Source organism: Xenopus laevis, chromosome 8L (assembly GCF_017654675.1).
Source record: "Xenopus laevis strain J_2021 chromosome 8L, Xenopus_laevis_v10.1, whole genome shotgun sequence".
Taxonomy (NCBI): Eukaryota; Metazoa; Chordata; class Amphibia; order Anura; family Pipidae; genus Xenopus; species Xenopus laevis.
This window is the reverse complement of record NC_054385.1, coordinates 123,075,011-123,135,958: the sequence shown is the minus strand read 5'-3', so window position 1 is coordinate 123,135,958 and position 60,948 is coordinate 123,075,011. Positions and strand designations below refer to the sequence as shown.

The following is a 60,948-nucleotide window of genomic DNA, read 5'->3' as shown; positions in this document are numbered from 1 at the left end:
TAACATTTCAATATACAACAAAAAGGCCGAATCCCGAAGCGAATCCTGGATTCGGTGTATCCCTAGTACAGTTGCTTGACCTCCCTAAAAGATAAAGTGCTCTGCAGTAAAAGCTTCATGATACATACACTGATCCTGAGCATACAGATAAGCAGTTACTGCGTGTAGAATATTTGGGTAAATAAAATAAAAGATATTTCACTCAATGCTAGAAGACAATTGGGGCTCATTTATCAACACTGGGCAAATTTGCCCAAGGGCAGTTACCAATAGCAACCAATCAGTGATTAGCTTTTTGAATCCAGCTGCAAGTAGATCAATGAATGCAGCAATTTGATTGGTTGCCATGGGTTATTACTGTCCATGGGCAAATTTGCCCAGTGTTGATAAATTACCCCCAGTGAATGTCTAAAGGGAGATTAATTCAGCAGTACTATAACGACTAACACTGCAAGCAGCCAGATCTTCATTAGAAGTCCCATGTGTGTTTTAGGCCTAAGAAATGATCTTTCACCGGAGGGGCAGCTGTCCCACATCATTTCTCAGCCCAGAGGTAAATATTACAGGTACCACTCGGTTGCTCGAGTGTAGATTATTTCCAAAATTAAAATACAGCAAGCGTTATAGCAGCAGCAGCCATAAGAATTTAGTTGTGGGATAGTTTCTATAATGTTAAAGGTTAAAAGCCACTTTGAAGAAGGGACAACAATTCCAGTACAGGGAGGGACACCATATTACAGGTATGGGACCTGTTATCCAGAATGCTCGGGGTCCTGGGGTTTTCCAGATAACAGATCTTTCTGTAATTTGGATTGTCATACCTTTAAGGGATTCTGTCATGCTTTTAATGGTGTAGTTTTTATTTCTAAATTACACTGTTTACACTGCAAATAATTCACTCTACAATATAAAATGTCATTCCTAACTAGGGATGCACCGAATCCAGGATTTCGTTCCGTATTAGGCCAGGATTCTGCCTTTTTCAGCAGGATTCGGATTCGGCCGAATCCTTGTGCCTGGCCGAACGGAATCCGAAACCTTAAAATCATGTGACTTTTCGTCACAAAACAAGGAAGTAAAAAAAATGTTTGCAGCACACTCTCCTTTACCCTCCCTCACTGATTTGCATATGCAAATTAAGGTTCGAATTTCGGTTCAGTATTCGACTGAATCTTTCACAAAGGATTCAGGGGTTTGGCTGAATCCAAAATAGTGGCTTAGGTGCATCCCTTTTCCTAACCCAACAAGTATATATTTTTTTAGTTGTAATATTGGTGTGTAGGTGCATCTCAGGTTATTTTGCCTGGTCATGTGCTTTCAGAAGGAGCCATCACTTTAGGATGCAACTGCTTTCTGGCAGGCTGTTGTTTCTCCTACTCAATGTAACTGAATGTTTCTCAGTGGGACCTGGATTTTACTATTGAGTGCTGTTCTTAGATCTAACCGTTATCTGGTTACCTTCCCATCGTTCTGTTGATAGGCTGCTGGGGGCGGTAGCGAAGGGGGTGAGATCACTCCAACTTTCAGTACAGCAGTAAAGAGTGACTGAAGTTTATCAGAGCACAAGTCACATGACTGGGGGCAGCTGGGAAACTGACAAAATGTCTAGCCCCATGTCAGATTTCAAATTTACATATAAAAATATCTATTTGCTCTTTTGAGAAATGGATTTCAATGCAGAAATCTGCTGGAGCAACACTATTAACTGATGCGTTTTGGAAAAATAACAGTATCCCTTTAAGACTACTAGAAAACCATGTAAACATTAAATGAACCAATAGGCTGGTTTTGCTTCCAATAAGGATTAATTATATCTTAGTTGGGATTAAGTACAAGATACTGTTTATTATTACAGAGAAAAAGGAAATCGTTTTTTTTAAAAAATTGGGATTATTTGATTATAATGGAGTCTATAGCAGACCGCCTTTCTGAAATTCGGAGCTTTCTGGATAACGGGTTTCCGGATAACAGATCCCATACCTGTACTAGGGTAGGAAATAAATATGTAATTCAGCTAGCAATGAAAATCTATTTATGGAATGAGTCGCTTGGGCAATCATTTTTTTCCATGAAAGATCTAGCGTTTATATGGATAAAATACACAAGAATCATGAATATCCTGTAAATTATATCCTTATAAAGGGTGACTAGTGATGTCATCTGTTATAAACGGTGAGTAGTGATGTCATTTTTGTCACGACTCACTAAAACTTGTGTAGTATAATAAATAAAGTACCCTTTGTTGTAAAATATGAGGATATTAGAAGTAAACTCGGAGTTCCATGACCTGTATAAAAAACACTCAGTCTTCGGCCTCTTATCCTTATATTTTACAATAGCGGTACTTTATTCACAAAATAGTACACATGAATATCCTGTAAATGATATCCTTATAAATGTTGCTCAATGATGTCATTAGTTATAATAGGAGCTTAGTGATGTCATTGGTTATTATAGGAGCTTAGTGATGTCATTGGTTATAACTGGAGCTTAGTGATGTCATTTCTGTCACATGACACACTAAAACGTGTGTATTATAATAAATAAAGTACCCCCTGTTGAAAAATATGAAGATATTAGAAGTCAACTCGGAGTTCCATGACCTGTATAAAATCACTCAGCCTTTGGCCTCGTGTTTTTTATGATCATGAAACTCCTCAGTAACTTATAATATCCTTATATTTTACAAGAGGGGGTACTTTATTCACTATATACACAAGAGCTATGAACATCCTGTAAATGTTATCCTTATAAATGGTGCTTTATGATGTCATCGATTATAATCGGAGCTTAGTGATGCCATCTATGTCACATACTCTCTATATTATAATAAATAAAGTACCCCCTGTTTCAAAATATGAGGATATTAGAAGTCATGTCATAGTTCCGTGACCTGTATAAAAACAATCAGCCTTCGGCATCGTCTTTTTATGATCATGGAACTCCTCAGTAACTTCCTATCCTTATATCCAAATATCCTTATATTTTACAAGAGGGGGTACATTATTCACTATATCAGTGATCCTCAACCAGTAGCTCATGAGCAACATGTTGCTCTCCAACCCCTTGGATGTTGCTCTCAGGGTCCTCAAAGCAGGTGTTTATTTTTGAATTCCAAGCTTGAAGGTAAGTTTTAATTGCATAAAAACGAAGTATATTGCCAAGTAGAGCCTCTTGTAGGTTGCCAGTCCACAAAGGGGCTACCAAATAGCCAATCATAGACCTAATTTGGCACCCCAAGGGACTTTTTCATGCTTGTGTTGCTCCCCAATACTTTTTACATTTGAATGTGGCTCATGGGTAAAAAAGGTTGGGGACCCCTGCACTATATCCTTAACACCCCGTGTTTAATTATACCCTAAGTGCTTGGGTTTAAGCTATAAACAAAGATCTCCGACGATGCTCAAATATTCAGGGTGCAGTCTTAATTTAAAAAAAGGAAAGGGGTTTATTATCAATAACACAACAAAAACATGGGGAGAAAAAGAAAGAAAAAAAAAACTGATACGCAGACCGTATCTTGGTAATATGAACTAAATACACTCAAGTATGAGCTACAATTTGCATCAGTGGGAACCAATTTCACACAAGGAAATGAAAGGGATGTTTGCACAAGCAAAGGGACAGGTCTGACTGCATTCCTGGATGGGAGCACAGGAAGCTTCGGGCAGTTTGGGGAAGGATGGGAACAACCTGTTAGAGCAGCACACCCAGGGCAGAGCTAGATAAAATAGCAGCAGGAAAAAACCACGAGACAGCCGTCTCTCTATCACTATGAAAACGAGTGTCATTAGAATAAATCATCGCTATGCACGTAATCCAAAGATGAGCTGTGCTCTTGCTTTAATAAAATACTTGTAGCTTTACTTAGAAAAATACAAATTCACTAATAAAAATAGATATTTACAGATTTGTTTTAAAAAAAAAAAACAGGTATCAATATTTTTTTTTTTTTTGGAGGGGGATACTTTGATTTATATTCCAACTATAAAAGAGGTATTATAATCAAGGCAACAAAATCTATCGATTCGCAAGTATAGTCCTATCAGTGCATAGAGGCACCGGCGAGGACATGACATGTGCAAAGGAGCACGCATATGATTTTTCCATCGACTCTGGTATGTGCTACGCACCTTCCTATGTAGGGCTTAAATGACAAGGGATCAGACTCACCTGCCACAGATCATGAAGATTAATTAGTCCCTGAGGCCCAGGCAACTTAATACCTCTACAAAGAGTAAAATTTATGTCCAAACCAAACAGGATTTGACAGGTCTTTAAAAGGAAAAAATAAACCTCCTTTTTGACATTCCGTTAAACATGTCACAGGTAAGGGAAAAGGCAGATGTAGATATCAGGGCATTGTGGAATCTCTTGTGTTAGAAACAATTTGGGCAATACAAAGGGAAAGCAGGAGTTAAAAAAAAGCAAATCTGTATATAATAGAATCAGATCCTATGATTAACATACCAGAGTTAGATGTATACGTGTTTAAGGGTATAAACTGACGGTGGTGTGGGAAAAAAAATCGCAGACTGAAAGGCTTTGTGTTCCAATTCTTCCCACCATCCACGATTTCTCTAAACTCTACTTCCCGTAGGTCATAAAGACTGCAAGCTGCGCTTCCTCGACTTCCCCACAGGAATTATTCATCGCCTATACAAACACTGAGTCAATGCAACTGCAGGGTTCCAATAAAAAGTGACGGAATTGCAGCAATAAATCACTTTCTTACAGGCCAAAGAAGTGGCTTGAGCACAGGAGGTATATTTGTAAATAGTACTGCTGTATTAAATTAAAAACTAAATCTCCTGATCCAGAGACCATTGGCCTGGAACTATCTTCTACCTGCTCATTTGATCTGCCCACTTGTTGTTGATCCCTCTTAAGTGGATCACCATAATATGAGGTATTCTCTTCTGTACCCAGTGAATAATTTTGGCATAAAATCTGGCCTCTTGTCTTCATCTTCTTCCCCTAGTCAATTAATATGAGACAACGGAGATGTTGCCCAACTGTATTAACTTTTCTGAGCTCTTCCTTAAACACAACTAAGCAGTCAATATATTCCAGAAGAATGGGGGGGGGGGGGACATCATGAATAACATATAAATAAACCCAAAGACCAGAATTGAAAATCCAAGTGCAAGATTCATCCATTCCAAGAGCTTTCCTGAGCCATTTTAAGCAGAGAGATTCAAAACCACCAATCAAAATGCTCTTTACTACTGAATGTTTTACGTCACCACCAGAAAAGGCAAAAATAAAAGCAAAAAAACACTCAGGTCTTCAGTTTGTACAGTTAAGTCATCCCCTGTGTATTCGAGGTATTGTCCACCCTGAAAATAAGAAAAAAAAATACTAAATAAGGATCCGCTATTAGGAAAGTTTGGAAATCAATAAAACTCAACCATTCTGTAGCAGTTCTACATAAACAGGAATAGACCAATATATCATTCGCCATTACTAAGAATCAGTCACTGCCTTGGTTTCTGCAGGGATGACTGGAGACCTGAGAGCATTAACAATGCAGCTGACTTTCCTGCACTCTCCTCTGTCCTCTGCAACTTCTGCCTGACGATCGCCGTTCCACAGGCGTTTCAGACGTAGCTTTGGGGGAAGAGAGTCTTTCTTTTCCACTGTAACTGCATCGATAGAAAAGTCCTTTGTTATTCGATTTGATTCTGAGGGATCTACTGTACCCACATTCGGATAAGAAGGTCTGGAAGATGCAGATGAAACCGGGGTCCAAGATGGAGTAGCCGGCTTGATAAAGGCATGCCCTTGCTTACTAGGGTCTTCTCTTGGAGAGAACGAGTCATCTTCCTCATCACTCTGGAAATCTTTCTCCGCTGAAGAGTCTAGATCATCGTCTGAGGTTCGTTCATCATCAGAAATTGGCTCCACCTTCATGGCAGTTGCAAGAGGTGTTTGCTGTAGAGTAATCTGAATCTCTTCCTGGCTCTGATGATGTTCTCTGTTTTTGCGTCCCATTGGTGGGGGCTGCAACTTGATGGGGAACGATGACTGCTCCTCTGGAGGAAAATGAGGCTGACGTGGAGCCATCATAAAACCAGGGAATCTTGGGAAAGTCCGTGGACTGAGGTGGTAGTTTAAAACAGAGCAAGCCTGGGCCTGCAGGTAGTGTTTCATCTCTTCAGTGGTGAAGTTAAAGCAGCTGCCACTTAAAGCAGGGCTCAGACCTGGTGATGGACTATAGGAAAAAACAGTCGGAGTGAGAGATAAGGCAGGTGAGATGGGTAAATTCAGGAGGCTACCCCGGCCAGGCAGAGGAGACATTGCAAAAGGGCTGTGGGGGTCTGCATACATTCCTGGCATGGAAAAAACAGGCAGCATGAGATCAGATTTGTGCTTCTGAAGAGCAGGATGGCCTAAACCCACATGATTACGAGGAGCCATGAGGTCTGCGTTACGTCGCCAATCGGAGGAAGCGTCATCTTGTTCTGAAGAATTTGTCTTGCGATCTGTGACCTCATTCAACGACTCACGGCTGGACTGTGCAGTGGAGTTGCCAGAGAAACGGCTTCCTTTGGCGTCTTCACTGGGGGAGTCTAGTGGAGAAAAGTGAAAATGCGAGGATGCGCTTGGAACCGGCGGAGCACTCTGTGGGACAGCACCTAAAAGGCAACAAAGAGATAGAGACAGCTATAATGCAAATATATGTTAGACAATGGGAAAAGAAATACAGATATCACTTTAAAGATGCATTTGTGATGTAGTAGATAAGAGCCATATAGAACGGTGGGCTTCTTTCAACTCCATATGTGTGTGTGGTATTGCAAGAGAAAGGCAGGAAGATGGTTAAGGAATCCTGCGAGATTTTAACAATTTTGTATTATTCTACTGAGTGATCGATCCCTGTTAAGGGAGTATCTGCCTCCGGCCATTCATTTCCCTGGGAGTACATGGAGCCCAGTGAATGTTCAACAATCATTTAAGTCAACAACCAATGAATGCTGCAGAGTTAGATTCTTATGTGAATATGCTGTGTTTAAAGCCCTAAACTCCACCAAGGAGGTATAGTTGGGCAGCATTACGGCAGGCAGGTGAGGGGTGAAAAAGTGGAGGTAAACATTCCGCTTCGCTCTACACTACATACTAACCGTAGTGGGGTCCCATGTAAGGGGTCGTAAAATAACCCATGATTTACCTTGGGAGGTCACTGCTTGTAAGTCCGTATGGCAGTTTTTAACACGGGGCTTAAAGGAACAGTGACACCAAAAATTTTAAGTGTTTTAAAGTAATGAAAATATAATGTAGTGTTGCCCTGCTCTGGTAAAACTGCTGTGTTTGCTTCAGAAACACTTTTCTAGTTCATATAAACAAGCTGCTGTGTATCAATGGTGGAAATTGAAAAAAGACTATATGGCACAGGTTAAATAGTGGATAACAGATAACACCACTGTGTTATCCAGAGCTGCTGTGTAACCTGAGTCTTTTCTCCTTTGAATACCCCCCCCATTGCTACACAGCAACTTATTTATATAAACAATAATAGTGTTTCTGAAGCAAACACAACAATTTTACCAGTGCAGGGCAACACTGCATTATATTTTTATTACTTTAAAACACCTTTTGATGTAACTGTTCCTTTAGAAGCAGAGGGACCAAACTGGTTAGGGCGAGATGGGCTAAAAAGAGCCAAAAAAGCCCTTCAGGAAGCTGAGGAACCAACTTGTTCTCCAAGTCTTAAGGCGGCCATACACTATAAGATCCGCTTGTTTAGCGAGGTCGAGATCTTTCCCTGATATTTCCACCAACGGCAGAGCGATATCCGGTTAATCCGATCGTTCAGCCCTAGGGCTAAATGATTGGATTATAACAATGGCAATGGGCCGCATCAACTAGCCGGTGCAGTCCTCAATAGCAGGAATATTTGCCCGATCTATATCTGCCAGATTTTTGGCCAGATATTGATTGGGGAGTCTCTTCAGAAGCCCCCATGCAAGCGGATAAGCTGCCAAATTGGTCTAAAGGATTGATATCGACAGCTTTAATCTGCCCGTGTATGGCCACCTTTACCCACTCAAAAGCCATGTTCCAATATGTTGCACTGATGAGATTGAACAAGTTTGAAACAGGCTGTCTGCAAGTTTGGATATATGGCTCTGAACTATAAGGGTACAACCTGTCAGGGAGCCGGGAGCTCCCTCCAGGGAGGTAGTCAGGATCGAGGAGGAAGCCCTCTTGAGGGAGCAAGGTCGTGGTGTCCAAAGGGTTAATCAAAGGAGTAGTCAGAATCCAGGCAAGAGTTCACGGGCAGGCACATAACAGCGAAGTCCAAAGTCCAGGCAAGGGTCAGGATAATAATCAGGAACAGGATTATAGCAAAAGTAGCACACAGGGAACCCAGGATAACCTCAGGGAAAGTTTCCTATACTTGGGCGCCATTCTGGCGTCTTGGTAGCGTTTTTATTTTGAATTTGGCGCCATTGTGACGTCACTGGCGTCCTTGCGCCGACGTCATTGCGCCGCTACCCATGTGGCGGCCATGGGCGCCACCATTTTGGGAGCGACGCCGGCAGGGGAGGACACGCCGCCCGGAGCTCCTGGAACTGCTCTGGGCGGCGATTGTGACACAACCACACGGGTGATTTTCGGTGCGCGTACATCCATTCCGACGCAACGAAGTGCAGGCGTCCCGTCGGATACACCTACTCTAATGTAAGTAATACAAATGTCGCTCGCTGATTGCATCTGACATGATATGACTGTCGGATGTGTACGCTGCATGTTGCATCTTCATCTGACGTCGTTTCGGATGGGATCAGCTTGTACGTGCGACATTTGTATTATTTACATTAGATTCGGCGCATCCGACGCAACGCCCACGCATCGCGTCAGAAAGGAAGGACATGCACCGAAAATCGCCCATGTAGTTCTACCCTTAGGCTGTATCTGTGCTTTAAAACCAGCGGTTCTGTTATGCAGAGTTAGTAGATGGCAAGAGACATAAAGGAGTGATTTGCATGTCTCCACCCATAATGCCTTATGAGAGAGTTGAAAATCGAATTTTTAGTATGAAGGCAGTGCTATGTGTATAGCATGAGGCATGTAAATACTTTCTGTTTTCAGAATGCTTTACATAGAATGATTTTTCATTAAATGCAGCAAAGTCTTATAGCTATATGAGTGGGTAAGCAGCCGAACAGCAGCATTCTGATCCTACATCATGTTTATCCAAGTCTCCAAAACGGAATCTGGCTTTCCTGCTTTCCTGTGCTGAGCTTAAAGCAAGTTTACAGGATTACAATACTGACCATCTTTAAACATATTTTAACACAGATACACACTGAAAGGGGAAACCAAAACTGCAGCTTGGTCATTTGCCCTGGGCCTGTCCTGATCTGGTTCAACAGATGCTGCAAAGCAGAAATGAAACCGGATTTTAGCTTCTCATAACAGGTTGTGTTTCCTGTGTGTTCTGCTCATAGCAGGAAAGGGGGAAGAAAAAAAAAATCTAAAATTCAGATGTGTTGATCTTCTGCACATTTTAGTCCTCTGCGTGCCTAGGGGGAAGGTGTAGGCTGTAGCTAAAATATGGGTGGCAGCGCCTTTAAAAAATGAATGCTGATCGGACTTGCACCTACACGCTTCCTTGTTAAACAGTTTCGGTCACAAGGTAGTCTATGAATATCACACATACTATCACTAGAAGTTGCCCATGCAGTACCACCATGGGTCACCTGACCCCACAGATAAATGGCTCCAACGCAAGGGGAGAGCAAAACTGAACAGATACAAGTGCTCCATGTTGTTTTGGCCCTAAACATTTAAAGGGATTTTGTCATGATTTTTTTTTTAAGTTACACTGTTTACACTGCAAATAATTCACTCTACCATATAAAATGTCATTCCTGAACCAGCAAGTGTATTTTTATTTAATTTATAATATTTGTGTAGGTGCATCTCAGGTCATTTTGCTTGGTCATGTGCTTTCAGAAAGAGCCAGCACTTTAGGATGGAACTGCTTTCTGGCAGGCTGTTGTTTCTCCTACTCAATGTAACTGAATGTGTCTCAGTGGAACCTGGATTTTACTATTGAGTGCTGTTCTTAGATCTACCAGGCAGCTGTTATCTGTTACCTTCCCATTGTTCTGTTGTTAGGCTGCTGGGGGGGGGGGGAAAGGAGTGGGTGATATCACTCCAACTTGCAGTACACAGTCACAAATGTGGAGCGCTCACCTCCCAAAATAAAACACTTTTGTTGTGTCAGGTGCTGTACCGGAAGTCCCAATACTGTCATAGGGTCACATCAATGCATTTTATCAATGCTTGATAAAGGTCCTGGTAGGCCCCGAAACATTGCCTTTTTGTATGCAATGGTCTGAATAAATTCTTCACTGAGCACTATTGCAAATTTAACAGTGTGCTGCTGGTAATTTCTTCAATCCAACTTGCAGTACAGCAGTAAAGAGTAACTGAAGTTTATCAGAGCACTAGTCACATCACTGGGGGCAGCTGGGAAACTGACAATATGTCTAGCCGAGGTCAAAATTAAATATAAAAAAATAATCTGTTTGCTCTTTTTAAAAATGGATTTCAGTACAGAATTCTGCTGGAGCAGCACTATTAACTGATGAATTTTGAAAAAAAAAACATGTGACAGAATCCCTTTAACCAATGAGTGCACAATATCAAACCCAACTGACCAACATGTATCAGTCGCCTTGATGTTTTATGAAAAGCACAGAAATGAGGCAACAGTAAGGGTAGGATTACACGGACGTTTTCGGTGCGACAAAACGCCTGCGTCAAGTCGCACGCGACGGAAATAAGGTAAGATAGAAATGTCGGATGAAGTCGCAGTGTCGATCCGACGAGACAGATGCAGATGCTGCACGCTGTGTCTGCATCCGACAGTCGTGTTGCATCGGCTCAACCTGCTCCTATACCTGTGTATATATATATATATATATAATATATATATATATAAATATATATATATATAAATATATATATATATATATAAATATATATATATATATATATATATATATAAATATATATATATATAAATATATATATATATATATAAATATATATATATATATATATAAATATATATATATATATATATATATATATATATATATATATATATATATATATATATATATATATATATATATATATATATATATATATATATATATATAAATGTATGTGTAACAGGAAAGAACCAGTGGGTGGTACAAGAGTTTCTCTAGTGAATTTGCAGAACATATAAAAGGAAGCTCATTCTTTACAACAGAACTCGGGTGCAAGAACTATTGGTGGATATGTAAGGGGAATACAAGAAAGGGAGAAACCATGAGCTTTTGGTCATCGTTTCAAAGCTTACCATTAGGTCGGATGTTGATGAAAGGATAATTGGGCATAACCAGCTTGTTGAAGTTGAATTTGTAGGTAAAGCGCTTTCCTTTTGTTTTATGCAGGATCCGCTTGTTATAATAGTATCTGAAATTTAAAAAAAAAACAACAAAAAAAAAAAGTTTAAAAAACGGTGATGGAGAATTTGAAGAGCTTTGGTAGACTTCTAGTGACAATAAAGAATGCAAGTAATTAACATTTTCAGACTACATTAAAAATGGGAGGACTATACTGTATGCCAGTGATCCCCAACCAGTAGCTCGTGAGCAACATGTTCTCCAACCCCTTGGATGTTGCTCCCAGTGGCCTCAAAGCAGGTGCTTATTTTTGAATTCCAGGTTAAGAGGCAAGTTTTGGTTGTATAAAAAACAGTTGTACTGCCAAACAGACCCTCTATGTAGGTTGTCAGTCCACATAGGGGCTACTAAATGGCCAATCACAGCCCTTTTGGCTCCCCAAGAACATTTTTCATGCTAGTGTTGCTCCCCAACTCCTTTTACTTCTGAATGTTGCTCACGGGTTCAAAAGGTTAGGGATCCCTGCTGTATGCCATAAGCCTTATAGTACAAAGGAATTTTAAAATACAACTAAAGCTTAGCTAAAGAAGTAGCTAGAAATGTTGTATATTATGTTTTGTGCTTCTGTACCAGCCCAAGGCAACCACCGCCCTTTAGCAGTAAAGATCTGTGTCTGCAAAGATGCCCCAGTAGCTCCCCATCTTCTTTTCTGCTGATTCACTGCACATGCTCTGTGTTACTGTCACTTACTGAGCTTAGGGACCCACTCACAATATACAGTACACATAGAATAGAAATGTCACAATATAAGGCTGATTAGTAATTAATACAGATAATTACTACATGGCAGCACAGAAACCAGTGCATCAGAATTTAATAATCAGTCTTGTAGCATCAGCTTATATTACAGGGGAAGCTCATTTTCTGAGCAGGCATAACGTCGGATGCGCCAGAAATAAGGTAAGTAATAGCATTGTCGGATGGTGTTGCAGCGCTGATCCGATGTGACACGACTGTCGGATGCAAACCCTGCACGCTGCGTCTGCATCTTATGTTTGCCGCATCCTACATGATACTTGCGTTTTTGCGCAGTGCATCGGATCTCGTGGAAATCGCCTGTGGAATCCTACCCTTAAAATCAGGGGATGTAAAATTGAGGTTTCTCTGTATTTGTGGCTTTTGAGTTATTTACCCCTTTATTCAGCAGCTCTGCAGTTTGCAGTTTAAGCAATCTGGTTGCTAGGGTCCAAATTACCCTAGCAACCATGCATTGATTTTAATAAGAGACTGGAATATGAATAGGAGAGGGACTGAATAGAAAGATGAGCAATAAAATGTACTGATAACGCTATATTTGTAGTCTTACAGAGCATTTGTTTTTTTAGATGGGGTCAGTGACCCCTGAAAGCTGGAATAAGTCAAGGCAAATAATGCAAAAAACTATTAAAAAAAAAACAATAATGAAGACCGATTGAAATGTTGCTAAGAATTAGCCGTTCTATAACATACTTAAAGTTAACTTAAAGGTAAACCACTCTTTTAAAAGCAAACTACCTTGGCCTGCATAGTGAATGCCACAGCATGGCTTTTAAACACAGGCAACCAATCAGATTTCACTAGTCTTGTAGTTGGAAAATGTAAAGCATACATATCTGATTGGTCGCTGAGGTTTATTAGGGCAACACCAAACAAGCCATTTACAGTGTATTACCTTTTCATTCAGTGTATTCTACCTTTTCCAGTGTATTCGACCTTTTCCATATGAAATAACAAGGCAGTTAGTATCTAGCTGTCAGCTGCACAAGGAATAACTGTAAAAGAGCCAACATCTTTACCCAGATCCATGAGAAGACTACCGACAAGTTCTTCCTACTTCCGATCATGTTTAAAATGTGCTTCTTAGGTGACAACCAAACAGTGGTACAAGTATGGGATCCATTATCCAGAATGCTCAGGACCTGAGACTTAACGGATAACAGATCTTTCTGTAATTTGGATTGTTAATGGGAGACGTCCAGGCATCAATTATTAGGAGTTGTTTGCAGCCTTCCTGACAATCGAGTTTTTAAAACTCAAATTGAATTCGATTTGAGTTTTCGGGTTGCTCTTATTCACCCGAGTTTGGTCGAATTTCGAGTTCATGGGAGTTTTAAAAAACTTTTGAAACTTTTTTAAAAAGTTTGAAATTCCACCATTGATAAATGTGCCTCTAAGTGTACTAGAAAATCATGTAAACATTAAATAAAACCCAATAGGCTGGTTTAGCTTCCAATAAGGATTAATTATATCTTAGTTGGGATCAAGTACAAGCTACTGTTTACAGAGAAAAAGGAAATTTTTTTTAATCATTGGAATTATTTGGATAAAATGGAGTCGATGGGAGACGGTCTTTCTGTAATTCAGAGCTTTCTGGATAAAGTGTTTCCAAATAACTGATCCCATAGCTGTATTTGATCAGACCAAATGCAAATTGTCTCAGCGTGTCATGGTCTCCCTTATCATACATTAATTTTAAAGTAAAATCCCACTTTTACTTAGCATGGCCCACCCTGTAGACTTTTAGTGATTTAACTGCAGCTCCCAGTATAGGAGTCCTGCTTCTAACCTGTATGTGTGCCTTTTATTGGCCGTACAGATTTCTGGAACAACTCACTTGCAAAACGAGTTAAATGTCTGCGGAATGAGTGTAAACTGGGAGTTCCGACTGCAAGCAGCATACCTTCCACTCACAATTACCAAAAGTAGCAACACCCAGGATTATGTAAGTGGCATTATGGGTAATTGCAGGCCAAGTCACTACATTCCTAATCATAGCTCTTCACACCAAACTACTCTACACCTGTTGGATTTGCTCCAAGCACACTCATTTAAGCTTACATTCCTTTATATGTCAGAGATTGTTACTGCCATGGGCAAATCACCTCCATTTAAAGGAGAACTAAAGCTTAACAAAAGGAAATGTTGTACACTATGTTTTTTGCTTCTGTACCAGCCCAAGGCAACCACAGCCCTTTAGCAGTAAAGATCTGTGTCTCCAAAGATGCCCCAGTAGCTCCCCATCTTCTTTTCTGCTGATTCACTGCACATGCTCTGTGCTGCTATCACTTACTGAGCTTAGGGACCCACTCACAATATACAGTACACATAGAATAGAAATGTCACAATATAAGGCTGATTAGTAATTAATACAGATAATTACTACATGGCAGCACAGAAACCAGTGCAATTAGCATCAGAATTTAATAATCAGCAAACCTGTAGCATCATCTTATATTACAGAGAGGGAAGCTCATTTTCTGCTGGATAATTAGTGACGAGCCCTAAGCTTAGCTTCTCAACAGCCAATCAGAGCCCACTGAGCATGTGAGTGTCACAGACACTTTCCAAGATGGTGACCCCCTGTGACAAGTTTGAAGTCCTGGATCATTGCTGCTATTGACAAGCTCAAACTTTAGCCTCGTGCAATAAGTTCAGTATTTAAAATATGGCATTTTAGCCACATTAATTTTTAGGGTTTAGTTCTCCTTTCTTTCTTTCTTTTAAAATTATTTTTATTGAATTTTCATGAAAATACAATGAATTAATAGGCACAAGATTTGTCCATTAAATGTAAAATGATATGGCCAATAGGTCACATGATCACGGGTTGGACTATTTAGCATTCCATGTATTTAACCAGTGATAACTGTCACATAAGCAATAAGTCAAGTGGGAAATAAATTCTAAGGACTATCCCTGCTGATGCCATTGTGAGCCAACAGTGTAGAGTAACGGTGGCCATATATGTAGAGAGGTCGCCAATGACCGGATCTCTGCCCGATATGCTCTAGGGTCCAACAATTGGTTCACAACGTTGAGCATACGGGTGATCTGATTGAGGACTGCATCAACAAACCTATGCGATTCCATGGGATTTATTTAACCCTGCCAGATCAACATCTGGAAGACTTTTGGCCAGATATCAATCGGGGGAAACTGTTGGAGAGCCCCATACAATGCCCAATAAGATCCAGACAATCTGTCGGCAGCTTATATCTGCTCCTGTATGGGGACCTTAAAGAGGTGGTTCACCTTTAAGTTAACGTATATAAAGTATATTATTGAATGGACAATTCTAAGCAACTTTTCCCTTGGTCTTCATTATTTATTTTCTATAGTTTTTGAAAAATTTGCCTTCTTCTTCCACTTCTTTCCTGCTTTCAGATTGGGGTCACTGACCCCCACCTCATAACAAATACTCTGTAAGGCTACAAATGTATTGTTTTTGCTACTTTATATTACTCACCTTTCTATTCAGGTCTCTCCTATTCATATTCCAGTGGCTTATATAAATAATATGTAATTTAGACCCTATATAAGCAACTTTTCCAGTGGTCTTCATTATTGATTTTCTATAGTTTTTGAAATGTTTGCCTACTTTTTCTGATTCTTTCCTGCTTTCAGATGGGGGTCACTGACCCCTACCACAAAACAAATGCTCTGCAAGGCCACAAATGTATTGTTACTTTTTATTACTTATCTTTCTATTCTGACCTCTCCTTTTCATATTCCAGCCTCTTATTCAAATGAATGCATAGTTGCTAGGGTAATTTGGACCCTAGCAACCACATTGCTGAAATTGCAAACTAAAGAGATGCTGAATAAAAAGCGAAATAGGTCAAAAGCCACAAACCAATTGCAAATTATCTCAGAATATCTCTCTCTACGTGAGACTAAAAGTTAATTCAAATTAAAACACCCCCTGGAAACAAATGCTCTGTAAGGCTATAAATCTATTGTTATTGCTACTTTTTATTACTTATATTTCTATTCTGGCCTCTCCTATTCATATTCCAGCCTCTTATTCAAATTAAACCATGGTTGCTCAGGTAATTTGGACCCTAGCAACCCTGAAATTACTGAAATTGCAAACTGGAGAGCTGCTGAATAAAAAGCAAAATAACTCAAAAGCCACAAATAATAAAAATTGAAAACCAATTGCAAATTGTCTCAGAATATCCCTATAACACAGGACTTAAAACACTGCTAGCTGGAAGGTTATTGTAATACAGGAGATGAAAGTTATTTAAACAAGGGGAAGCAAATGCAAATTGACAGCCCACCTTTAAAATGCACCAACATTGATGTATATTTGAGCATTTCTTAGGTGTTACTGCCCATTTCCATGCAATCAACGTATAATTTATAAAAGCAAAAGAATCCTACAGGGAGTAAAAAACATTATCTCCTCACCTTAGCGCTCGGCTCAGTTTGTCGTAGTTCATCTGAGGTTTGCATTTGCGCCGGCCCCACAGCCTGGCCACTTCATCCGGGTCCTTGATCACAAACTCTCCATATTCCCCTTGCTGCCAGGCAATAACATGCCGAAACTCCTCCTTCTGCAGCAGCTCCAAGATAAAATGCCATAGTTGTATCTGTCGGGAGCCGGGACTTGACTCCGCCCTGTACGCCCAGTCTGGGAAGTGGTAACCTGCAGATTGTTAAAGAAATAAAATAAATGTACAAAAGAAAAAAAAAAAAGGGACGGGTGACGGCAAAAGAAATGTAAGACAAAAATATGGCAAACTAAAAAAAAAAAAACAATCAAGCAGGAACATGTACACAAAAAAAGAAGAGCAGAGATAGATTAGAAATGGCAGCATCAGACAAACATCCAGCATAGAGAACGGTGGGCGTATTTGAAAAGAGCTGACACTCTGACCATATGTTACATTTATCTACTAATATCGCTCCGTGGTAATAATAGAAAGGGGTTTCATCAGCAAACTATATAATGACAGACATAAGCAAAGCAAAGGAGTAGCAAACATTGAGATAAAAATAAAACTATAGAAAAAGGTAGACATTTCCCTCATCAGGCTTCCCCCATACAAAACAGAGATATCCCACTAGGAGTTGTGGACAGACTACTTGCGTGCACAAGTCAAATATAAACAATAAAAAATAATATAATATTTTTTATAAAAAAAACAGATAAACAACAAGATCAAATAAAGGGTTTACATTCTTAAAAATAATATAATATTTTTTATAAAAAAACAAGATTAACAACTAGATCAAATAAAGGGTTTACATTCTTAAAAATAATATAATATTTTTTATAAAAAAAACAAGATTAACAACAAGATCAAATAAAGGGTTTACATTCTTAAAAATAATATAATATTTTTTATAAAAAAACAAGATAAACAACTAGATCAAATAAAGGGTTTACATTCTTCTCAATAAAAGGACAGCAGAAACAATGTAAAGCAAAGCCATGTCTGCGCTGCTGTCAGTACCGATATCCAATGATTTCAGGGTTTTTGGGCCAAAAAGTCTGAAAAATGTGTGTTTTTTGCGGAAAAGTCCAAAAACTTCGGACTTTTCGGGCAAAGCTCCGAAGTTTGCCCGAACTTTTTTTTTGAATGGTAAATAAGGTCCATTTGGGAATCCGGAGGTGCTTGGATTTTTATCCTAGAAATAATGAGATAGGTTTGGCTCTTGATAAATAAACCCCCAAATGTGTAGCCTTACAGAACATTTTATTTTAAGATGGGGTCAGTGACCCCCATTTGAAAGCTGGAAAGAGTCAGAAGACGAAGGCAAATTATTTAAAAAACTATTGAAACAATAAATAATGAAGAATAATTGATAAGTTGCTTAGAATAAGGCATTCTATAACATACTAAAAGTTAACTTGAAGGTGAACCACCCCTTTACGCTGTCCATACATAGGGAGATCTGCCTTGAGATGGACAATATCGGGCTAAACTGATTGTGATCAGATCCCAAGAACAATACGGGCGGTCAGATCGAGGATCAGGATTTTTTAAACCCACCCAATCGACATCTGGTCTAATTTCGGCAGGTAACCGGTTGGGAAGTCCATCAGAGGGCTCCATACACTGCCTAATTAACTGTCAACTTAATTGATCGGCAGTTTACATCTGTCAGTGCATAGGGGGATTTATTAGGAACTGTGTTGATAAGGGGGGAGCCTTGACAAAGGTTGAGCCTCCAAGAGGGACAACACTGAAAAGGTCGGACAACCACTGAAATAGAGGAAACCAGTCTGCTATTCAACCATATAACCTGCAAATTCTTAAAGGAACAACAGTTAAAGGAACAAGTCAGTGTAAAAATAAAAACTGGTAAAAATAGATAGGCTGTGCAAAATAAAAAATGTTTCTAATATAGTTACTTAGGCAAAAATGTAATGTATAAAGGCTGGAGTGACTGGATGTCTAACATAATAGCCAGAACACTACTTCTTGCTTTTCAGCTCTCTTGCTTTCCACTGATTGGTTACCGGGCAGTAACCAATCAGTGACTTGAGGGGGGGCACATGATCATAACTGTTGCTTTTGAATCTGAGCTGCATGTTGAGGATCAAAAAAACTCACTGAAGAGTTATTTTTACACTGAACTGTTCTTTTAAATAAAAAAGTATCTAGGAGTGTTATGCTCCTGTAATGGGAAGTAATCCGCACCAATTAGCTGGGTATGGTTACCACTCTTTAAACCCCTTGTGCACTCTTACGTTAAAAATGTCCACCTGTTCGCAAAGCGAAGCACTTGAAAGTACGCCCTCTTCCTTTGCCGACTGTCCATGGATGGAAAAGGGGTCGCTGACCCCCTCTTCCACTACCCAGATGCAAAGACCAGAAGCACGTTATCCATGGCTACTGCATATACGCTGATTGTCCTTATTTATTTGCATAGCAAATGGTCTTGGCATCCAATAGGATGAATGTAATGCAAATGAATGTGTACTGACTGGGTTTGCCCTAAAACCCTGGGGTCTTTTGCAGGGTAAGTGCAAGCAGTTTTAAAGGGGTTGTTCACCTTCCAAACACTTAGGGGGTTACTGATCAAGCTCCGGATTTATCTCAGTATTTCTAAAATAAAAATCAGAGCAACTATGAATTCCCGAATGGACCTTATTTATCATTCAAAAAAATAGGTTGGGCAAACTTCGGACCTTTGCCAGAAAAGTCCGAAGTTCTTCTTTTTTTTTTTTCTTTTCTTTTTAAGGTCCGAAAAATCTGAATCTTTCGGAGCTTAATAAATAACTCCAAAAATAAAGATTTTTTTTCAATTACTTTCCATTGTTTTACCCTTTTCCCAAAATTCGAAGTTTTAAGTTGAATGGTATTTGCGTCTGGCAGTTCGGTGATTCAGGTGCCGATTCCGAACTGTTACAATTTTGCAACATTTTTAGTTAATACATTTCTCAGCAGCATCTCCGAGCATTTATTGTATCAATTCTAACAGCTGCCTTTAATAAAACTCAAGGATTCTGCTCAGCAGGGACATAGACAAGAAATGGATCACCTAAATGTATCAATTTACAGGGTCGGCGACCCCCCCCCCTCCCAGAGCTACTTTAGAAAAGTGAAAAATTAGATTTACACTTCAATGTTAGAAGAATGTTAGCACATATAAAATAAGAAGTAATTCGAAAATGTATTTCTGCTGATCTAAAACCAACTGAAACAAAGGATTGGAAGGTGGACAAGCCCTTTAAGCAAGGGAAATAAAGTTTGTTTTGCAAATGCTTAGCCCTCTGTAGAGAGGTAGACATTACCTTTAATGTAAAAAAGACGATCCTGAGGATCTGAACATGCTTACAAAGAATAAACGTTAGCAAAATACTGTACAAGCATAGCACACTTACCTCCCCCTCCTTTAGGCTTTTCCCCAATGCTACAGCCAGTTTTCATATTTCCTTCTCTTCTTGCTGTTTAAGGAAAAAGACCAAATATTTCTCAAAGGTGAAGAAGTAGTCCAGTGCTGCAGTGCAATCAGTTCAGGAAACAGATAGTAAAAATGCATAGCAATGTTAAGAAATGATACACCTTCCTGAACACCCATTACAGTAAAACATAACAGTCATCCCTCGAGGGGAGAAGCAGGGGGGGGGTGGAAAAGGTTAAAGAGATTCACTTTACATTATGCTCATACTGCAGCTGCCAAAACTCCTGTCTGTGCAAACAAGAAGATGTAGTTTAAAGAAGGAAAGCTACCAAAGCAGTTTATTGCCAATAGATCAGCCACAAGCTATAAACAGCTCTTGAAGCTATATCTGGTTGTTTAGGATAGCAGCTGCCATGTTAGCTTGGTGTGACATCACTTCCTGCCTGAGTCTCTCCCTGCTCACTCATATCCCTGGGCTCAGATTACAGCAGAGAAGAGAGGGGAGAAGAGGAGCAAACTGAGCATGCTCAAGCCCTAGCCCTGGAGGTTTAAGCTGAAAACAGGAAGTCTGATACAGAAGCCCATGTGTACACTATAAAAGCTGTGTTTCTTTTGACAGAGGACTCAGAGCAGCATTACTTTGATGCTTTACTAGTGTATTTATATAGACTTTTCTGATAAAGCTTACTTACTTTTAGCCTTTCCTTCTCCTTTAAGTCTGGTTCAGTCACTATCTATCTTGGAAGGGGTACAGTCAACTGCTCTGGGGTACAGTCAACCGCTAGGAGTACATTCAACTGCTCTGGGGTACAGTCAGCAGCTAGGGGAACAGTCAGCTGCTAGGGGTACAGTCAACTGCTAGGGGTACAGTCAACCGCTAGGGGTACAGTCAACCGCTAGGGGTACAGTCAACCGCTAGGGGTACAGTCAACTGCTAGGGGTACAGTCAACCGCTAGGGGTACAGTCAACCGCTAGGGGTACATTCAACTGTTCTGGGGTACAGTCAGCTGCTTGGGGTACAATCAACTGCTAGGGGTACAGTCAACCGCTAGGGGTACATTCAACTGTTCTGGGGTACAGTCAGCTGCTTGGGGTACAATCAACTGCTAGGGGTACAGTCAACTGCTAGGGGTGCAGTCAACTGCTAGGGGTACAGTCAGCTGCTAGGGGTACAGTCAGCTGCTAGGGGTACAGTCAACTACTAGGGGTACAGTCAACTGTTGGGGGTACAGTCACCTGCTTGGGGTATAGTCAGCTGTTAGGGGTGCAATCAACTGCAAGTCAACACACTAATGCTATTCTGTAAGCCCTTTGGACTTGTCCAAACATTTACTTTCACCGCAGCAGCTTCATTTTAACCTTTTCACAGTAAGAAATTCTTAATAGCTGAGGTTTTCTGTATAAAAGGATAAACAATGTGGTCACCGAGTAACTACAGGTGAGTGTGGTCTTTCTAAGAGATCTGTATGTGACCTCTTTTGTTTTATCAGCAAGAGGAAACACACAGTATACACGCTTCCTTCCTTGCAGTCACACAACTATTCAGTCTGCTAAAGGACTAACACTGCCCGACTGCTAAGCAAGCAGCAACAAACCTTTAACTAGCAGCAGGTCACATTAACTAACTAGACATACACACATTAGCTTATGTTAAAGTCAATGAGGCAGCAGCAGGTGCAACTGGAAATTATTAGTTAGTACGGTATATTCAATTAACATTTTTTTGCTAGAGAGGGTGGGTGGTTCCCCTTCAAGATAAGTTTTAGTATCTTATAAATGTCCAATTCTAAGCAACTTTTCAATTGGTCTTCATTATTTATTGCTTATAGTTTTTTTTTTATTATTATTTGCCTTCTTCTTCAGATTCTTTCCAGCTTTCAAATGGTGGTCACTCCATCTAAAAAAATTGTTCTGTAAGGCTACAAATCTATTGTTATTGCTAAATTTTATCACTTATCTTTCTATTCAGGCCTCTTCTATGCATATCCCAGTCTCTTACTCAAATCAATGCATGGTTGCTAGGGTAATTTGCACCCTAGCAACCAGATTGTTGAAATTGCAAACTGGAGAGCAGCTGAAAAATAAGCTAAATAACTCAAAAAAACACAAATAATACAAAATGAAAACCATTTGCAATTTGTCCCAGAATATCACTCTATACATCACACTAAGGGGCACATTTACATAGGGTCGAATATCGAGGGTTAATTAACCCTCGATATTTGACTGTCGACGTAAAATCCTTCGACTTTGAATATCGAAGTCGAAGGATTTACCACAAATACTTCGATCGAACGATCGAATGATAAAACCCTTCGAATCGAACGATTCAAAGTATTTTAATCCATCGATCGAACGATTTTCCTTCGACCAGAAAATTGTTAGAAAGCCTAAGGGGACCTTCCCCATAGGCTAACATTGATCTTCGGTAGGTTTTACTTGGCGAAGTAGGGGGTCGAAGTTTTTTTTAAAGAGTCAGTACTTTGATTATCGAATGGTCGAATAGTCAAATGATTTTTAGTTCGAATCAAAGTCATAGTCAAAGGTCAAAGTAGCCAAAAAAACACTTCAAAATTTGAAGTTGTTTTCATTCTATTCCTTCACTCGAGCTAAGTAAATGTGCCCCTAAAAGTTATATTAAAGGTGAACAACCACTTTAATAGTAGTATCAGTTCATATTAGGGAATCACCGAATCCACTATTTGGGATACGGCTAGGGTTGCCACCTGGCCGGTATTTTACTGGCCTGGCCGGTAAAAATGATGGTTGATCCCAATGTTATTAATAGGGAAAAATGATAAATATATAGGAAGGCCGGTATTTTTTTCCAGAAAAGGTGGCAACCCTAGATATGGCTGAATCCTTGGTGAAAGTTTTGGCCAAATACTGAACCGAATCCTAATTTGTATTTGCAAATTAGGGGCATGGAAGGAAAAAGTAGAAAAAATTATTCTTTTGTGACAAAAAGGCACACGATTTCCCTACCCTCCCCTACGTTACATATGCAAATTAGGATTTGTATTCGGTTCAGCCAGGCTCAAGGATTCAGCCGAATCCTGCTGAAAAAGGCAGAATCCTAGCCGAATCCTGAATTCGGTGCATCCCTAGTTCATCTGAAGCAGAGATTTGCAACTTCTATGTCGGCTATTGTTGGCAAGTGCTCCCAGCATGCAACGTGTAATAAAGCACTGAAGCGTGCCGGCTGTTTTATTGAATTAACAGCGCAGACATAGGCACTGGAATCATTATTTTGCCAAGCTCTTTATTGAAAGAAGAGCGACAGTGCCTCTAATTTCAATGAGTGTTTGTGAAACAGATCTGCTGCTATAAAAAAAAAACCCTGACACCCTATTATAAAGCCGAACAATTCCAGACTATCAATGGCATGTGTTTAAACAAAACAAGGAAGCTGTAGGGAAATACACAGGAAAGCTGGATATTGTGTCGCAGAACAAACAAGACTACAAGCATGAAGGGATCACATACAATATCCCATGTAAAGAAAAAAAGACAGCCAGTGTCCTCTTTTTTTTGTCTCTGTCTATGTCTCGCAGAAAAGCCACAGGGCTACAACCTTTGACATTCCGGCTCCTGCAAAAAAGTCAACGAAGCCTCTAGCACCTTGGAGAGATATGTAGCACTGCAACTCAAAGTCAACGGATCAAGAGGCTGGGATCATTTATCAAACTTAGTTCACCTTTAAATTAAAGGCATGTTTATCAAGGGTCGAATTTCGAATTCATGTGAGTTGTTTTTTTTTTTGTTTTTTTTAAACTCCCATCGAAATTCGACCAATTGAAATTTATTATAAAAATCGACTTTTTTAAACTCGGGTGAACAGGATCGACCCGAAAACTCAAAACGAATTTTAAAAACTCTCCGAAATAGACCTGAATGTCAGGAAGGCTGCAAACAACTACAAATTGATGCCCGAGCGCCTCCCATTGACTTAAACAGCAATTCGGCAGGTTTTTAGTGGCGAATAGTCGATTCGAGTGTATGATAAATATTGAAAAAAAAATTTTTTGAAAGACTGAAATCGAATTTGAATAACTCACTAGTCGAATTTGACCATAAAAAAACTTGACGATTCGAATTTCGAATTCTCAATTCGACCCTTGAAAATCCGCCCCTAAGTAGGATGTTAACAGCGATATTGTGCGACCGTTTGCAATTAGTCTTTCTATAATGTTATTTCAGTTATTTAGCTGTCTGTTCAGCAGATCTCCATTTAGGGTCTTATTTTCCCTAGCAACCAAGCAGTGGTTTAAATAATAGACTGGAAGAAGTATAGTAGTAGGACTGAATAGGTAGAAAAGGAATAACAATTAAAGGAGAACTAAATCCTAAAAAATGAATATGGCTAATATATAGTGAACTTATTGCACCAGCCTAAAGTTTCAGCTTGTCAATAGCAGCAATGATCCAGGACTTCAAACTTGTCACAGGGGGTCACCATCTTGGAAAGTGTCTGTGACACTCACATGCTCAGTGGGCTCTGATTGGCTGTTGAGAAGCTAAGCTTAGGGCTCGTCACTAATTATCCAGCAGAAAATGAGCTTCCCGTGTAATATAAGCTGATGCTACAGGTTTGCTGATTATTAAATTCTGATGCTAATTGCACTGGTTTCTGTGCTGTTAAAGGGCTGTGGTTGCCTTGGGATGGTAAAGAAGCACAAAACATCATGTACAACATTTCTAGCTGCTTCTTTAGTTAGGCTTTAGTTCTCCTTTAACAAGAGCCATAAAATTGTAGCCTCACAAAGCAATGTTTTTTTTGCTAGCTGGGGCGAGTCCCTCCCTTTGAAAGCTGGAAAGCGGTAGAAGAGGAAGGCAAAAAATATAAATATAAATAATGAAGGCCAACTGCAAAACTGCTAGGAATATGTCTTTCTATAACATACTAAAAATACGTTAAAGGCAAACCACCCCTTTAAGAGGAATATAGTGTTTGGACAACCATTGGCTGCGATGGGATTTAACAATTGCCGTTACACAGACACAAAGCTCCATGTTGCACCAGAAATGTGAAGTACATGAGACAAGCTAGCTACTGGATTCACACACGGACGCCCAGATGGATCAATCGGTGTCAGAGACACGAGTTGGAATTTCACACCAGTTTACTAAAAGCTCCACTTCTCCTTTGTGGATGTCCTGACGGAGCACAGGGTTCCAAGAAAGGGTCTGACAGCAGTTTTATAAAGAGAAACAACAGCATAGGATCAGAGCTTGGCCAGATCCTACAGTATATACTAATCCCCTTATTGGAAATATCCAGCCTCATTTCATGACTTTGCCTAAACTGTGCACATCTCGCTCCTTAATTCATCCTGGCTGGCTCACTCCGTGACAGCACAGTGATTTGCCATTTTCAGACGCATCCAGGGGTTAATGGTAGAGAGTGACCTTTGCTCCGTAGGAAAGTCTTCCGTAAAGATTTACTCCAATTACCATTAAAAGGAAACTTCTCATAACAGGAAACACATGGGGTGGAAGCTCCGGAATTACCCGTCCAGAAATGTTGCTGGTCAACCTTTCATTCTTGTTTGCCACTTTAAAGGAGAACTAAAGCCTAACTAAAGAAGTAGGTAGAAATGTTGTACATTATGTTTTGTGCTTCTGTACCAGCCCAAGGCAACCACAGCCCTTTAGCAGTAAAGATCTGTGTCTCCAAAGATGCCCCAGTAGCTCCCCATCTTCTTTTCTGCTGATTCACTGCACATGCTCTGTGCTGCTGTCACTTACTGAGTTTAGGGACCCACTCACAATATACAGTACACATAGAATAGAAATGTCACAATATAAGGCTGATTAGTAATTAATACAGATAATTACTACATGGCAGCACAGAAACCAGTGCAATTAGCATCAGAATTTAATAATCAGCAAACCTGTAGCATCAGCTTATATTACAGGGGAATCTCATTTTCTGCTGGACAAGCTGACACTTTAGCCTCGTGCAATAAGTTCACTATATAAAATATGGCATTTTTAGCCATATTCTTTTTTAGGGTTTAGTTCTCCTTTAATCAAGGCCCTCCATCTGTGTTGTAGCTTGTAAGCACCGTAGAAGGCTGAAGGTAACCTATGTCCCTCCCTGCAACCCTCGTAGTTACAGTTCAACATCATCCAGGAGACCCTTAGTTTTTTTCTGGTACACTACAGGACAATTCTTTCAGTTTCATCAAAATATATAACCATAAGATTCTTTAAAAATGCCTTTTTTTAACACCTCTCCTTTTAAAAGTCCCAATACGGGTATGGGATTGGTTATCGAGAAACCCATTATCCAGAAAGCTCCTAATTATGGAAAGGTTGTCTCCCATAGACTCCATTTTATCCAAATTTTTAAAAATGATTTCCTTTATCTCTGTAATAATCCAACAGGACCATTTTAGCTAAATAATACAATTTTTTTTAAAAAGATTTCCTTTTTCTGTGTAATAATAAAACAGTCGCTTGTACTTGATCCCAACTAAGATATAATTAATCCTTATTGGAAGCAAAACAAGCCTATTGGGTTTATTTCATGTTTACATGATTTTCTAGTAGACTTAAGGTAATGAAGACCCAAATTACAGAAAGATCTGTTATCCAGAAAACCCCAGGTCCCGACCATAACAGGATAATAGGTCCCATACCTGTACTATACTCAACGGCATTCAGAGAGGAAGGGAAAAAAACATACATACCCTACTCAACTCGTCTCCACAATGTTAGTAACCAGCGAAGGGAATTACTACGCAGAGCGGAAAGAAATAAGAGGCAAAACCTCACCCAGTTTTCTATCCAAGGGTAAGGGAAGAGCGAGCGAGTACCGGATTGTTCCTGCCACTTGTGTTGATAGTAAAAGGAAGTAATACTGTATTACATCTCGCACAGCTTTCAGGGCTTTCTAGGGAGGCACATGCCTTATGTAAATAGCAACAAGATGTTCAGCAATGCAGTCAACCAGGAACACATAATCTGGTTAAATATTCACAAGTCGGAACAGCCTGCATTCTTGAGGGATATAAATAAGGCACATTAGCCGTTTCAGGGACACAAGACAACAACAGAAATGATACATTCAGACTTGTTGCTTGTATTTTAGAGTCCCAGGATTAGATTGGAAGGAGGGCACTTACTACAACTTGAGTTTTTGTATGGAACTAACAGTGCGAAGTTAAAATGATATCCCCAAAGCAACATACTGCTCAAAACATGCTGGTCTATGGCCGTTGCTCCTTGCAAAACAACTGTAGTACAACCAGTTATCCAGAAAGCTCCTAATTATGGAAAGGCTGTCTCCCTATTTTATCCAAATAATCCAAATTTTTTAAAATGATTTCCTTTATCTCTGTAATAATCAAACAGGACCTATTATGCAGAATGCTCGGGACCTGGGGCGTTCCGAAAAACATCTTTCTTTAAAATGGCTCTTCATACCTACTAGAAAATCATGAAAATATTAAATAAACCCAATAGGCTGGTTTTGCTTCCAATAAGGATTAATTGTCTCTTAGTTGGGATCAAGTACATGATACTGTTTTATTATTAAAGAGAAAAAATAAATCATTTTAAAAAATGTGCATTATTTGGATAAAACGGAGTCTGAGAGACAACCTTTCTGGATAATGGGTTTCCGGATAATGGGTTTCCGGATAATGGATCCCATACCTGTACTTGATCCCAACTAAGATATAATTAATCCTTACTGGAAGCAAAAGCGGCCTATTGGGTTTATTTACATGATTTTCTAGTATGAGATATGAAGATCCAAATTATGGAAAGATCCATTATCCACAAAACCCCATGTCCCGAGCATTCTGGATAACAGGTCCCATACCTGTTTGAGCTAAGCTGAAGCTGTTCTACATAAGGCCCATGAGCCAGACTCAGCTCTGCTTGGCTTTTTACAGCCCTTACCCTGCTCAGGGGCTCCATAGGATTTCTGTAGATTTGCAAAATACATATTTTAAAACAGAGAAAGCCCACTACTGCTATAGCACTGATCTATATGCTTAAAGGACCAGTACCACCATTTAAAGAACCCAGCCCCAATCAATGAACTTACCTTAGTAACATCCAATACACGACTGCATCCTGCCTTCTAGTAAGGAAACCGAAAAAAACGTAAACTCCAGCTTTCTCCTGTAGTCCAAGGGGCAGCCGCCATCTTGCGGCAGAGAAAATCTTCTTCTCCCCTGCGAGCGTGCCTCCACTTGCTGTTCTTCAGGTTCAAACTTCCTGTTTCGTGACGTCACGTACGTTAGTGATGTCACTTAGCAACCGGTTGTTACCTATAAGCGTCCTCTACGCTGTCAGTATGGTTTTTGCACACGTAGGAATTGGTCGCTCTGTTCTCATCTCCTGGATCAGTTCTTCAAGCAACAAGTGCCTTCTTCCCAGATAGAAGAAATCATTGACTGCAGAGCTGAAGATTCCTGTGCTTCTCTTCTACTCCTCAATGATCCTCTGACTCAGCCATTCCATCAGCTGCACCCTTCCCCCCAGCCCTCCCCCATACAAAAGTATGCAGCAAGAGAACACGCTACCTTTGAATCCTCCGGCTGCTCTGCAAACTAAGCTACTTCCTGGTTCAGTCCTGTTCCCGGAAGTCACATGATGAGGAGAACTGTCCGGGGCACGCACGTAGGGACAGAGCTGCAGCTGCTGGTCGTCCTATTGCCTTTTTACAAAATGTATTGTACAGCATGGAGGAGATTTATAGGGTGACTTTTAAACTAAACTCATGGTAAAGGTCCAGAAATCTTTGGACAGAGACAACTTTTTTTCTAATTTTGGTTCTGTACATGACCACAATGAATTTTAAATGAAACAACTCGGATGCAGTTGAACTGCAGACTTTCAGCTTTAATTCAGTGGGTTGAACAAAAAGATTGCATAAAAATGTGAGGAACTAAAGCCTTTTTTTAACACAATCTCTTCATTTCAGGGGCTCAAAAGTAATTGGACAATTGACTCAAAGGCTATTTCATGGGCAGGTGGGGCAATTCCTTTGTTATGTCATTATCAATGAAGCAGATAAAAGCCCTGCAGTTGATTTGAGGGGGGGGTGCTTGTATGTGGAAGATGTTGCTGTGAACAGACAACATGCGGTCAAAGGAGCTTTCCATGCAGGTGAAACAAGCAGTGTCGGACTGGGATACCAGGGGGCAGGGGCCCACTCTCAGTACTATTATTCTTCCTCTCCTAGCTCAACCTCTATTTACATACTAGAATCTATTATTCCATCTATTTAGCCTCTTTGTTCTCATAGAAATGGGGAATGCCCATGAAATAGGCCAAATCTTTAGCAGTACAAGGGCCCACTGACACCTGGGCCCACCGGGAGTTTTACTTGTATCCTGGTGGGCTAGTCCGACACTGGAAACAAGCCATCCTTAAAGGAGAAGGAAAGCTATGGAGGCATTTTATTGCCAATAGATTAGCTGCAACAGTGCAAGCTAGAATGCTATATTTATTCTGTAGAATGTTTTACCATACCTGAGTAAAAAGCTCTAGAAACTCTCTGTTTGTTTAGGATAGGAGCTGCCATATTAGCTTGGTGTGACATCACTTCCTGCCTGAGTCTCTCCCTGCTCTGGGCTCAGATTACAGTAGAGAAGGGAGGGGGGTGGGGAAGAGGAGCAAACTGAGCATGCTCTTGCCCAGGGCAATGAGGTTTAAGCTGATAGCAGGAAGTCTGATACAGAAGCCCATGAGTACACAATAGAAGGAAAGAAATGCAGTGTTTCTTTTGACAGGGGACTCAGAGCAGCATTACTTTGGGGGGTTACTGGTATATTTAGATGGACCTTTTTGATAAGACTAACTAAGTTTTAACCTTTCCTTCTCCTTTAAGCTGCAAAAACAGAAAAAACCCAAACCCAAAAATCAGTGAGATTGCTACAATATTAGGAGTGGTAAAATCTGCAGTTTGGTACATCCTGAGAAAGAAATAAAGCACTGGTGAACTCAGCAACCCAAAAAGACCTGGATGTCCACGGAAGACAACAGTGGTGGATGATCTCAGAATCATTTCCATGGTGAAGAGAAACCCCTTCACAACAGCCAAACAAGTGAACAACACTCTCCAGGAGGTAGAGTATCCATATCCAAGTCTCCCATAAAGAGAAGACTGCATGAATGTAAATACAGAGGGTGCACTGCAAGGTGCAAGCCACTCATAAGCATCAAGAATAGGAAGGCTACATTGGACTTTGCTACAAAAAAAAAAATAAATTACTTTTGAGCCCCTGAAATGAAGAGATTGTGTTAAAAAAAGGCTTTAGTTCCTCACATTTTTATGCAATCTTTTTGTTCAACCCACAGAATTAAAGCTGAACGTCTGCAGTTCAACTGCATCTGAGTTGTTTCATTTCAAATCCATTGTGGTCATGTACAGAACCAAAATTAGAAAAAAAAGTTGTCTCTGTCCAAAGATTTATGGAGTTAACTGTATAAAAGATGCAGTAGGCCATGGGTATTGTTTGCAGGGTGTACTTTTGATGTTTTTTTTTTGGTGTTACTGTTCCTTTAAAGTCACCAACAAAAGCCCTGTAAAGACATTTAAGCTGCTTTCTAGCATTAAATCCCACAAAAACAAACTGTGTCTGTATAGCAAGTGTTGCTGACAGAGCCGGGCCAACCCGGCCAGGTGCCCTAGGCAACCTGGCCGGCCACAGTGCCGGCTTAGTGTGTGCTCAATCGCGCATGCGCGAAATTATGTGCCAGCGCGCAAAACTATGCGCATGCGCAAAATTATGCGCAATCGTATTTAAGCGCAAATTACCAGCGGTAGCCAGGGAGACATAGGACCGGACATGGGGTAGGCGAAAGAGCAGGTACGTGCCTACTCTGCCTACCCCTAGTTCCGGTCCTTGTTGCTGACACCTGCCCAGAACCTGGGGTTTTCCGGATAATGGATCTTTCCATAATTTGGATCTTCATATCTTAAGTCTACTAGAAAATCATGTAAACATTAAATAAACCCAATAGGCTGGTTTTGCATTCAATATGTGTTAATAATATCTTAGCTGGGGTCAAGTACAGGTATGGAACCTGTTATCCAGCCTGCTCAGGACCTCGGGTTTTCCGGATAACGGATCTTTCCATAATCTGGATCTTTATATTTTAAGTCTACTAGAAAATCGTTTAAATATTAAATAAACCCAATAGGCTGGCTTTGTATTCAATAAGGATTAATTATATATAAAGGCCCCATACAAGGGCTGATAAAATATCCAGACAGATCGAGTCAGCAGCTTATCGGCCCGTGTGGGGGGCCCTCTGACGTGCTTCCCTGATCAATATATGGCCAAAAGATGTCGATCGAGTAAAAAACCCATTGGATCGTGGCCGCATCTGTTCGTTGATGCAGTCCCGTGATCCGACCACCCCTATTGCCTTCATTCTGATCCGATTGTTGGGCTCTAGGGCCCATGATCGGATCAGCCCAATATGGCCCACCTCAATGTGGGTATATCAGGGAGATATGTCAAACGAGCAGATCTCGCTGTGTATGGCGCCTTTAGTTGGGATCGAGTACAAGCTATGGTTTTATTATTACAGAGAATAAGGAAATCATCTTGAAAATTTTGGATTATTTGGATAAAATGGAGTCTATGGGAGACGGAGCATTCTGGTTAACGGGTTTCCGGATAATGGACCCCATAGCCGTACTTGTATAAATGATTCTAAAGTATTGCCAAGCAGGCATATAAAGCATTGTTTGAGCAGGGGCAAAAAACAAAAAAACAATCACAATGCCACCAGGATGTAGTAACAAGCAAAGTATTGAAGCCACGGCGTGTTCCCTGGGGTCACATAAGCAAATCGACTTCGGGACGCTGTTTATAACTAATATTTAACGTATTCCAAAAACCAATTTGTTTATCAAAACACAAAACATATTTTTAACGATATTGTGGGGTTACGACTTTTCTTTCAATTAATTAAGTGATCAATAGTAATTGTACCTCTACATATCTGGATTTAATAAATGTGATAAATAAAACTATCTATAAGAATAAATTTTGGTTTTAATATGGTATCAAAACACACAATAAAAGCATATTTTGGTACTACGCTCGTCACTAATAAGAGGCAAATAAAACAGGAGCTCATTTGTGGCAGCATTAAGCCATGAAGGAAATATACTCACACTATTAATAGAACATCTCTTCAAATCCCCATTCAAGCTGCTTTACCTCCCCTTTGTGCCTATAAACGGCATAAAACTGCGTAAGTAAATAGGTTACATAATGCAAAGCGCTGTGCTCTATCTGTATCCAAGGAATGTCGCCTGTATAAGGCATTATCGGGGGAATGTAATAAAAATCGCTAACGGAAAAACTATTCGCAATGCGAAAAGTTATGCCTTTGCGCAAACAAATTTTGCTTTGTGCGAATTTAATATAGCTTTTGCAAGCCCGGAAACTGTTTAGCGACCACTTCCGACAGTGAAAGACCGTTTGCGAATTTTATAGTTTGCGCCAATGCGCAGTCAATGTAATAAAACTTCTTACTGAAAAAGTCGTTATGTTTGCTCCAAAAGATTACGACACCTTCAAGCACTTCTTATGAGTGCGCAATTAAAATTCGCAATGCGCAATTAAAATTCTCAATGCAATAACAGTTTAAGGAACAATATTACATTGTGAGATGTGGATTTTTAGTCTTATTGGTGCGAATTGTTTTGCTCTTTGCGACTTTTATTACATTCCCCTGTAAGTTTATGCCATAGCAACAAGTTGCTGATCTGTTGCTCAGCTAGATGGGCAGGAACATGTCTGTAAAACACAGTCCCAATGTGCCGGCACAGGAATGATGTTTTGCTTTGTTCAGACATAAATAATTGGGAAATCCCTCTATTATCCTTATAGAGAACAGAGCATTGGCCCAGCCCTACATTTGGCTCCGTATCAGCATCGTGTTGCCTTGGGGAAGTCACTTTATCTCACAAGGATCGTAAACGCTAAAGGGTAAATAACAGTTTGAAGGAAAACAACCTGCCCGACCTGAGGCAAAAGGAACAGCACTAAACAAGCCCAAAATATGTTAGCAGAGAAGCAAAACAGTTTTTTTTATTAAAGGGATACTGTTTTTTCAAAACACATCAGTTACTAGTGCTGCTCCAGCAAAATTCTGCGTTGAAATTCGAAAGATTTTTTTATATTTCATTTTGAAATCTGACATGGGGCTAGACTTAGGGGAATATTTATCAAAGGTCAAAGTAAAAAAGAAACTTCGAACTTCGAATTCAAAAAGACCAATCGAATGGAGGTCGAAGGTTTTCTGGGGTCGAAGTTTTTTTAAACTTCGATCTTCGATCTCCCAAACTCCCCCAATGGCCTCCATACAGGTTGTAGGAGGTTCCCCCATAGGCTAAAACAGCACTTCGGTAGCTTTTAGGTGGCGAATGGTGGAAGTCGAAGTTTTAAAGAGACAGTACTTCAATAAAATTCGACCTTCAAATTTTGAAGTTCAAATCGAAGTATGACTATTCTCTAGTCTAAGTACACAAAAAATAGCACGAAATTCTAAGTTTTTCACTTCGAAACTTCACCTCGACCTTTGATAAATCTGCCCCTTATTGTCAATTTCCCAGCTGCCCTTAGTCATGTGACTTGTGCTCTGATAATCGTCAGTCACTCTTTACTGCTGTACTGCAAGTTGGAGTGATATCACCCCTCCCTTTCCCCCCAGCAGCCTAACAACAGAACAATGGGAAGGTAACCAGATAACAGCTCCCTAACACAAGATAACAGCTGCCTGGTAGATCTAAGAACAACACTCAATAGTAAAATCCAGGTCCCACTGTGACACATTAGGTTACATTGAGAAGGAAAAACAGCAGCCTGCCAGAAAGCAGTTCCATCCTAAAGTGCTGGCTCTTTCTGAAAGCACATGACCAGGCAAAATGACCTGAGATGCACCTACACACCAATATTACAACTAAACAAATACACTTGTTGGTAGAGTGAATTATTTACAGTGTAATTTAGAAATAAAAACATCATAAAGATCATGACAGAATCCCTTTAACACTTTGAGTTAACTTTTAGTATAATGTAGAGAGTGATATTCTGAGACAATTTGCAATTGGTTTTCATTATTTATTACTTGTGTTTTTTGAGTTATTTAGCTTTTTATTCAGCAGCTCTCCAGTTTGCATTTCAGCAATCTGGTTGCTAGGGTTCAACGTACCCTAGCAACCATGCATTGATTTGAAAAAGAGACTAGAATATGAATAGGAGAGGCCTGAATAGAAAGATGAGTAATAAAAAGCAGCAATAACAACAAATTTGTTGTCTTACAGAGCATTTGTTTTTTTAGATGGGGTCAGTGACCCCCATTTGAAAAATCGAAAAAATCCAAAGAAGGAAAATAATAATAAAAAAAACTATAAGCAATAAATAATAAAAACCCAATTGAAAAGTTGCTTAGAATTGGCCATTTAATAACATACTAAAAATGTACATAAAGGTGAACCAACTCTTTTAAAGAAGGAAGCAAATCTATTGTTTCTATCTGTATATCTGACAATTCAGCTCTACACTTTATTATTAGTACTGAATGAACGATCTTTCCTGGAAATATCGTAATTATAACATCTATGACCACCTTTAGAAGCCAACAGACTGATTTGTACAATCGTTCTATGAACCGCAATCCAAAGACGGTCATTAAAACAGTTATCTCTTCCAGGAAACAATATCCAGTGCTGGCTTATAATAAACAATTAGGGGCAGATTTATCAAGGGTCAAAGTGAAAATTTTAATTAAAAAAAAATCGAATTTTGAGCTATTTTTTGTGTACTTTGACTAGGGCATAGTCCAAGTTCGATTCGAATTAGAAAAAAAATTGAAAATTAGAATACCAAAATTTATCATGTAGTGTTTCTTTAAGAATTCGACTTTAACCATTCGCCATCTAAAACCTGCTGAATTATTGTTTTAGCCTATGGGGGACCTCCTAGAACCTGTCTGGAGTCAATTGGTGGACTTTGAAAAATAGACTTTTTTTTAGGGAAAACTTTGAATCGAATTCGATCGAATGCGTGGAATGTATCCGAAAATTGACATATTTTTTTTTTTTGGATAAATTTGGATTGGTCTTTTTAATTCGAATTTCAAAGTTATGGGAGTTAAAAAAAACTCAGATTAGTTTGAAATTCGAGCCCTGATGAATCTGCCCCTAAAATTTAATTTAAAGGTAAACAAACCCTTTAAGAAAGGCCAATAAGTGTCACTAATAGTGGATCCACTTCCCCTTTAATGCTCAGCTGCCTATTTACTTCTTTATTAGAATTTAGCCAAGTTATACAGTGAGCTTTTATCAGCAGGATTTATGCAGTGATATCTAATTAAACTTTAGCTTACAGGGTTAGTTCACCTTTAAGTTAATTTTTTGTATGCCAATCCTTGGCAACATTTCAACCGATCCTCATTTATGCTTTTTTTTGGATTATCTTCCTTCAAATGACAATTACTGACACTGGAAGTGGAAAAATGATCACAACTACAAGGCTACAGTTTTCTTCTAATGGTTACTTTTTATTTATTTTTTTTCCTGTTCATCTTTCGGTCTCTCAATCGCACCGCTGCCTGGTTGCTAGGGTTCATTTGGATCCTAGCAACCAGATAGCTGCTGAAAGTATAAATAACTTCCCCACATACATTAAGGAAAATATTCCAGTGGTTATGGGTAAATGTGTTTGGAATTGAAAGGAGTGTGTTTAAATTCCCTGCACTGATGGTTCTGACTCCTGGAACATTGTAGGGATGGAGAACCCTCACTGCTTTAACAATCACAAGTATAAATAACTTCCCAACATACAATACAGAAAATATTCCAGTGGTTATGGGTAAATGTGTTTTCAACTGAAAGGAGTGTGTTTATATTCCCTGCACTGATGGTTCTGACTCCTGGAACATTGTAGGTACGGGGACACATCACTGCTTTAACAATCACAAGTATAAATAACTTCCCAACATACATTAAGGAAAATATTCCAGTGGTTATGGGTAAATGTGTTTGGAATTGAAAAGAGAGTGTTTAAATTCCCTGCACTACTGGTTCTGACTCCTGCAACATTGTAGGGATGGAGAACCCTCACTGCTTTAACAATCACAAGTATAAATAACTTCCCAACATACATTAAAGAAAATATTCCAGTGGTTATGGGTAAATGTGTTTGGAATTGAAAGGAGTGTGTTTAAATTCCCTGCACTGATGGTTCTGACTCCTGCAACATTGTAGGGATGGGGATACCTCACTGGCTTTCAATAAAAATCACAAGTATAAATAACTTCCAACATACATTAAGGAAAATATTCGAGTGGTTATGGGTAAATGTGTTTGGAATTGAAAGGAGTGAGTTTATATTCCCTGCACTGATGGTTCTGACTCCTGGAATATTGTAGGGATGGAGAACCCTCACTGCTTTAACAATCACAAGTATAAATAACTTCCCAACATACATTAAGGAAAATATTCCAGTGGTTATGGGTAAATGTGTTTGGAATTGAAAGGAGTGTGTTTCAATTTCCTGCACTGATGGTTCTGACTCCTGGAACATTGTAGGGATGGGGACACCTCACTGGCTTTCAATAACAATCACAAGTATAAATAACTTCCAACATACATTAATGGAAAATATTCCAGTGGTTATGGGTAAATGTGTTTGGAATTGAAAAGAGTGTGTTTATATTCCCTGCACTAATGGTTCTGACTCCTGCAACATTGTAGGGATGGGGACACCTCACTGCTTTAACAATCAGAAGTATAAATAACATCCCAACATACATTAAGGAAAATATTCCAGTGGTTATGGGTAAATGTGTTTGGAATTGAAAGGAGTGTGTTTAAATTCCCTGCACTGATGGTTCTGACTCCTGCAACATTGTAGGGATGGGGATACCTCACTGGCTTTCAATAACAATCACAAGTATAAATAACTTCCAACATACATTAAGGAAAATATTCGAGTGGGTATGGGTAAATGTGTTTGGAATTGAAAGGAGTGAGTTTATATTCCCTGCACTGATGGTTCTGACTCCTGGAATATTGTAGGGATGGAGAACCCTCACTGCTTTAACAATCACAAGTATAAATAACTTCCCAACATACATTAAGGAAAATATTCCAGTGGTTATGGGTAAATGTGTTTGGAATTGAAAGGAGTGTGTTTCAATTTCCTGCACTGATGGTTCTGACTCCTGGAACATTGTAGGGATGGGGACACCTCACTGGCTTTCAATAACAATCACAAGTATAAATAACTTCCAACATACATTAATGGAAAATATTCCAGTGGTTATGGGTAAATGTGTTTGGAATTGAAAAGAGTGTGTTTATATTCCCTGCACTAATGGTTCTGACTCCTGCAACATTGTAGGGATGGGGACACCTCACTGCTTTAACAATCAGAAGTATAAATAACTTCCCAACATACATTAAGGAAAATATTCCAGTGGTTATGGGTAAATGTGTTTGGAATTGAAAAGAGTGTGTTTAAATTCCCTGCACTGATGGCTCTGACTCCTGCAAGATTGTAGGGATGGAGAACCCTCACTGCTTTAACAATCACAAGTATAAATAACTTCCCAACATACATTAAGGAAAATATTCCAGTGGTTATGGGTAAATGTGTTTGGAATTGAAAGGAGTGTGTTTAAATTCCCTGCACTGATGGTTCTGACTCCTGGAACATTGTAGGGATGGATACACCTCACTGCTTTAACAATCACAAGTATAAATAATTTCCCAACATACAATACAGAAAATATTCCAGTGGTTATGGGTAAATGTGTTTGGAATTGAAAAGAGTGTGTTTAAATTCCCTGCACTGATGGTTCTGACTCCTGCAAGATTGTAGGGATGGAGAACCCTCACTGCTTTAACAATCACAAGTATAAATAACTTCCCAACATACATTAAGGAAAATATTCCAGTGGTTATGGGTAAATGTGTTTTCAACTAAAAGGAGTGTGTTTATATTCCCTGCACTGATGGTTCTGACTCCTGGAACATTGTAGGGATGGATACACCTCACTGCTTTAACAATCACAGTATAAATAACTTCCCAACATACAATACAGAAAATATTCCAGTGGTTATGGGTAAATGTGTTTTCAACTAAAAGGAGTGTGTTTATATTCCCTGCACTGATGGTTCTGACTCCTGGAACATTGTAGGGATGGGGACACCTCACTGGCTTTCAATAATAATCACAAGTATAAATAACTTCCAACATACATTAATGGAAAATATTCCAGTGGTTATGGGTAAATGTGTTTGGAATTAAAAAGAGTGTGTTTATATTCCCTGCACTGATGGTTCTGACTCCTGGAACATTGTAGGGATGAGGACACCTCACTGGCTTTCAATAACAATCACAAGTATAAATAACTTTACAACATACATTAAGGAAAATATTCCAGTGTTTATGGGTAAATGTGTTTGGAATTGAAAGGAGTGTGTTTAAATTTCCTGCACTGATGGTTCTGACTCCTGGAACATTGTAGGGACGGGGACACATCACTGCTTTAACAATCACAAGTATAAATAACTTCCCAACATACATTAAGGAAAATATTCCAGTGGTTATGGTACATGTGTTTGGAATTGAAAGGAGTGTGTTTATATTCCCTGCACTAATGGTTCTGACTCCTGCAACATTGTAGGGATGGGGACACCTCACTGCTTTAACAATCAGAAGTATAAATAACATCCCAACATATATTAAGGAAAATATTCCAGTGGTTATGGGTAAATGTGTTTGGAATTGAAAGGAGTGTGTTTAAATTCCCTGCACTGATGGTTCTGACTCCTGCAACATTGTAGGGATGGGGATACCTCACTGGCTTTCAATAACAATCACAAGTATAAATAACTTCCAATATACATTAAGGAAAATATTCGAGTGGTTATGGGTAAATGTGTTTGGAATTGAAAGGAGTGAGTTTATATTCCCTGCACTGATGGTTCTGACTCCTGGAATATTGTAGGGATGGAGAACCCTCACTGCTTTAACAATCACAAGTATAAATAACTTCCCAACATACATTAAGGAAAATATTCCAGTGGTTATGGGTAAATGTGTTTGGAATTGAAAGGAGTGTGTTTAAATTTCCTGCACTGATGGTTCTGACTCCTGGAACATTGTAGGGATGGGGACACCTCACTGGCTTTCAATAACAATCACAAGTATAAATAACTTCCAACATACATTAATGGAAAATATTCCAGTGGTTATGGGTAAATGTGTTTGGAATTGAAAAGAGTGTGTTTATATTCCCTGCACTAATGGTTCTGACTCCTGCAACATTGTAGGGATGGGGACACCTCACTGCTTTAACAATCAGAAGTATAAATAACTTCCCAACATACATTAAGGAAAATATTCCAGTGGTTATGGGTAAATGTGTTTGGAATTGAAAAGAGTGTGTTTAAATTCCCTGCACTGATGGCTCTGACTCCTGCAAGATTGTAGGGATGGAGAACCCTCACTGCTTTAACAATCACAAGTATAAATAACTTCCCAACATACATTAAGGAAAATATTCCAGTGGTTATGGGTAAATGTGTTTGGAATTGAAAGGAGTGTGTTTAAATTCCCTGCACTGATGGTTCTGACTCCTGGAACATTGTAGGGATGGATACACCTCACTGCTTTAACAATCACAAGTATAAATAATTTCCCAACATACAATACAGAAAATATTCCAGTGGTTATGGGTAAATGTGTTTGGAATTGAAAAGAGTGTGTTTAAATTCCCTGCACTGATGGTTCTGACTCCTGCAAGATTGTAGGGATGGAGAACCCTCACTGCTTTAACAATCACAAGTATAAATAACTTCCCAACATACATTAAGGAAAATATTCCAGTGGTTATGGGTAAATGTGTTTGGAATTGAAAGGAGTGTGTTTATATTCCCTGCACTGATGGTTCTGACTCCTGGAACATTGTAGGGATGGATACACCTCACTGCTTTAACAATCACAGTATAAATAACTTCCCAACATACAATACAGAAAATATTCGAGTGGTTATGGGTAAATGTGTTTTCAACTAAAAGGAGTGTGTTTATATTCCCTGCACTGATGGTTCTGACTCCTGGAACATTGTAGGGATGGGGACACCTCACTGGCTTTCAATAATAATCACAAGTATAAATAACTTCCAACATACATTAATGGAAAATATTCCAGTGGTTATGGGTAAATGTGTTTGGAATTAAAAAGAGTGTGTTTATATTCCCTGCACTGATGGTTCTGACTCCTGGAACATTGTAGGGATGAGGACACCTCACTGGATTTCAATAACAATCACAAGTATAAATAACTTTACAACATACATTAAGGAAAATATTCCAGTGTTTATGGGTAAATGTGTTTGGAATTGAAAGGAGTGTGTTTATATTCCCTGCACTGATGGTTCTGACTCCTGGAACATTGTAGGGACGGGGACACATCACTGCTTTAACAATCACAAGTATAAATAACTTCCCAACATACATTAAGGAAAATATTCCAGTGGTTATGGTACATGTGTTTGGAATTGAAAGGAGTGTGTTTATATTCCCTGCACTGATGGTTCTGACTCCTGGAACATTGTAGGGATGGGGACACCTCACTGGCTTTCAATAACAATCACAAGTAAACATAACTTCCAACATACATTAAGGAAAATATTCCAGTGGTTATGGGTAAATTTGTTTGGAATTGAAAAGAGTGTGTTTAAATTCCCTGCACTACTGGTTCTGACTCCTGCAACATTGTAGGGATGGAGAACCCTCACTGCTTTAACAATCACAAGTAAAAATAACTTCCCAACATACATTAAGTAAAATATTCCAGTGGTTATTGGTAAATGTGTTTGGAATTGAAAGGAGTGTGTTTATATTCCCTGCACTGATGGTTCTGACTCCTGCAACATTGTAGTAATGGGGACACCTCGCTGCTTTAACAATCACAAGTAGAAATAACTGTACAATATTCATTAATGGAAAATACTCCAGTGGTTATGGGTAAAGGTGTTTGGAATTGAAAGGAGTGTGTTTATTTTTGCTGCACTGATGGTTCTGACTCCTGGAACATTGTAGGGATGGGGACTACTCACTGCTTTAACAATCACAAGTATAAATAACTCTAAAAGACAAGTATTTATGGTACATTGGAACACTGTTTGGAATGATATATTCTTACATGAGCCAAAACACAGATTTAGTTGGAGTTCCCCTTGAACTACTGTTTATATTTGTCCCCCAATCTGACAATGTCACTCAGGCAGGCGGAAGGATATGAGAAGTGAAGTTCTATGCGGTGGCACAAGCCTCCCGTACACAGTAAAAGCAATGTAAGTCTTTTAGACTAAAGTCCCTTGTGCTGGAGGGGCCCTCTCGGTCCTGCCCAACTGAGAAGTACAGGGAGGAAACCTTGGGGTCCAACAAGGAAAGGGGTGAGCCTTACGCTCACAGAGAGGGAGAAGCCGGACTCACGGGAAGAGAGTGACTCGGTCAGTACAAAGTATATATATATGTGTCAGAATAGTAACTTGTCACAAGAGGTGGAAGGAAAGAGTGGGAAGGAAACCCCCACAAATCCCGCCTACCATGTGACCTTCCCAGAGACAGCCAGTTCCTCAGTAGCCTAGGAAACGGGGAAGTGATGCTGAAATGGAGGCACAATTATGTGGGTGGGAGTTAGCTTTGGTTGTGGTGGAAGCCTTTATAGGGAAAACATAAATGTGAGGCGTTATGAATAGGTGAGAGGCTTTACTGTGGTAAAAGCACTTGGGAATAAATAAAGTGAGATTATACAAGGCTGAAGTAATATTTCTCTTTATGTTTGTACTCTTTACGCAGGCACGCTATTCATTTCATAGTTATTTACTAATAGCCTCATGTTTTTACCCATTATAATGAAATAATAACCCTCAAAATGCCCATATCCACCCACAACAAAGCCTTTTTTTCTGAATTCCTGACTGAATAGGAGATGAAAACATGGCGTAGTTGCTTACAATATGTAATAATCCCCCAGACTGCACATTTCCCACAGCAAAGCATTTTATCTGAATTCCTGACTGAATAGCAGATAAAAACATATCACAGTGGCTTACACATGCAAGAGAGAAAGTTTTCCAGCAGATAATTAAAACCTTTTTACCACAGTGTGTGCCCCCCACCCAGGTCTAGACGGGGTATGCTGCCATTTGAAGTACCCAGAGGCCCAAACCAGCCCATTAAATACTGTCCACTGGTAAAAAGGTCCCACTGTGGGCAGAAATGTTGGGGTTTACATATGTATAATAAGCGAGTGCCCCAGCTCAGTCAACATGTGTCACACTTATTCACTTGTAAGGGATGTGTTCCAGTGGAGGCCGCATTGATAGTGCAGAGAGCGAAATCGCGCTCTCTGCACTAGAAAAGCCGAATTTCCGGTTTAAAAAACTGAAATTTGGCTTGTTAAATTACCAGGAGCGACTTTTCACCGGTTAGTGAATCTGCCCCCATGATTGCAACTGCCTGCAAATAATCTCAAGGATGAAATATAAAATACATTATCATTTTGAGTTGTTGCAGCACTCGCTCTACTCAACTCCGACTCACCATAATGAGGTAATAAAGTCAACGAGACACTTTTGAAAAGTTTATTATATATTTATTATTATTATTATATGTTATACATATATTTTATAATACAATACGTACAATTATATATATATATATACAATATATTATATTTCAATATAACACAATATCATGGGCCTTCAGATCTGGCCATGGTGATAACTTGTAGTCTCTGGGCCCCTAGATTTTGGGCCCTGCTGATAAATCTTGTATAATGGGCCCGGCTCTTTCTGCATCTTTACCGGGCCCCCCTCCTCCAATCCCCCCCACAGTTGTAGGGTCTGCTTCTTGTGTTGGGATGTCACTGACAGCATCTCCTGCACCAGACAGAGGTGGAGAGAAACCCCTCTGTGATCCAGTAGTGTCAGATGACTGTGAAGCCCACCTCCATCAAGGCATAATGACAAAGTAGGTGGGACATGCTGGAATCTATTAAGAAAGAAGAAAAACAGGAATCAGAGAACAATAGTAATATTGAGGGGGTTATTTACTAAAATCAGAATTTATTTCATATTTTATTTAAAAAACCACGACCAAACTCCCATGCTCGATTTTATCTTATTTATTAATAAATTAACTTGATTTAATTAGATAAAATTGAGAGAAAACCTGAATCGTTCAAATGTTTAGTTTTTTTGCCCAAAACCCCCCAAAAAAGTCAGATTTTCGTGCTAAACCTCAGACCTTGAATACTTCAAACTGAGATAGATGCCTCTCCCATTGACTTATATAGAACCTCAACATGTCTGAGATGGCAGATTTTCAAATTAAGGATTTTTGCAGCATCGGGTATAAGAAGATTTGAGCTTTGCCCCAAAAAGCCTGGCCAGATAAATTTGAGGTTTAGTAAATAATCCCCTAAATGGTAAAGGTTAAAGTAAGGATAAATCATTTGGGGCCCCATCTGTTAGTTCACTCTTTAGATCCCACTATTGCTTTAAGGACAGTTTGATAATCTTACACTCACCAAAACCAAATAACTCAATCAAAATCCTCCATCTTGAACTCAGTTAGTGGGCGGTTTGACTTGTCTCTTCATTAGAAGCTTCCAGTCCACTTTCTGTAAGAGAGAGAAGATACAACATTATTAGTATTATTCTTTTAAAAGAGAAGGTAATCTGCCCACTATTGGAAAACAAAGAATTTGTATAAATACAGACTTTGGCCATGTCTCTGCATCAATAGATACATATATAAACTGTCAGTACTGCTGTATTATGTATCTTTTAACGATATAGGTATGGAACCTGTTATCCAGAATGCTCAGATTTTCTGGATAACAGATTTTTTCCATAATTTGGAACTTCATACCTAAGTTGGGATCAAGTACAAGCTACTGTTTTATTATAACACAGAAAAAGGAAATCATTTTTAAAAATTTGGATTATTTGATTATAATGGAGAAAGCCTTTCCGTAATTTCGGGCATTCTGGATAATGGGTTTCCAGTTAACAGATCCAATACCTGAACTCCATTTAAATTGATGTGTGAAGTGCTAAAGTATTCATTCAAATAATAAACAAGAGGCCGAGGCTTTATAATGAGTTTATCAGAATAAAAATATAAATACACTAATGAATTAATTAGCATCGTTATATGACTTTACAAAGGTTTCCCTATTTATCACTTATACAAATTGTCTGATGCCAATACATACCTCGAAGAAAAGCATTTCCTTAATCTCTTCGGCATTACGCTCGGTTGACCCTAGCCGCTTCACGGGATTCTTATTCAGCAGCTACAAATAACAAATATTTTATATGTTACATGAGAAAACAGTAATGAGCCTGAGCAGCGTGAGCTCTCTAGATCTCAATCATTAATATAAAAGAATATAAAAGAAATAAGAAAGGTGACCACTTACGCCTTGTAATATCCTGCAGGTTTCTTTGTTTAGTTTCAGTGGGAGTTTTAGGCGTTTATTGACAACGTTATCCTGCAACTCCGCACGGCTCTCTCCTTTAAATGGAAACTGCAAGAATGGACAGATTGTGATTAGAGTTGACATGACATGATCTATTCCATTGTATATATAGAAATAATACGGGATAAATTCTGCCGCTTAATGCTTACCTCTCCAACGACCATCTGATAAAGGATGACTCCTACAGCCCACCAGTCCACTGACCGGTTATAGAATGTCTTCACAAATATTTCTGGAGCCCAATAGGCCGGAGTTCCACATCGGCCACACATTCTATTTCCAAAGCCAATTCCTTAAATCGAAAGAAAACGATAAGTCAGGGGAAGACCAGAAGTCAATGCATTTATTGGCTGGACGGTTATAACATAAATATAAAAGTTCTTTAAACTGATAACATTCGTATTATCTAGTTTCATGCACATCGTTGTTAATACATCATTATTCTACAACAGCGATGCACAATATTGACCCAGAATATCTGCCCAGTTATAGAGGGAAATCTTACCAGCTTTACTGAGTCCGAAATCTGTAATTTTGGCAAAGCCTCTCTTGTCCAACATGATATTTTCAAGCTTCAAATCTCTGCAGTAGAAAAAGACCATTGTTATAATGCTGTTTACCGTGTTAAAGTTCAAATTGTGAAAGAAATAATTCTGATTTAATCCTTATTTAATATCAGAGTTTAAGGAATAACATAAATAAAGACAGAAGTATTTATATTCATAGTCTCATCACTCACCTATGGACTATCTTGTTCTCATGCAGAAACTGCACCCCGAGCACGATGCAGGATGTGTAAAATCTGCAAAGATTAACAAACAATCAGTATCTTTATTTTCTAATACAAGAATCTTATGGGGTCATGTAATTAAAGGTGTTACATTTGCCCAGCGGCAGTAAAGCACAGCAACCAATCAGCAGGTAAAGGTGGCCATACACAGGCCGATAAAAGCTGCCGACAGACCGTGCTGGCAGTTTAAAAAATCTGATTTATTGAATCGACAGACAACTTCAAATCGAATTTGATTCAAGTTTTTCTCTCTGAAAAAAACTTGAATGTCAGGAAGGCTGCCAGCAACTCAATTTGATCCCTGGACCTCCCCCGTTGACTTAAACAGCAATTCGGCAGGTTTTAGGTGGCGAATAGATGAATTTGAGTCAGACTATGGTAAATTTCGAAAATCAAATTAGATTCTTTTTAAAAACTCGACTCAAGTTTGAATAACTCACTAGTCAAATTTGACAGTTTTGACAAAAAAGCAAATTTGAAAATTCAAAGTCGAATTTTCAATTCGACCCTTGATAAACCTGCCCCTTATTGGTACCTGTTTAAATGCAAACATCTTATTCGTTGCTAAATGCAAACATCTTATTGGTTGCTAAGGGTTACTGCTCCTGGGCAAACTTACTTCCTTATATTACATATGGGGGTTAGTCTGTAAGGGTTTTATGGAATGTTCATGTGATCTTTTTTCTTAAGGATTATTTATCATCTTCATTAAAGGTTGATGATTCAGCAAGAGAGTGAGAAAAGCCACTGATCTATCATCCACCTTATGACCCACACATTTTTGAGTCCCAGATTATTGAAGCAGAACAGGTGAATACCCAGGGCTGTAATATGTATATATATATAAATATGTATAAAAGCCCAAAAGTAACCTCCTTAGTGGGGAGAATCACCTTAATAGCTTATGTTGCATTACAAAATTGTCATCTGTGTGGCTCCGCTAAATACTTACACACTAGTTTGTGTATTCAAACTGCGGGTCATCACACGGGATAAGTCACCACCTTCAGCATAGTCCATTGCTAAACACATATCCAGCTTTGTTTCAAAGTAGGTGACTAGACCAATAAGGAAGGGATGCCTCTTTCTCTTTGCCATTTCTAAGATTTCCTTCTCTCGCATTACACTGAAGAATAAAAGCAGAAAAATCCTGTTAAAACGTTATTCACCGACACCTAATCATTTTGTATAAGCTGATTGGCTTCATAGAACCACATGACCATAGAGCAATTTACTCACCCTCGAACGGCAAGAGCATCACAGACTTTTTCCCGTGGTATTGTTTTAAGGGCGACCATCATTCTTGTTTTTGTTTGTTCTGCAAGGTACACCTGGAATAAAAGAAGAGCCTTTAATGACCCTGAATCTGGATAGAACTGTACTACTAGTTGTGTATATGTTATAAGTAACTCACCTTTCCAAAATTTCCTTCACCCAGAAGTTTATGGAGCTGGAAGTCCCCCATACATGTCTTGGCACCAATGTGAATACTGAAAGGGAATAGAAAGAAATTAAACATTTTGTCTGATAACAAACAGAACATTAACACAGTCCTAAGCTGAATATTACCTTGAGTTCACATTGGTCGGCTTCTGGGTGATGCGAGGTATTGCACTTGCAGGAACCTAGAGAAGCAAATGAGACACCATTAATTGAAATGTTCAGTGTTATAAAAACATACCCTTCCATATATTTATATGACTTTGTGAACTCACCTTCTCTGCGCTATTCTGGTATTTAAGTCGCTGCAATAGATCAGGATTTCTCATAGGTGGGACATCAGGACAAACTTGCTTTTCCTGGCGCATGGGGTTTGGCACTAGGCTGCTACCCCGAAATCTTGAGTATACTGGAATACCCATTTTTGCAGCACCTGGTGGTTGGGCACAGTAAATACAAAAGTCATAATCACAAAATCATAATTTACATAAAGATATTTCCTTTAATAGCCAAACAAATAACAGTGATTCCTCGTATACTGTACCTGGCGGTTTCTTGGTTTCTGTTGCCAGTAAGCCTCGCTTTGGATAAATATCTGCTGGTTCAAGCTGTTTGCCACTCACTTCCTGTAATTAATAAAATAGAGTAGAAAGTAAATAAAAAATAAATATAAAGTAAATATAAATATAATAAGCTCCCTAGCTGCCAAAATGTTTTTAAATTAGCATCTATATATGGAGTATAAAGACTATATGCACCTAAGAAAGTCTTCCCCCCCAATATATTTATAGAGAAAAATAAAAAAACATTCATCTATTAACTTCAGCCCTCAAATAAGGTTAGAAAACTGGACAAACCTTGGTTTCCTGGACCTTTAGCCTCTGCAATGGGTCATGACCTCTAAACGGTGAGAATACGGGAATGACCCTTTTTGGAGGCTGTAGTGGCTTGGCAGTATCTGCAAATAAATATCAAACAAAAGCGTTGTTAGTACATGGCAGTACATGTTGGGTATAGTTCTAATTGTTATTAATATTTTGACCTGTTTGTGCAGTTCTCACTCTACTCAGTAATAGCTTATCTTTACATTATGGTATAGTTCACTACCGGGTGATCTGCTCACTGTAGCTAAAGGTTTTGGGCTGGTCGCATGTTTATTGGTGACAACATTATTGCCCTTTATGACAACTATATTGGGCTTTTTGAGATAACATTACTTTGTTGGATTTATGCTTTTTCAGTTTGCCCATATAGAGTGCCACCATTGATATAGATCATATTGGAACCCAACAAAAGATCCAATTCAATATGACTATGGGCTGATTGAGTAATTCAAGGCAAAGGAGTGGCTGCCCAAGTAAAGGGATGGTTGACTTTTAGTATGTCATAGAATTACAAATTCTAAGCAACTTTTTAATTGGTCTTCATTATTTATTTTTTACAGATTTTGAATTATTTGCCTTCTTCTACTGACTCTTTCCAGCTTTCAAATGGGGATCACTGACCTCACCCAAAAAAACAAATTCTCTGTAAGGCTATAAATGTATTGTTATTACTACTTTGTATTGCTCATCTTTCTATTCAGACCTCTCCTATTCATATTCCAGTCTCTTATTCAAATCAATGCATGGTTGCTAGGGTAATTTGGACCCTATCAACCAGACTGTTGAAATTGCTGAATGGAAAGCTAAATAACTCAAAAACCACAAATAAAAATAAAAATGAAAACCAAATGCAAATTGACTCAGAATATCCCTCTCTACATCATACTAAAAGTTAACTCAAAGGTGAACAACCCCTTTAACCAACTGGCTGTGTATGAATGAACAAGTATTGTTTTACTCTAAATAAGCCCCAGTGATTTACCTGTTGTTTCAACAGCTTCTTGCACAATTTTCAATATTTTATGTTCAGTTTTTGCACCAATGGATTCCTATAAATATAAAAAAAAATGCAATTAATATGGAATTAATATCATAGTCATGGAAATTTCTGAACAAAATCCTCTTGTAAAGAATAAGACCACTACGTCTTTATTACTTACATGGGAAGGTGTCTCCAATACACCCTTAGAAATGCTATCAGAGCTTTCTTTTTCCTCTATCACTTGCTCTTTAGCTTCACTGTTCTGGATAATACGTTCAGTACTGGATTCAGCGGTTTCAGGACATTCTGTTTTCTCTTTCACTTCCTGTTCACCTTCACTTGTTTGTGAATTATTCTCAGGACTGCTATGGGAGCTTTTTCTCTGCTCAATCACTTCGTCTGAGCTTTCATCTGAGCTTTCATCTGAGCTTTCATCTGAGCTTTCTGTGTCTTCTTCCTCTGTGTCTATTATATTCTGCTCCTGCAATGGAGTGATACTTCCAGCAGGAGGGACACTTTCAAGGTAGTCTTGTAACTCTGGATGGTCTACAGAAATAAAAAAAGATAGAATCATTATACTTGGTGTTCTCCATAAGCAATTATATTAGCTGGTCTTGCAGAACAATGCTCTGGCATCTCTTTGTAAAGACATAGCAAAAAATACTTGGATTTCCTAAAAAGTTTACCTGGAATTTCCATAGCTTCTTCTACCTCCTCCATTTTATTTTCAAGAGACTGATCTTCACTCTGGAGAGGTTCCGCTTCTTTCTGTACATCTTCTGGAACAATTTCTTCAACCACGATGGGGATTACAGCCTTCTCCGTGTCAGTCTGTCCATCTATCGGAGTTACATTCTCTGGCACCTGTCTGGGATTTTCTCTGAGAAAGAGCTCCACAGGGCATTTAGCATTGTAGCTGCAAGACTCCTACAAAATATCAAATAGAAATAAAACATGCTGAAATCAGGGATATATATTATGGGAAGAATGAAGGAAATAGCTATTAAATATAGCAAGCGAATTCACGAATCATACAGGTAGACAATGTGGACTCACCGTATCTTCAGGGTTTAAAGGATGAACCTGAAAAAAAAAGAAAAGAAAATTACTCGATGAATTCTCTGTTTACCTGTATACTTAAAATTGTGATTGTGAAGACTGTTTTGTAAATAAAATAATAACATTGTAGTGATGTTCTTTAAATTAGGACTGCGCCAAATCCATTATTTTGGAATTCATTGAATTCCGAATCCCAAGCTGAACTCTAATTTGCCTATACACGTCAGGGAAAAGAAGGACCAAAGAGAAAAGAAATTTGACATTTTCTTTCAAATTTTCTGTTTATGTGACGAAAAGGCACATGGGGGCAAATTTACTAAGCAGCGAAAAATTTGCCAGCGAAAATTTGCTCAGACAACACTAAGGGGCCCATTTACTTAGTTCGAGTGAAGGAATAGAGGAAAAAAAGCTCGAATTTGGAATGGTCGAATATGGCTACTTCGACCATTGAATGGGCTACTTCGACCTTCGACTACGACCTTCGAATCGAACGATTCGAACTAAAAATCGTTCGACTATTCGACCATTTAAAAAATTCTTCGACCCCCTAGTTCGCCACCTAAAACCTACCGAGGCCAATGTTACAATTTCCTGATTGAAGGAATATCCTTCGATCGATGGATTAAAATCCTTTGAAATCTTTCGATTCGAAGGATTTAATCGTTCGATCGTAGGAATAGCGCAAAATCCTTTCGAAGTCGAAGGATTTTACTTTGACGGTCGAATATCGAGGGTTAATTAACCCTCGATATTCGACCCTAGGTAAATGTGCCCTTAATTCTCTAACATACAAAGTTGCATCCAGTGTGCTGAATGCTGGCGAAGTTGCGCTACCGTTAATTCAGCATTCAGATTTGGTGCATCCCTACATTAAATTCAGTGAAATTTAGTTCTATTTTACTGAACCCTGATATACCATGAGCTCTGCTGGGAGGTCAAGTGAATAGATAGAATATATTTTAGAAGCAAAATTTACCCCAGTTTATTTCTGCTCCCACCTCAAGGCATAAATATGCTTTATAGTATCTAAAGCCAGAACAATAGTGGGATCACTTTAGTCTTAACCAAGCTAAATGAAGCTTGGTTGAATTGAAAATTCGTATTTTCACATTTTTTATGGTCAAAACTGTTAAATTAGACTAGGGAATTATCTAAACTCGATTCAAATTCAAATTTGATTTTTGAGATTTATCATACTCTGGCCCTTTAAGAATTTGACTATTCGCCACCTAAAACCTGCCGAATTCATGTACTAGTCAATAAGAGACGTCCAGTGACCAATTTGGAGATTTTTGTAGCCCTACGGACAGTTTTTTTCAGAGTAAAGACTCAAATCAAGTTTGGTCTAATTGAATTTGATTCAAGTTTTCGGGTCAGTAAAATTAGTCTGAGTTTTAGATTTTTTTCATTAAATAACCCTCCAGTCGGATTTCGAGTATATTTAAATTTAAGGGAGTTTAAAAAACTCACATGAATTCGATATTCGACCTTTGATAAATGTGCCTCTAAGAGACTGATAAGTGATTTATATTTTTAGGAATTATATTTTCTTTGCTTTCTTCGAAGAAAGAAATCGAGTAACTCAATAACAAACAAAAGCCAGGCCCAACCAAGCACAGACAGCTCAGCTTATTATTATGCTACACGTTAGCAAGGTGATACCAACATTAGGGGGATATTTATCAAAGGTCGAATGTAAGAGTTCTTTGTACCTCTAATTAACGCGAATGTACTCACAACTCGAATGGTTTCTTATTTAAGAAAAAACTCGAATGGAAAAAACTTGATTCTACGAGTTCACTTTCAAGTTGAATTATTCGAGTTTTCAGGCAAAACCCTCCGGAAAAAACCTGGAACATCATACAGGCTATTAATCAGTGGTGTAACCAGATGTTACTGGGCCCCACAGCAAATTAATTTTAGGGCCCCCAACATATCCAGAGGTTATCCATTTTACCTTGAAATTATTCATTAATTAGGGCTTTATGAGCCCCCTATATCTCCTGGGGCCCCCTGCTTCTTCTATAGTTACGCCCCTGCTATTAATATCTTTGAATGGTTCAAGGGACCTCTGACATTGACTTCTAAATGACCTCGATAGGTTTTAGATTTCAGATTTGAGCTATTTTCGGATATAATAATTCTCGAAAACGCAAATTTTTCTGGAAAACACCACTCGAATCTTAAAAATGAACCCCCTAGATCTGGCAGCTTAGCTGACTCCATGTTCTGATAATATCATTAGATAAAACTGCCTCCTTACCTTGTTCTTGCGATGAAAAAAATTCTGAATTCTTCTAGAAAATCTTCTAAACATCTTGATTCCTGTAAAATAAATTTCATATATTTGTATTAATCAGGGTTTAATCACATATGATCTGCATGACACGGATATCTCATGATCCTCCTGCAAAATGCAGATTGGCTTCTCTATCCATAATAACCTGAATTCAACTTATGTCTATTAAACTTATGTATATATATCAAAAAAACATGTTAATAATATTTACTTGAGTATATAAGGACCCTAAAATGGGTCCTTATAAAATCATTTTTTAAAAATGTAAATGTTTGCTTATTTATTAAAAAATCCAAATATAAAAAATTTAACTAAATAAAATCATTGTGTAAAAATGTATTCTCTATCATTTTCAATGGATCAAAAATTTTAAGAAAATATGCATTGAAAAAACACTTCAGATTTGCTAAAAGGCTCCTTTTGCTTTTAGATGCTTAAATTTTACACGCAAATATTTGACTAATATTTTACAATAGAGTTTACAATAGATATATTAATTTGAGCAAATATTTTAATTAAACGTTGGTAAATCATCCCCTTAATGCTGCACTGTTTCAATCATTTCATTAACAAAGAAGCTATAAGGCAAGCTAAAATTGCTATAGAAAAGGATATTGCAGCAAGCAGTAAAAAAAATCCCAAATTATTTTTTAAATATGTCAATAGTAAAAAAATGAAGCAGGAAGGGGTGGGACCCTTACTATCAGAGGGGGATCAGCTGGTTGATGAAAACAAAATAAAAGCGCAGATTCTGAACTCGTATTTTTCATCTGTTTACACAAATGAAGAACCAGTAAGTGAAGGTTTCCTTCTTAACACTCCCAATTCTAGTAATACAACTAATGATGCATGGTTCACACAAGAAGAAATTCAAAAGAGACTTGAACAGGTTAAGATTAACAAAGGTCCAGGGCCAGATGGTATTCATCCCAGGGTAATTAGCGAGCTTAGCTCTGTGATTGCCAAACCTCTTTACTTAATTTTTCAGGATTCATTGAGATCTGGTATTGTGCCAAGAGACTGGCGAATTGCTAATGTGGTGCCTCTATTCAAAAAAGGATCCCGTTCTCAGCCTCAAAACTATAGGCCAGTTAGTCTGACGTCAGTATTAGGAAAGCTTTTCGAAGGGTTAATAAAGGATAAGATACTGGACTTCATAGCAAATCATAATACTATGAGTTTGTGCCAGCATGGTTTTATGCGTAATAGATCTTGCCAGACTAACTTAATTTCTTTTTACGAGAATGTAAGTAGAGACCTCGATTCTGGGATGGCAGTGGATGTGATTTACTTAGACTTTGCTAAAGCATTTGATACAGTGCCACACAAAAGGTTACTGGTTAAATTAAGGAATGTTGGCCTGGAACATAGTATTTGTACCTGGATAGCGAACTGGCTAAAAGATAGACTACAAAGAGTGGTGGTAAATGGAACATTTTCTAATTGGACCAGTGTTGTTAGTGGAGTACCACAGGGCTCTGTACTAGGTCCCTTGCTTTTCAACTTGTTTATTAATGACCTGGAGGTGGGCATTGAAAGTACTGTTTCTATTTTTGCAGATGATACTAAATTGTGCAGAACTATAGGTTCCATGCAGGATGCTGCCACTTTGCAAAGTGATCTGTCTAAACTGGAAAACTGGGCAGCAAACTGGAAAATGAGGTTCAATGTTGATAAATGCAAGGTTATGCACTTTGGCAAAAATAATATAAATGCAAGTTATACACTAAATGGCAATGTGTTGGGAGTTTCCTTAAATGAAAAGGATCTAGGGGTCTTTGTAGATAACACGTTGTCTAATTCTGGGCAGTGTCATTCTGTGGCTACTAAAGCAAATAAAGTTCTGTCTTGCATAAAAAAGGGCATTAACTCAAGGGATGAAAACATAATTATGCCTCTTTATAGGTCCCTGGTAAGGCCTCATCTGGAGTATGCAGTTCAGTTTTGGACTCCAGTCCTTAAGAGGGATATAAATGAGCTGGAGAGAGTGCAGAGACGTGCAACTAAATTGGTTAGAGGGACGGAAGACTTAAATTATGAGGGTAGACTGTCAAGGTTGGGGTTGTTTTCTCTGGAAAAAAGGCGCTTGCGAGGGGACATGATTACACTTTACAAGTACATTAGAGGACATTATAGACAAATGGCAGGGGACCTTTTTACCCATAAAGTGGATCACCGTACCAGAGGCCACCCCTTTAGACTAGAAGAAAAGAACTTTCAATTGAAGCAACGTAGAGGGTTCTTCACAGTCAGGACAGTGAGGTTGTGGAATGCACTGCCGGGTGATGTTGTGATGGCTGATTCAGTTAATGCCTTTAAGAATGGCTTGGATGATTTTTTGGACAGACATAATATTAAAGGCTATTGTGATACTAAACTCTATAGTTAATATAGGTATGGGTATATAGAATTTTAATTAAAAGTAGGGAGGGGTGTGTGTATGGATGCTGGGTTTTCATTTGGAGGGGTTGAACTTGATGGACTTTGTCTTTTTTCAACCCAATTTAACTATGTAACTATGTAACTATGTAACACAGTGGCTTAATACTGGGCAAATGTGCAGTAACCCATAGCAACCAATCAAATGCTTTCATTCTTCAACCTGCAGCAGGCTGAAAGAAGCAAGTAACTGACTGGTCGCTATGGGTTACTGCCCAGGTGCAAAATGGTCCAGTGTTTATAAATGAGCCCCAGTAATGGACTGGATTTTATAGAAACACTGGTCTCTAAGTTTATATTTGTTTAAATAGTTGCTTGGGATCAATTATCCGGAAACCTGTTATCTAGAAAGCTCTGAATTACAGGACAGCCATCTCCCATAGACTAAAAATTATCCAAATAATCTGATTTGTTAAAATTATTTTTTTTCCTATAATAATAAAACAGTCACTTGTACTTGATCCCAACGAATAAATAATGAATCCTTATTGGAGACAAAACCAGCCTATTGGGTTTATTTAATGTTTACATGCCTTTCTTATAGACTTAAGTTATGAAGATCCAAATTACAGAAAGATCTATTATCCAGTAAACCCCAGGTCCCGAGCATTCTGGATAAAAGGTCCCATACCTGTTTATGTATATCTGAATATAAAGACAAATCTGAATATGAGAAGTAAATCAGCTTGTGTACCCTAAAATGATTAATTCATTTAAATATTGTCAGATGGTGAGGCCTCCCCTGCAAATCAGCTCAATGTTACAAAATTCTAACACCATCCCCCATAATAAATATAATACATATTAGGACAGGTACTTACAAATCAGTAGGATCTCCCTGCGAGATGCTAGATAACAAATTCTCAGCAAGGATTCTCCAAAAAAAAAGTTGGTATCAGCCACTAACAGGATCGATGTCAACTGTACGGCAGCAAAACACCAACTGTTAATCTCCTGCTTGTCACATAAACACCTGTGAGTTGGGTCATTGTGACATCACACTGCTTGGCAACAGCACTTGCTTCTGCAGCTTGGCTCATTATGACATCATGCCCATATCACATGACTGACTTTCAAGATTCAAATCTTACCCATAATAACATGAACTGAAAAGAGTTGCTTAATCAAACTTCCATATTAAAACAAATAAAGTTAAAATTCACTTGAGCAGCAACAAGGTTTTACCAAATATTTTTCTAAACAAAGAAAATAAAGGGTTCAACCATTTCTAGCAGAATAGTCGCTTCTGGCACTTAACTTCCCTATACAGTCAAACTCCCATTGAAATTAATGGCACTAAACGTCCGTATATACCGCATAAATATAAATATATGCAGGTATGGGATCCGGAAACCCATTATCCAGAAAGCTCCAAATTACGGATTGCCCATCTCCCATAGACTCCATTTTATCCAAATAATCCAAATTCTTAAAAGTGATTTCCTTTTTCTCTGTAATAATAAAACAGTATCTTGTACTTGATCCCAACTAAGATATAATTAATCCTTATTGGAAGCAAAACCAGCCTATTGGGTTTATTTAATGGGTAGGGGGATGTGATCTGTTATCCAGAAACCCGTTATCCAGAAAGCTCAGAATTACGGAAAGGCCATCTCCCATAGACTCCATTTTATCCAAATAATCCAAGGTTTAAAAATGATTCCCTTTTTCTGTGTAATAATAAAAAAGGAAATTGTACTTGATCCCAACTAAGATATAATTAATCCTTATTGGAAGCAAAACCAGTTTATTTAATGATTATATGATTTTCTAGTAGACAAGTTATAAAGATCCAAATTAACATCCATTATCCGTAAACCCACATGTCCTGAGCATTCTGAATAACAGGTCCTATACCTGTATATACTTTTCTCATTTTGTTGTTAAAAAAACAACAGATAAGGGATCTTTCCATAATTTAAAAAATTACTTTTTTCTGTGATAACAGTACAGGAATGGGACCCTATATCCAGAATACTCAGGACCTGGTGTTTTTCAGATAAGGGATCTTTCCATAAATTAAAAAATACCTTTTTCTGTAATAACAGTACAGGTATAGGACCCTATATCCAGAATGCTCAGGACCTGGTATTTTCCACATAAGGGATCTTTCCATAATTCAAAAATTACCTTTTTTCTGTCATAACAGTACAGGTATGGGACCCTATATCCAGAATGCTCAGGAACTGGTATTTTCCAGATAAGGGATCTTTCCATAATTTAAAAAATACTTTGTTTCTGTAATAACAGTACAGGTATGGGACCCTATATCCAGAATGCTCAGGACCTGGTGTTTTACAGATAAGGGATCGTCCCATAATTTAAAAAATACTTTGTTTCTGTAATAACAGTACAGGAATGGAACCCTATATCCAGAATGCTCAGGACCTGGTGTTTTCCAGATAAGGGATCTTTCCAGAAATAAAAAAATACCTTTTATCTGTAATAACAGTACAGGTATGGGACCCTATATCCAGAATGCTGAGGACCTGGTGTTTTCCAGATAAGGGATCTTTCCATAAATTAAAAAATACTTTTTTTCTGTAATAACAGTACAGGTATGAGACCCTATATCCAGAATGCTCAGGAAATGTTTTCCGGATAAGGGATATTTCCATAATTTAAAAATTACTTTTTTTCTGTAATAACAGTACAGGAATGGGACCCTATATCCAGAATGCTCAGGACCTGGGGTTTTCCGGATAAGGGATCTTTTCTAAAAACCTTAACCCTCACCCAGCCCATATATATATATATATATATATATATATATATATATATATATATATATATATATATATATATATATATATATATATATATATATATATATATATAGTGAAGCTACCCTCAAAAACCTTGAATCAGCCTTTAATACATATGTATATTTGATAAGACTAATGACACATAATAGTATAAGTTAGACTAAAGGCCACATTTTACATTCCAGTCTATGCCCCTCTACGACCCTATATTGTGTAAAAGTGACTTCCTTACAGAATTAAAAACACAGCAATATTACTAATTACAAATAATCATCATATGATCACATGTCAACCTCCCCCTATATAAAACTGGGTGATTCTTGGCCACGCCCCTATTCCACCCTGGACTATGCATACAAGCAAGGCCTTATGCAGAGCACATTATTGGGGTTAAGCTCATAGTTAGAGCAATGGTGTTACTCAGTTTTACTATAGACTTACACACATAATGAGCGAGTGCCTCTGCTTTATCAATGAGTCCTAGGCTTGTTGTATGCTCAGTGCTGGACTGGGGCCTGACCCAAAAAGTCCAGCAACTGCCGATAAGGCTGGGGCCCTCCAGGATTCCCCTTGGTTCTGCAGAACATTACAATGCATTTTTAAACTTACAGAACTTTTGCTTTTCAGATAGGGTCAGCGACCCTGTTTGAAAACTGGAAAGTATCAGAAGAAGGATTATAATTCAAAAACTATTAAAAAAAAGAAAAAATGAAGGCCAATTAAAAAGTTGCTTAGGAATAGCCATTCATACTAAAAGTTATCTTCTCCTGCCATTAACTGTTAATGCAACACAACTCTACAAAAAGTACAATACACAAAAAAAGGGGAGGGTGCAGTCCTATCCAAAACTGTGCATGCCAACATATAGGGGCAGATTTATTAAGGATCGAGTTGTGTTTTCCTCAAAAATTCGAGTTTTCAAGGTTTTTTTTTGGTCAAAAATCAATTTTTCAGGTTTAAAATAGCTTGGATCCAAAAATACACCACCTAAAACCTGCTGATGTCATGTAGGAGTCAATGGCGGAGCTCCCTTGTACCATTTGAAGATGTTAATAAGCTGCTTGATGTTCGAGTTTTTTTCGGACGGTTATACCGGAAAACTCAATTCAAGGTTTTTTTTTGCCTAAAAACTGTATTCATTTGTGTTTTTGGGTTGTTAACATCGAACTTGCTGAATCAAGCTTTTTCTTAAATAAGAAACCACTCCAGTTGTGAGTTTATTCGAGTTCTGAAAAACTCTAAAATTCGACCTTTGATAAATAACCCCCATAGTAACTTAAGAAATAGGTGATAATAAGTGTGCAGATTAGTAACATCAGAAATGAAGCGCTCGCTGGCGACTTTTCACCGGTTACTGAATCCGCCCCCATGATTACAACTGTCTGCAAATAATCTCAAGGATGAAATATAAAATACATTATCATGTTGAGTTGTTGCAGCACTCGCTCTACTCAACTCCGACTCACCATAATGAGGTAATAAAGTCAACGAGACACTTTTGAAAAGTTTATTATATATTTATTATTATTATATGTTATACATATATTTTATAATACAATACGTACAATTATATATACAATATATTATATTTCAATATAACACAATATCATGGGCCTTCAGATCTGGCCATGGTGATAACTTGTAGTCTCTGGGCCCCCAGATTTTGGGCCCTGCTGATAAATCTTGTATAATGGGCCCGGCTCTTTCTGCATCTTTACCGGGCCCCCCTCCTCCAATCCCCCCCACAGTTGTGGGGTCTGCTTCTTCTGTTGGGATGTCACTGACAGCATCTCCTGCACCAGACAGAGGTGGAGAGAAACCCCTCTGTGATCCAGTAGTGTCAGATGACTGTGAAGCCCACCTCCATCAAGGCATAATGACAAAGTAGGTGGGACATGCTGGAATCTATTAAGAAAGAAGAAAAACAGGAATCAGATAACATTAGTAATATTGAGGGTTATTTACTAAAATCAGAATTTCTCTCATATTTTATTTAAAAAAACACGACCAAACTCCCATGCCAGATTTTATCTTATTTATTAATAAATAAACTTTATTTAATTAGATAAAATTGAGAGAAAACCAGAATAGCTCCCGTTTTTTTGGGCTTTTTTTCGGAATTGCTAAAATGCTTCGTTTTTTTGACCAAAAAACCCAGAAAAAAGTCTGATTTTCGTGCTAAACCTCAGACCTTGAACACTTCAAACTGAGATAGATGCCTCTCCCATTGACTTATATAGAACCTCAATATGTCTGAGATGTCAGATTTTCAAATTAAGGCTTTTTGCAGCATCGGGTATGAGAAAATGTGAGGTTTTTCTCCACTAAAAATTTGAGCTTTGCCCCAAAAAGCCTGGCCAGATAAATTTGAGGTTTAGTAAATATTCCCCTAAATGGTAAAGGTTAAAGTAAGGATAAATCATTTGGGGTCCCATCTGTTAGTTCACTCTTTAGATCCCACTATTGCTTTAAGGACAGTTTGATAATCTCACACTCACCAAAACCAAATAACTCAATCAAAATCCTCCATCTTGAACTCAGTTAGTGGGCGGTTTGACTTGTCTCTTCATTAGAAGTTTCCAGTCCATTTTCTGTAAGAGAGAGAAGATACAACATTATTAGTATTATTCTTTTACAAGAGAAGGTAATCTGCCCACTATTAGAAAACAAAGAATTTGTATAAATATAGAGTTTGGCCTTGTCTCTGCATCAATAGATACATATATAAACTGTCAGTACTGCTGTATTATGTATCTTTTAACGATATAGGTATGGAACCTGTTATCCAGAATGCTCAGGTTTTCTGGATAACAGATTTTTCCATAATTTGGAACTTCATACCTAAGTTGGGATCAAGTACAAGCTACTGTTTTATTATAACACAGAAAAAGGAAATCATTTTTAAAAATTTTGATTATTTGATTATAATGGAGAAAGCCTTTCCGTAATTCAGGGCATTCTGGATAATGGGTTTCCAAATAACAGTTCCGATACTTGAACTACATTTAAATTGTAGTGTGAAGCGCTAAAGTACTCATTCAAATAATAAACAAGAGGCCCAGGCTTTATAATGAGTTTATCAGAATAAAAATATCAATACACTAATGAATTAATCAGCATCGTTATATGACTTTACAAAGGTTTCCCTATTTATCACTTATACAAATTGTCTGATGCCAATACATACCTCGAAGAAAAGCATTTCCTTAATCTCTTCGGCATTACGCTCGGTTGACCCTAGCCGCTTCACGGGATTCTTATTCAGCAGCTACAAATAACAAATATTTTATATGTTACATGAGAAAACAGTAATGAGCCTGAGCAGCGTGAGCTCTCTAGATCTCAATCATTAATATAAAAGAATATAAAAGAAATAAGAAAGGTGACCACTTACGCCTTGTAATATCCTGCAGGTTTCTTTGTTTAGTTTCAGTGGGAGTTTTAGGCGTTTATTGACAACGTTATCCTGCAACTCCGCACGGCTCTCTCCTTTAAATGGAAACTGCAAGAATGGACAGATTGTGATTAGAGTTGACATGACATGATCTATTCCATTGTATATATAGAAATAATACGGGATAAATTCTGCCGCTTAATGCTTACCTCTCCAACGACCATCTGATAAAGGATGACTCCTACAGCCCA

General features: G+C 38.5%; 1 protein-coding gene across 4 annotated transcripts; it reads right to left on the bottom strand.

The window, feature by feature from the left end:
* Positions 1-3,818: 3,818 nt before the first annotated feature.
* etv3.L (ETS variant transcription factor 3 L homeolog) lies at positions 3,819-28,531 on the bottom strand. Of its 4 annotated transcripts, none has more exons than XM_018228645.2 (5): positions 26,787-27,335; positions 20,071-20,133; positions 16,644-16,881; positions 11,366-11,481; positions 3,819-6,638 (listed from the first exon to the last, which is right to left on the bottom strand). In XM_018228645.2, the coding sequence occupies exons 2-5, from the start codon at positions 20,114-20,116 to the stop codon at positions 5,467-5,469; spliced, it is 1,572 nt and encodes a 523-aa protein (XP_018084134.1). In that variant the 5' UTR covers positions 20,117-20,133; positions 26,787-27,335; the 3' UTR covers positions 3,819-5,466.
* Between the last annotated feature and the right edge of the window lie 32,417 nt (positions 28,532-60,948).

Coding starts and splice junctions, on each gene's coding strand:
- etv3.L (XM_018228645.2), bottom strand. CDS start 20,116: ATGAAAACTGGCTGTAGCATTGGGGAAAAGCCTAAAGGAGGGGGAG. Junction 11,482..16,643: donor AAACTGAGCCGAGCGCTAAG/GTGAGGAGATAA, acceptor TTTAAATTTCAG/ATACTATTATAACAAGCGGA. Junction 6,639..11,365: donor CATCAACATCCGACCTAATG/GTAAGCTTTGAA, acceptor GTTGCCTTTTAG/GTGCTGTCCCACAGAGTGCT.